This window comes from Salvia splendens, chromosome 12 (assembly GCF_004379255.2).
Source record: "Salvia splendens isolate huo1 chromosome 12, SspV2, whole genome shotgun sequence".
Taxonomy (NCBI): Eukaryota; Viridiplantae; Streptophyta; class Magnoliopsida; order Lamiales; family Lamiaceae; genus Salvia; species Salvia splendens.
The window spans coordinates 31,802,956-31,874,113 of NC_056043.1; the positions used below are offsets into that span (position 1 = coordinate 31,802,956).

The following is a 71,158-nucleotide window of genomic DNA, read 5'->3' on the forward strand; positions in this document are numbered from 1 at the left end:
TTTTTTGGTGGCCCCTCTGTTGACTCTTTCCTTTTTCCATTTTCAGAGGAATAGCATGCTCAGCAAGCTCGTCGCAGTCGAACTCTCCAAAGCGTCCAGCGACTATGCTGAGATGCAGAGGAAGTTGGCGGCTGCTCGTCACCAGGCCGAACAGGCTAAGGCAGACTTTGAGAAGGCCAGAGCTGCTAGGATCTCGGCCCAGGATGAAGCCCAGTTTGCCAAAAACCAGCTCGTCATCCAGCGAGAGCAGACGAAACGGAGGGATGCTGCCGCCGTGGTTGCCCAAGGGGAGGTTCTCCGTGCTTTCGCGGAGAAACTCTTTCTGAGCAATCAATTTTCGGCCTTTGTCGGTGATCTGCTGAAACTGATGACCGATAATGCCGAGCAGGGGCCCGAAGTCGTCCTGCCGCTGTACGGCCGAGAGATAGCAGCTCGTCTCCAGAGTCTGCCGCTCCTTGAGGAGCTTGCTTCGTCCTCGGTCCTGCTTTCTGCTGACCGAGTTCGTAGTTGCCGAGCTGACCGGGACGAGAATATGGAGGCTATCTTTGCCTCCTTAGGGCCAGTTTCACCCGCTCCAATTTTCCACGGAGAGGGTGAGACCGAGCAGCTTGATCAGCAGACCGGAGACAGGCAGGCCGAGCAAGAGGTGCTGCTGATCGGTGATGGGGGCACCGAGCAGGCTGGGGGGAGCAAGGAGGCCGAGGCTGAAGCTGAGGCAGACAAGGAGAAGGAAGCTGAACCTCACCGAGGAGCCGGAGACGAAGCTGGCGGAGTATGATTTCGTCTCCCTTCTCTTAGTTTAGTTTCTTCCTTCTTGTAAAATGGCCTTGAAGCCCTCCTTGTGTAAAAAATTTTTTCTTATGAATGAAAAAATTCTTCTTTCTACACTTGTGTCTTCGTATAGCTTTTCGTACTCTCTTTTACTCCTGTTGTGGTTTACTACCTGCTCAGTAAACTGAAATGCCGAACTGACATAGCTGCTTTGTATTCTTAACTCTTAAGGAGCTGGAGGTACTTCACTGGAAGCGGCTGTACTCTTCCGCTTTAGACGAAGCTGAGAAAAAAGCCATAGCTGACCAGATGAAGAATGACGAACTCTTGGCTTGTTTAGTGAAGCTGGAGTCCGACAATAAGGACTTAGAGTCCATAAGGAAGGATCTGGGGGCCGAGCTGAATACTGCCGTCGCTGAGAGGACTGCGTATGAGGATTTCATCTGCAGGCGCGGGGGAATGACCATCTCTGAAGTTCAGGAACGAGTTGACGAACTGTGGGAGGAATATCATGTACTCCGGAGGAACAATGCGCTGGAGAGCTCGGCTTGCCAACAAGTCGTGAAATCATTGCGGCGCTGGGCTTCTCGGTACGACATCATTCTTTCCCGGCGTCCCTCAATCGAGAGATTCCTTAGGCATTTCCCGCCAACAGATGGTCGCACTCCAGCTCAAACCTCTGATTCACTTGCTCAAAACCCTACTCCAAGTCAGCAACAAACTCAGGAACAACCGGAGACGTCAAGACGAGGACGGACTGAAGTTCGCAGAGGAGCGGTGACTATGAGTGAGCAAGATCGGCAAATGATTCGTGAAGAGACTCTTCGCCGCCGAGGTGCTAGAGCTTCCCGGGCTCAGGGAAGAAGCGGTAGGTCGATTAGAGCATCTCGTCGACCTGCTTATTCTTCAGCTGCCCGGAATGGCCGAACTCGGCTTCACGAGGATTTTGTGAATAGATGGCTCAACTTTAGCAACCATGGACAGTAGAATAGTCCTTTGTAATGGCGTAACGCCTTCTCGTAGGGCAGCAGAATTATATGCCGAACAAGATTTAATAAATGAAATTTTCATTTCGCTTCTATCACTGCGTATTTACAGCTCAGCGGAAAAATTTCATCGTGCTCGTCCTCGGTCTTATGAAGTAAACTTCTTTGACCGGACTCGTCCTCGGTCTTATGAAGTAAGCTTCTTTGACCGGACTCGTCTTTGGTCTTATGAAGTAAACTTCTTTGACCGGACTTGGTCCTCGGTCTTATGAAATAAACTTCTTTGACCGGACTCGTCTTTGGTCTTATGAAGTAAACTTCTTTGACCGGACTCGTCTTTGGTCTTATGAAGTAAATTTCTTTGACCGGACTAAGCTTGTGTCCTAATTTGGCGAGTTTTATCGCTCGGATCGGACTTTCCCTTGTCCTAATTTGGGGATCGGACTTTCCCTTGTCCTAATTCGGCGAGTTTTATCGCGTGGATCGGACTTTCCCTTTGTTGCAGTTCGTTTCAGACGAACTGCTTGTTTCTTAAGCTGAATTGTGGTCTTGTATCCTCCTTAGAAGCTTGGACTCACAATCGTTGGCTTATATATGTTCTAAAAAGGGGATCAGCCTTCGAAGAACAAGATACCTCAGTAACATTTGTAAGAGACGACACGCACATAGACAGACAAAACGCACATAGACAAATAAAAAGGACGAACAAGATTTTAAACTTTTATAAAACAAGCACAAAGAACAAGCAAAAAACAAAGAAAGCATATACCTCTAGGACCGAACTAGACACAAGACTGACTGACCGGACTGTCTCTTACAAATGGAACTTCTTGAGGTTGGAAATGTGCCATGTTCGGGGTACTTGTTCTCCTGACACGTGAGTCAATTTGTAAGACCCTTTGCCGAGGACTTCTGACACCCGATATGGACCTTCCCATGTGGGTTCGAGTTTGCCCAGCTTTTCTGCTCGGCTTACTTCGTTGTTTCTCAAGACGAGATCTCCCACTTGAAATTGCAGCTTTTTCACCCTTTGGTTATAATACCGGGCTACTTGCTCCTTGTACTTGGCTGCTTTTATGCAGGCCAATTCTCTTCTTTCTTCGGCCAGATCTAGTTCGGCTCTTAGTCCGTCATCATTCATTTCTGAGGAGAAATTTAGAGTTCGGGGACTGGGTACGCCGATCTCAACCGGAATCACGGCTTCAGTGCCGTACACCAGACTGTACGGAGTTTCACCGTTGGAGGTTTTGGGTGTAGTTCGGTAGGACCATAGGACTTGAGGGAGATTTTCTACCCATTGTCCTTTGGCTTGTTCTAACCGAGCTTTTAACCCTTTTACCAAGATACGGTTTGTTACCTCCGTTTGTCCGTTTGCTTGTGGGTGGGAGACCGAAGTGAACCGCTGTTGAATATTCAGCTCTTGGCACCAATTCTTGAATGTCTTGTCAGTAAACTGAGTCCCATTATCCGAAATGAGGATGTGGGGTATGCCAAATCGGCACACTATGTTCTTCCAGACGAAATCCAATGCCTTCGAGCTCGTTATCGTAGCTAATGGTTCAGCCTCCACCCACTTCGTGAAGTAATCCACGGCAACGATAAGGAATTTCATTTGCCGAGGAGCTTGTGGTAGTGGTCCTACTATGTCTGTGCCCCATTGCATAAAAGGCCAAGGGCTTTGCATAGCACATAGATCGGTCTGCGGCATCCTTGGGATATTTGCATGGATTTGGCACTTCGTACATGTCTTGACGAGCTGCACTGCTTCTTGTACCAAAGTTGGCCAATAATACCCCCATCTCAGAACTTTTTTAGCTAAAGCTCTAGCTCCGATGTGGCTACCGCAAGATCCTTCATGAACTTCTCTAAGGATGTAGTCCGTCTCTTCTGGCCCTACACATCGCAATAACGGCTGAAGGTAGGACTTTCTGTATAGGACTCCTCCATGAAGTTCGTACCGAAGTGCTCGGCATGTGATTTTCCGAGCTTCTCTCTTATCCTCGGGCAGTTGTCCTTGATCTAGATACTGTAAGATCGGCGTCATCCAGTTCGGCGAGCTGGCTACTGAATGTACCTCAGCTTCATCAATGCTTCGGTGCATCAATTCCTCCACCTTTGAGCTTGGATATGAGGCTAACTTACTTAAAGTATCTGCTCGGCTGTTTTCCGCTCTGGGAATGCGGATTATCCGAAAATAAGAGAAACTTCGGCTAATGCTTTGCGCTTTGTCCAAGTATTTCCTCATCCTCTCATCACGGGCTTCACTTGTACCCAAGAGGTGATTCACTATGACTTGTGAATCACAATGGATTTTGAGAGACTTGATAAATAGACTTTGCGCTAGCTGGAGTCCGGCAAGGAGAGCTTCGTATTCGGCTTCGTTATTAGTGGTTGGGAACAAGAACCGAAGTGAATAAGTTACCTCGTGTCCGTCGGGAGCGATAAGTAGAATACCAGCTCCACTTCCCGTTTTATTTGAAGCTCCATCTACGAATCCGCTCCAGTAATTCGGCGGCTCTACTTCGGATTCCAGGGGCTGTGCTAGTTCGGTGTTGGCAGAATTTTTCTGTTCGGCAATGACAGGGATTACTTGATCGAACTTTGCCTCTGTAAGAAAATCTGCCAAGGCTTGTCCCTTGATGGCTTTCCGAGGTAGGTATTCGATTGAGTGTTCTCCTAACTCTATGGCCCATTTGGCGATTCTGCCTGATGCTTCTGGCTTGGTCAAAACTTGCCGAAGTGGCAGATCGGTTAAGACGCATACCTTGTGAGCATAGAAGTATGGCCGCAGTCTCCTTGCTGCATTTACTAACGCCAGAGCAATTTTTTCCAGAGGTTGATACCTTGTTTCTGGACCTCTTAATGCTCGGCTTGTAAAGTAGATGGGAAGCTGCTTTAGGCCTTCTTCTCGTACAAGCACCGCGCTAATGGTTTGATCTGATGCCGCTAAGTATAAGAATATCACTTCGGCATCTGTTGGAGCAGAGAGAATTGGAAGCTTGGCTAAATAACTTTTGAGCTCGTCAAAAGCCTTTTTCTGCTCGGCTCCCCACTCAAACTTTGGTGCCTTTTTCAACACTTTGAAGAACGGCAGTTGCTTTTCGGCTGCTTGGGAAAGGAATCTATTCAGTGCGGCTAGACATCCAGTTAGCCTTTGCACATCATGTATGGACTTCGGCATCGCCATGTTCTGAACAACTTGAATTTTTGAGGGATTTGCCTTGAGTCCGTCCTTTGAAACCCAACAACCCAGAAACTTTCCCGAATCTACCAAAAAGGTACATTTTTGGGGATTGAGTTTGAGGTTGGCTTTTTTGAGCACATCGAGAGTGGATTTGAGGTTGTCTTCGTACTCTGAAGTGCTTCTGCTTTTGACGACTATGTCGTCAACATACACTTCAACCTCTTTTCCGATCAAATGCCGAAAAAGCTTATCTACCATCCTTTGATATGTGGCTCCGGCATTCTTTAAACCGAATGGCATCTTTTTATAAGCAAAGATGCCGAAGTCAGTAATGAAAGCCGTTTTTGAAGCATCATTCTCATCCATTAAAACTTGGTGGTAGCCTTTGTATAAATCAAGAAAACAGAAAATTTCGAAGCCGATCAAAGCTTCTACTTTTTTATCTATGTTCGGAAGGGGATAGCAATCTTTAGGACAGTGCTTGTTTAGATCGGTAAAATCTATGCACATCCGCCATCCTCCTTCTTTTTTCTTGATCATCACAGGATTGGCCACCCAAGAAGGATATTTCACCTCGAATAATACATCCGCTTTCAGTAATTGGCGGACTTCGTCATGGATGACTTGATTTCTTTCTGCCGCAAAGAGTCTTTGCTTCTGTTTTATAGGCCGGACTGAAGGATCAATATTTAACCGATGAGTGATTACCTCAGGGGGCACTCCGGTCATGTCCAACGGAGACCATGCAAAGACATCTTTGTACTCCTTGAGGAGCTGGATGGTCTTTTCCCGGAGTAGAGGCGTTCCCGCGAAACCGATCTTGACCGTTCTGGATGGATCATCTTCGTATAACTGAACGGTCATTGAGTTCGACTCTGGTGTGACTTCGGTCATTTCGCTTGCCTTTGACTCCGGCTGCTGTGATTGCTATGCTTGATGATGCCGATCTGATTGCTCGGCACTTTTAAGCGCAATCTGCAGACACTCTTTTGCTCTCTTTTGATCACCTCGGATGACCGCTATCCCACCTTTAGTTGGAATCTTGATGGTGAGGTGATAAGTAGAGCAAACGGCCCGAACTGCGTTGAGCCAGTCTCTTCCCAAGATGATGTTGTACGGGGACCGAGCTTTTACCACAAAGAACTCGATCATCGTACTGGAGCTTGTAGGCGCTTTTCCCACCGTGATCGGAAGGCTGATAATACCTTCAGGGCGGGTGTCCTCCTGGGCGAAACTTTTCAGAGGAAGTGGAGCCGGACTGAGCCGAGCTGGATCTACTTCTAGTTTATCGAAACATTCTTTAAAAAGAATGCTGACTGACGCTCCGGTATCCACAAACACTCTGTGGATCAGTTTGTTTGCCACTCCGGCTTGGATGACAATAGCGTCTTGATGAGGAGAGATGGCCGGGACGGGATCTGCATCTGAAAATGTAATCACTTCGTCCTGCTTCAGCCTTTTATGCGTTGGCTCCTCTCGATTGAAGCCTCTGCGCTCTGACTTCAGGGACGATTTAGTCTTCCCGGCAGGGAGAGCATCAATAGTCAGGATTACTCCATCATATTGCAGCTCGTCATCATCTTCGGGGTCCTGTTGCTTTTTCGGATCCTGAGGAGCGCAGTTCGCACCTCTCTGCTTTTTGTTCTTTTTCGGCTGCTTGCTTTGGTATTTTTTTAACGTCCCTGCTTTCACAAGAGCATCAATACCTGCAGCCAAATGTCGGCACTCCTCGGTATCGTGACCGTGGTCTTGATGGAAGGAGCAATATTGATCCTGAGGTCGACGCGCGGCCGATTTCGCCATCCGCTTTGGTTTTTCGAACATATCGGAATGCAGTTCGAAAATTTCCGCTCTCGACTTGTTCAATGGTACGAACTGAGCGGGCGGCTTCTCAGGATTGAGACGTGCCCCCAATCGGTCTTGCACCGGAGTCCTTTGAATCCTTTCAAAAGGAGTTCGGCGAGGATGTCCCTGATCGCCAAAAGGAGTTCGGCGAGGATGTCCCTGATCGCTATGATCGGGCTTCCTCCTGTCTCCTCGGGATGAGCTGTCTAAAGACCGTTTGCGACGGTCTGCCTCATCGGCACGGGAGAACTGGTCCGCAATGTCCCACATCTCTTGAGCTGTTTGCGGACTGCATTCCACGAGCTTTCTGTAGAGAGCTCCGGGCAGGATTCCATTTTGGAATGCCGAAATGACAAGTAGATCATTGAGATCATCTACTTGTAGGCATTCCTTGTGGAATCTCGTCATAAAGTCGCTGATCTTTTCGTCGCGACCTTGACGTATAGAAAGCAGCTGAGCCGAAGTGATTCGGGCTTCCGCTTTCTGAAAGAACCTCCTGTGGAAAGCATCCATTAGATCTCGGTAAGATCTAATGCTGCCTTGGGGGAGGCTATCGAACCACCTTCTTGCGTTCCCGATAAGCAGCTCGGGAAACAGCTTGCACATATGGACCTCATTGAGACCCTGGTTCGCCATGTTATACTGATAGCGTCCCAGGAAGTCATGAGGATTCACTAACCCGTCATAAGTCATCGACGGAGTTCGGTAGTTCTGTGGCAAGGGAGTTCGGGTGATATCGTCCGAGAACGGAGTCTTCAATGCTCCGTACATGGCGAACCCGACATCTCTTCGGTATGGAGGAGATGGAGTTCTCCTGTGATTCCGGTACCGAGGAGGAACAGGAACATGTCGGGGTTGAGGATTCTTCTTCCTGGAAGACACGGCACTACTGCGGTAGTGACTTTCATGTCTGGATGAGGAGGGAGAATCCACCGTTTTCGTCTCCGGCTTTTGGCCCTTTTGCAGGAAAATTAAGAATTCTTCCTGCTTCTCGGCCAAAAACAACTTGACAGCCTCGTTCAAATCGGGCTGCTGGGAAGACTCGGTGCGATGAGTCTTTGAGCGGCTTGTTCCTTCTCCGTGAGAACTGGAAGTAGATTTCTCCCGAGGCTGTTTTCCAGACCTGCGGGCTGGACTAGCTTCCTCATGGTTATCACGAACGGTATTATGGGTGTTATGTGATCTGGTATGCATTTTTTTGGTGGAAGAGGATCAAAAACTCGCTTTTATCACAGATTTGGTTCTCTGTTTCCCACAGACGGCGCCAGTGATGGTTGGGCGAATTTTTGATGGTGACAAATGCGGGTAAAAGAAAATATAGATCACGACACAAGGAATTACGTGGTTCGATTTACTGAGGTAAATCTACGTCCACGGGAAGAAAGGAGGGCAAGATTGTATTGCTTGATCTGGTTTACAGCTTACAAATACAGACTTGCTATATGATCTTTGATGTCTAGAGAGCTTTTTCTCCCCCAGTCTATCTGATCTAAGTTCTATTTATACATTGAACTAAGATCGTGGCTTGCATCACCACTAACTAGGTCGTGGCTTACATCATCACTAATTAGGTCGTGGCTTACATCATCACTAATTAGGTCGTGGATGTCGTGGAGGTCATGAGATCCTGCATGGGTCCACTATCTCTTTGTTTGGTCCGCTATTCTGCATGAGATCCTGCATGAGTTGACACCACTAAATAGATCGTGTAGTGGAGGTCGTGGAGGTTCTGCATGAGTCTACTATCTCCCAGTTCGGTTGAATACTGAGACCGAACTGCTGAACTATTGCCGAGCAGCTTTTGCCGATCTGAGAGTAGAGCTTGATTGGTCGGCTTTTACCGAACTGTAGGCTGGGGCCGAACTCTTTGGTAATGCCGAACTGATACTCTTCCTTGGGCTGATGGGCCGTCACTGCTATTGGGCTTATTTAGTACGTACCCCATCAATTACTACTCCACAAATCGAAATCGAAATGTTATACAAACCGAAATACTAATATTTTGATGACTAATATAACCTGGTGCCCCGAAATCGAAATATTCCATAAATCTATTTTCTAGATTTTGCATTAAATTAATGAAAATATAATATATTCATCCTCGTACACAAATTAGTACGCAGTTGATAAATAGATATGGGGAGTCTGGAAAAATGCCAAACCGCAAGCTCCTGTCAGATGTCATTGCTCGTGATCTTCTCCTTATATTCAAGTTTCCTAGCTCTGCACCATTCAACTCAGGCCAAGATATCCTTAGAAACTCAGTCAATCTGAGCCTCTTTCTTTTGCACGCCAACTGTTCGTAGAATTGCCTAAAATTTTGAGAGCACTCTAATCCCCTCCTATCGCCAGCGATCACCCACTCAAAGAAGCTTTGCCTCTTTCTTTCAAAAACTTTCAGCACATTCATCGAATCCCATGATACGTCCTGTTAAATATGTAGAAGGGAGTTAACGAATTTGATGCCCTTGTGGCCCCTCATCGTTTATGCCTTGTCGGAAAATTCTCATACGGGAGGCCGAAGATGGAAGAAATCCAAAAGGAATTCAGGAAAATAGGATTCAATGGCTCTTTTACTCTTGGACTTTTGAATACAAGACACATTCTAATCCGTTTTGATATGGAAGAAGACTATCAGCGATGTTGGATGAGAACTTTTTGGGATATCTCTGGTTTCTCCATGAGAATATTGAAGTGGACTCCTGAGTTTAAGTTCGAAGAAGATCCGCCTATCGTTCCTATTTGGGTCTCTTTTTTCGACTTGCCGATTCAATATGGTTTACTCTTCTCAATGTCTACGGCCATTGGGAAACCTCTGAAAATTGATACTTCCACTTTGAAACTCACTTGACGGAACACACATTCTGGCAGGACTGCGCAGTTCAATTGAAAAATTCATTAAAACTTCGTCCGTCATCAAAAGAAGCTGAAATTTTGACACAAAACAGAAGACATCTCAAACTTTATCCAGTTAAAATTTCGTGCCAAAAAGAGATCGTTTGGTTGGTCAAAAACTCGTCGGAACCTACTATCCGAACACCACAGAATTCATGCTCAACATTCACAAACCCTAGTTCGTCTATCATACATTCACACGTACATATCCATGCTTCCAACACATATTCATGCTTCAAAAACAAGATTACAATCATGCCTTCATAATCACACATCACATTCACCAACGATTCAACCACACACTTACACGCACACACATAAACATTCTTGTTCAACCAACCAATTAACTCTTAGATTCATGATTCTCCACTCAACTATATGCATGAGGGGGCAAAAATTATGGATTCAAAGGGAAGAATGAGAAGGATTAATCAAAGTATAACCTTTCTCTTGAAAAACAATCGGTAGGAATGACGAATGATGCGATTCTTCGATGAATCTTGAATTTCCAATTCCAAAACGAAGCAAGAAAAAAGAATTGGCGAAGGATTTGTTGAGAGGGAGAAGAGAGGGAGGGAGGTGTGTGGGAGAGGAGAGGGAGAGAGGGGGCGTGTGAAAAATGGGGCTAGGGTTAGGGTTTTTGAAATTTATAGTCTAGGTTTAATTCCACACTTAAATAAAACAATTAAAATTGTGGAAGAATAAAATAGATGTCAATGAATAAATCCCACAATTAAAAGAAAATAGGCGTGTAGTGTGTGTGGGAGGGTTTTCGAAGTTTTTCTATTTAATTAGCAAAGTAATTGATTTGGTATTTACATAGAGAGAAATATACTCACAAATTAGGTAAAAAGATATTGAGTATCTCATAAATAAGGTAACAAGACAAATCAAAATCTCCAAGTAGGGGAAAGGAGGGGGGCGTGTACTATGGAGTAATTAAGGGGAAAAAATACTTAAATCCTCAATTAAAAGGGAATATGATTTAATTTGGAAAATTCATGTAGGAAAGGACTCCCACAAAATAGGTAACAAATAAATTAATCCCACAAGAAAATTGAAAGGCATATGGGGCGAAAATTATGAAGTCTCCAAGAAGGAAAGAGTCAGATCCTAATTAAAATAGGATATTGAGAGATTTAATTGGATTTTAAAATTAAGGAAGGAAATAAACAAAGTACCAAGTAAATCTACAAAATAATTTCTTCCTCCTAAATATTAGGAATTTTTGAAAATTCCAAGGAATGGGGCAAGGGTCGTAAATCATGTAGAATAAATTAGGGGTATTTTGGTTTGGATTTAACTTGGATAAATATCCCAAAACAATTAATTAAATCCAAGAAAGAAAATATTATATCTAATAAGTAAGAGGGCCAAAAATTCCAACAAAATGGCTAGAACAAATATGCATGATCCCCTGTAATTTAATCCACACATTTGAAAAATAATGTACCCTTATTCCACATATCTCACAACAACTTAATTCACATAATTAACTCAATCACATAGAAACAAATAAATTTCATAAAAGAATTTCCCATTCAACATCCACATTAATGAAAACAAAAGTCGAATTTTTTTGGGGTGCTACATCTGTTCAGTCTTCCCTTGTTTCGGCTTCCCCTGTTTCGGTTGTTTTCCCCGATGGAGTCGGGCTTGTCCCTACATCACTCTTCATCATCGGACCCTCATATTTCCGTCCAGATCTGGGAGTGATCTGACTGATGTTTGCTCTATCTGGTGGTTTAACTAAAGCAGGAATCCGCCCTTCATTTCCACGCATTTCATTCAAGGAAGTTGCGATCTGAGATAGCTGCTTTGCTAGCATGTCCATGGCTGCCTTTTGTTCAACCTGAGCGTCTTGCAGCTTATGCACCACATCATTATTGGATTGCATGTTATTCTGCATGTGCTGCTGCGAACTAACCAAATCGTTCACCAGGTCGTCCAGATTTTTCGGCTGCCTGGAGTTCTGCTGGCTAGTATTCGGTCCCCGAGGATGGTTCGGGCCATGTCCCTGATTTGGATGAAAATTTACTTGACCTCCCGGATTTTGGTTGTACTGTTGATTCTGCCCTTGGTATCCTTGGTAGTTTGGCTAAGAATTCTGGTGGTTGCCTTGGTAATTCCTCTTATGTGGCGGTACGTAGGAATTTGCTGGGTTGTTCTGATTCTGGTTTCCCCAATTGTTCTGCACCTCTTGGTTCCTGTTCACCCAGCCTGATTGTCGCTCCTGAGGATTTGAGTAGTTGGTATTATGCTGTTGAAGTGCCAAATTTGGGTCATTGTTGGACCATTTAAAATTAGGATGATCCCTCCAAGGGGCATCCCTCTGCTTGCTTGGGTTCCAACTCCCGTTTGGGTTCCAGCTCCCCATCGCATTCGCCTGAGCTTGGATTTTTCCATCAGCTTGCTGGCCATAGCACTGGTACCCTTCCTTAGGAAAGTACGAGGGGAATCATACGCCTTCTTAGCATCAATAAGCTTCCTAAAATCTCTCTGGCCTCGCTTACTCGTTTCTTCGTGAAATTCCCCCGCTCTAAGAGTTTAGCAAATCCTTGGATTATGGATTCGCCCCTTCATAAAAGATGTAGTAGACCAATGCTTCGCACATCCTATTGTTGGAACATGAATAGAGCAATCCCATGAACCTCGACCAGTACTGCCTCAAGGACTCATCATAGTCATGTCTGCACGCTAGAATCTCCTTCTTAATGGCATTGGTCTTGTTCGATGGAAAGAAGTAATCCAAGAAAAGCAGCCTGAAGTCTGACCATGTGCTGATGGAATTAGCCGGTAACCTCAGTAGCCATGTGTTGGTCTCCCCTTTCAGCGCAAATGGGAGAGCTTGCAACCTATAATCCTCTTCTGTCGAGTTTGGGGGTCTCTTCTGGATACTGCAGAGTTTGCAGAACTCGTGTAGAAACTCATAAGGGCATTCTATCTTTCGTCCATAGAAATGTGGCGTCACGGCCAACACATTGGTTTTGATATCGATCACTCTGGGCTGGGGTAATCACTATGGCTTGGGCTGGCTCGCCATTCAGATGGGCATTCAGCGAGCCTATCTCGGGATCATTGTCTGGTTCCGCTGCCATTGCAACTCCTCTTTCTCTTTCTGAGTCTGAAGATGACTCTACTTCTTCTTTGATTGGTGGGGCTAGATCTTCGTCACTTTCCGAACTCAACTGGTCTAGATCTCCTGTTGTCAACCCAGACCGAGTGGTAACAGGGGAGACCACTTTCTTGATCTGCCAACTAGCTTGGGAGTTATTCCAGTGTCCAGACCTTATGCCTCTGTTCATAAACTGAAAAAAGGAAAAAAGAAAAACAAATAAATCAAACTATATACACCATAACCTCTTAACACAAACATAGATAACGTCATCCATCCCCGGCAACGGCTTCATTTGAAGTGGCCTGTAAATTCGGAACGTGTAATTTCCTTAGAAAGTGTGGAGTGCTTGATGGTTATGATTTACAAAACCCCTAGGTCCAGAGGATTCACTAGATCACAAGGTCTAGGAGATCGTGAAACCTTTGGATATGCAGTCGTTGGACTCACACTTCCAACTTTAAAAACCTCAACCCACTACACTATTGGCTAGCATAGGGAAGTAAAGGATCGATCCACGAAGATGGAGGAGTTTAGCATGCATTAGAGGATTTTGGGAGGGTTCGGCTGCTGCCACGCAACAAGTGGGTTGAAACTTACTCTAGTAGACTTGGGAAATTAAACTTAATCTACTTTATCTACTGGGTCCAAAGGACTAAAGGTGCCTTAAACATAAATGCATTCATGATTCGAAACTGGAAATTAACTTTGGAACATATATCAAACTGCTGGGTCAAGTAAACTAAAATTTTCTAAAACAGATAGATTGAAAAGCACGATAGAAAAGTAACGAGACAAATTACCCTAATTAGCTAAAGACAGAAAAAACTGCAACTAACAAACAAGCGACGGATCTGCTTCTAACTACCGATTAACATCATCTTCTTCTTCCAACTATTATGAACCGCAACAAAACAGAGCATAGAAACAGAGCATACTTCAAATCAAACGTTAAACAAGATCATTAAGCTAAAAACTACTAGATCTAACCTACTAAGTCAAGCAAACCAACAGTGACAGAAAATTCCATGCAAATCCATAAAGTACGTGCTCAGATTCAAACATTAAAATGGAAATCTACTCCAGATCCAACCGATTCAACTCCAACGAAACCAGATCTACCACTTCCGACTCCGATTCAACTCCGATTCAACAAATAACCAACGAATCAACTCAAATCTCGCCGATCTCAACACCAAACAGCCAACAATTGCGAAAAGCATCCAGATCAGTAAAATCAACATAAAACATCGCAAATCAGAGTGAAAACAGAAAACAGAACTAGATTAAACCATAATATGTCGAAAACAGTTCACAAAACAGTCGCCGAACTTCCGGCAAGGAAGTCGGCGAGAGAAAATACTTGCAGAAAAGTAAAGGATTGTTTTTTCGCCCTTAACAGGACGGTGTTACACTACCAACCAAACTAAAAACCACACCACACTACCCCGAATCTCCCATGAAAACCAAATGCGTGTCGAGCTAAGAGTGAGAAACGAAAGAGCGAGCTGAGAGCTCCTAAGATTTTCTAACTAAAGGCCTCTCTTCTTCAATATTTTTCCTCGTATTTATAGGCATGGCTCCAATCCCTAGGGCAACGGTCTTTGCGATTTGACGTTTGTGCCCCTGAGGATTCCAAACTTTTTCTTCACTTTTTTGCTCCTTTTTTCTCTGCCCTGGTAATTGATACTCGTTCCTGGGTCTGGCAGACAATTAACGCATCTGGACTTACAATTGTACGTTAGCACCATTGGAAACACATAATTTTGATCCAAAACAAATGCATGAAACGAGCCTTATCATTTGGACTACCTTAAAATTTATGTAATTGTAGGGAATACATACGATAATACCTGCATTAGCTTGGTGGGGGGGGCATGGCCCCCCAGACCCTATAGTGGCTTCGTCGTTGGTTTAGACTACCTTAAAATTTATGTAATTGTAGGGAATACATACGATAATACCTACATGAGCTTTGGTGGGAGGGGGGGCATAGCCCATAGTGACTTCGTCATTGCAAGTAGCACATTAAAATAGTTAGCACACTAACACAACCCAATGTTTATATAATTAAATATTTAACGTGTGTGTGCATGTGAAATGATTGTGTGCATGATATGCATGGATAGAAGTTTATATTTATGTTAGGATACGCTCAACTATTTAATGAGAATTGGTTTTTTGCAATTTGTACGACACTTTGAAAGATATACTCCCTCTCTGTCCTATAGAAATAAGTCATTTGGGATTGACATGAGTTTTAATGCATAATTGTAAAGTAAAAAGAGAATGAGAAAAAACAATTGAAATTGTGTAGTGGATTGTGAGATCCATAAATAATAAAGTAAAAGAGAAGGTTGTCCCATAGAAATAAGTCATTTGGAATTGACATGAGTTTTAATGCATAATTGGTAAAGTAAAAGAGAATGAGAAAAAGTAATTGAAATTGTTTAGTGGATTGTGAGACCCATAAATAATAAAGTAAAAGAGAATGAGTAAATGGTTGTCATTAATGGATATAGATTATTTGTATAGGATGGACAAAAAAGGAAATATGACCTATTTCTACGGGACGGAAAGAGTAATATTGTACCATTTCTGATCAACTAGACAATATAAATCTTTTGAGAAGTGGTATAAACGTGGCATTCTATGAAGTCATATGTGATCACACCTCATAAATAAAATTAGGCTATAGAAATTAGCCGACTTGAACTTTTAGATAATATATATAAATACTTTTTGATTGAAACGTTTTCCTTTTTGAATGGTTCCATCAAAAATAAAACATTTTAGAAATGAAATATTTTTTTAAAATAGAAGCAATTCTCTTTTTATTTTTTCATCTCTCTTACTTTTTTTCTTCCTTAACTTACAAAATAATACTACATAAAATCTCATGTCAATTATTAAGTATTTCATATTTAATGGGACGGGGGAAATACATCTTAGAAGAATAAGCGGAGGCAAAAGCTCGGTTGTCACACTCTACCTCTTAAAAAACTTTCATCCCAAACTTTAGTGTGTTGTCCCGATACAAACAACTTGGTGCTAATGCTTTGTGATAGACTAGTGGTCCTATTTAGTACTACTCCTTCCGTCTCACAATAGTGTAGCCATATTTTGCCATTTTTATGCGTTCTATAGTAGTAGAGTCGTTTCTCTTTTTAATAAAAGTAAAAACATCTCTTCTCATCAGTGTATTAAAAATCGGACCGGACCAGCCGGTTCGGCCGATTCAACCGCGAACCGGCAGGTAGTCCGGTCCGGTTCACCCATAAAAACCACGAGCACATTGAACCGCCGCGAACTGGTGGAACCGGCTGATCGGACCGGTCCAACCGTGAACCGAAAATCGGTTTTTCACTTTTTCAAAACAATTTTTTAAAATTTATTGTTGCTAGGGCTTGAACATATAACCTCATCTCTAAATACCAACTCTTTTACCACTGCACCACATGGTCATTTTGAAATATTATGAAAATTAATTATTTTTATACATTAAATCTGAAATTCTTTTTCACCGAAACTAATAATTCGTTTTAATTTTAGTTAATTATAATATATATTTCTTATATTTTAATTATACTTTTACAATCACTAATATTTTATAATATAGGAGTTTATAATTATATCTAGAGTTTAATAGTTTTTAATATTATGTATTATAATTTATTGTTACCCGATATTAATATTTTTATTTTATATATTTAATTTATATACAAATTACTATTGATATTAATATATAGTTTTACTTAAAATAACTAAAAATTCATGTTTTATTATTTCTTCCAATACGTTTTTTAGTTAAAATGAACTTTATCTATTTATATATATAGTATTAAATTTTTTTATCTACAATAACTAATCATTTATATATTTAATTTTATTTTTCTATAAATTTTTTTTAAAAAATTTATCATTTATTAAATTTTAATATTTTTATTTACAACTAATTATATATAAGGTTAATGTTTTTGATATATAATTAATTATATGTAAATTTATTATATTTTTTATATTGTACATTTAATTATATGTATTTGCAACAGTATAACGGCTCGACCAGTGATTAAACTGGTTGAACCATGAACCAGTAGCTTCTCCGGTCCAGTTTTTAAAACATTGCTTCTTACTTACTTTTCCTGTTTTTTTTACTTTATTCTCTCATCATCGTTCTACCATTTTTCATTTCATACTTTATTCATCATTTACTTAACTCACTTAACATAATTTTTCTTAATCTTTATGTCAAAAAAAAATATCTCTATTATTATAGAAACATTGGGACTGTGCAATTACTATGGCCTAAGGCTAAGTGATAGGTGGTAAGGCTAAGTGATAGAAGTGACAGACTATTAGTAATAAAAAATTGCCTATTTGAGTAATACACAAAATAAACAACTTGGTGGTAGGGCTAAGTGAAAGGTGGTAAGGCTAAGTGATAGAAGTGACAGACTATTAGTACTACAAAATTACTATTGTTGTAGAAGCTGGCCAGCTACTGTATGCGGGTAATACTAATACCCAACCTTGCGTGATGCTAAGTTGCTAACCCAAACACAAGTGCGGGAAATCGATAAAGACTTTCGGAATAACAGATGCATAAGGCCACCCGCAACTCGTCACGCCAGGACAAGACGACGGCGAGACGGATGGCGAGCCGTCTCGCCACGCGCCCGCGTGATGTGGCGCGCTCCGGCGCCATCCGTGACGCCCACTCACCGGCCCGCTAGTAGACATCGTCACGCTGACGCAATAAATCATTTTTTTTAAATTCGAATTTTAAAAAAATAAATAAAAAATCAAAAAACGGTAATATTACCGTTTTTCAACCGTTTTTCTTTTTTTTATCACTCTATAAATACTCCTAATTCATCCACATTTCACACACAAATACACATCTATTCTTCCCAAATCATCTCCATTTCCTCTCCAATTTTCATCTAACTTCTCATCACAAAATGTCCGGCGACGGAAACTCTGGCGGTGACGGCTCAGGCGGGTTTGACATCAACGCGTTCGGCGACTGGGGGGCATGTACAATGTCATGGGTGGTGGTTCCGGTTCGTCGACGCCGGGCACCCAGGGTTCGTTGACGCCGGAGGGGTACCAACCACCCCATTTTGATGTGGATGCATACGTCCGTCCCTCCGCCCCGAGGTATTCGCAGGGATTATCCCAGATTCGGGAGGATTATTCGGTTGAACCCACTCCGGAAGGAGGCCGAGGCGGTGGAGGAGGCCGAGGCAGTGGAGAGGCCGAGGCGGTGGAAGCTCCAAGGCGGAGGCGGTGGCGGACGAGGAGGAGGAGGATCTAGGCCGGCATCCGTACAGCCCCAAGGAAACGATGGCTGTGTACAATGCCTGGATCAGTGTCTCGTACGATCCCATCGTCGGGAATCAACAATCCCGGAAGTGCTTCTGGGAAAAGGACACCGATGCCTACCACGAGATTAAGCCGAAGGGGTCCCGCCGCCGCACATTTAAGATGCTCAGGCCACAGAGAGGTCAAAAAATTATGCGTCATCTACAAGAGCGAAGCGGCTCATTACCAAAGCGGAGCCACAGGAGCCGACATTCTGAGGTCGGCTTTGCGAGTGTACTTCGAAGACACCGGCAAACAATTCAAACATGTCGATGTTTGGGAGGTCGTCAAAGACGAGGAAAGGTGGGCCGGCGGTGTCCGGTCCAGCTCGGGCTCGACCTCGAAGCGCACGAAGCACACGATGGGTGGCCAATACTCGGCTAGTTCGGGCGATTCGGGCAGCACCGCACAAGAGGTTGCCTCGCAGGATGTTGCCGCATGACGCCTCCCCAATACCAAGCCTATCTTGCCGGAATTGAGTTTATGGCAAGACAACTTGGTATTCCGCCTCTAGGTCCTCTACCGCCTTCGGGGGATGATTCGCCAGCGGAGTAGTTTTTTATTTTCTATAAAATTGTATTTTAAATTATGTAATTTTTATTTTTTAGGATTTTAATTATGTGTTTTTTTTATTTTTTTTGAATTTTAAGTTGTATTTTTATTTTATGTTGTAATTTAATTTTATTTAATGAAGTGTGTTTTTATTAATTGAATTTGTTGGAAATAAAAATAAAAAATGAAATTGAATGAATAGTAATTTAAGAGATGGTTAAGAGACGGATAAGAGATGGAGGGTTGCCGGTTATGTCCCTTAGTTAAGAGATGGAGTAAAAAGTACAGAGGGACCTATGAATAGTAATTTAAGAGACGGTTAAGGGACGGATAAGAGACAGCGTTGCAGATGACATAATGCGTAAAATATAATAAAAGTCAAAATAAAAAAAATATGTTGAGTACTGGGCTTGAACCCACAACCCTATAATTTTTCAAGATACATTTACCATTAGGCTAAACATAGATAGTGTATTAAACTCAAACAAATTTTTACATAAAGCAACAAAAAACTCTCTTTTAAGTGACTTGGAGTTGAAAACCTATCGATAAAACTACCATTTATCCCACATCGAAGTCACAATGAAAGTTGGAGTTGAAAACTTATCTATAAAATATTTACTCAGCAATGCAAAACTTGCTCATTTAGTGTGAAGGATTATATTCTACAAAATATATTCTTTCACTAATTCACAGATCCATCTTTTAGTATGGATCATTGTGAAATTATAGTTTTTTTTATTATAGTTTTTTCATTTCAAGTTAAAAATCGATTTTTTAGAATTAAAAATCGGTTTTTATAATTAAAAATTGATTTTTATAAAAATAATTCCAAGATCGGGCTTGGGCGCCTGATCCATCGGGCGCCGCAATGGATGACCGAGTCCGATTTCGCGCGATCGGGCTCCAGATTGGGCATCCATTGGGGATGCTCTAAGTACATTTTAGCTTAGCTTTTAGTTCTATTAGCCCGCTGGACTGCATTTTGGCTAGAGATAAAAAAATTTTAACTTCATAAAATTTTAACCCTGTCAACTTGATCCCAACTAACATTAGATTCAAGTTGGACTTAACCCAAAATTTGATGGAATGATTCGATTGACATCCCCGTAATATTAGGTTAAAGTTGCCGAATTTATAGCAATTATTTACTCCCTCCTTCAATAAAAATAGTCTAATTTGTGAACGACACGAGCTTTAATGAGAAATTGGTAAAATAAGAAGAGAAAGAGAAAAGGGAGATAAAATATGAGGGGAGAAAAAAGTGGATAAAGTGTGAGAAAAAATTCTCATTTTAAAATGAGACCATCTTTCATATACACCCTAAAATAGCAAAATTGAGACAATTTTTTCGTTGAGAAAAGGAATATAATTTTGTTAGTGTTTGGAAAATGGTGTCGCATTAGTTTATCCTGTCGTTGTTGAATGTATAGCAATTGATCGTAAATTTTCAGTATTTGGAAAATGATTTCGCATGAATATTTACAAGTGGACTTTCAAAACATGCTATTAATGATCTACTACTCTGTATAATAATGAGTCCCCTATCTAATTGGGGCAAAAATAGTACTATTGCGAACATGCACCTTAGAGTTGAGCCCGATATATATACAAACATGCATGCTAACACAAAATCAACAAAGTGAAGAGGCATCAATTGAGCAAAAGATGTCAAGTATTATAATGCAATTTAAGATTCCTAGAGACACCAATGAGATCCAAAATGGAAGAAGAAGTGGAGGCTACAAGCCTACTCATTGGGATTTCAACTCCATTCAATCGTTCGAATTTGAGCATATGGTAACTAAATATACCATTTATTCTATCGATTTTTGATTTTATAGTATAGCATCTTACGCTACATTACAAATGCATGTAGCAAGAGAAGCACGTCGAAAAGGTGGAGACTCTGATTGAGAAGGTGAAGAAGTTGTTGCTGCAGGAGCAACGTTTAGAGCTGATCGATGACCTACGTAGGCTGGGTATATCTTGTCATTTCCGACACGAAATCGATCAAATATTAAACTCCAAATATTTGGACAAGAATGAGACAGATGAAAGGGATTTGTACTCCACAGCTCTTAGATTCATACTCCTCAGACAATACGGCTTCAACGTCTCTCAAGGTCTCTATATGTACCTTCCTTACTTATTAGAGGCAGTTTTATAAGAAAAATAAATAAGCAAATTAAACATGATAATTACACACCTCTTTTAGGTCATCTGAGCCTGAGTTATCTATCCTATATTTAATATTTCATTAACGATGAATGCAGAAGTGTTTGATTGTTTCAAGAATGACAAGGCTACTGATTTCGATACCAAAGGATTGTTACAACTCTACGAAGCTTCGTTCCTAGCAACACATGGCGAAGAAACCCTAGAAATGGCTAAACAATTTGCTACTAAATCTCTGAAGAAAAGAGTAGTTAATCATGAAATTGAAGATATCCATCTCTTATCATCAGTTGAAGCTGCATTGGAGTTCCCTTCTCATTGGATGGTTCAAATGCCAAATGCGAAAGCATTCGTCGATGCTTACAAAAAGAGACCAGACATGAATCCAATTGTGCTAGAGCTAGCCATATTGGACTTAAGAATTGTTCAAGCACAATTTCTAGGAGAACTCAAAGAGAGCTCTAGGTGAAATTAAATACTTAGTATATTATTAATTTATTTTATTGATTGATGAAATTCTTATTCTTGATGATAGGTGGTGGGAGAGTACAGGGCTTGCTCAAGAGCTTCCCTTTATTAGAGATAGAATAGTTGAATGCTACTATTGGGGGACGGGAACCGTGGAACGCCGGGAACATGGATCTGAGAGGATTCTGTTAACCAAAGTACTTGGTCTTATTACAGCTATAGACGATATCTATGATATTTATGGGACACTTGAGGAGCTCCAACTATTCACAGATGCTATTCGAAGGTTAGAATCTTATCTTTAATTCGAACAATACTGAATTATAATATTAAAGGTGTATTTATTTTGGCCAGATGGGATATTGAATCAATTGACAAACTTCCTCCTTACATGAAAGTGTGTTATCTTGCACTATACAACTTTGTGAATGAGATGGCTTACTATACTCTCAAGGATAAAGGCTTCAATTCCATCCCATTTCTACGCAAAGCGGTAACACTTTTAAAACTTGTGTATACTTACTACATATGTTATATGTACTATTATTAATTAGGAAAATATTAATGAAAATTTTGGCAGTGGGGTGATTTGGTTGAGGCATATATGATAGAGGCTAATTGGTACCACAAGGGGTATAAACCTAGCTTTGAAGAATACATCAACAATGCTTGGATAACACTAGGAGGTCTCCCCATCATATCCCACCTTTTCTTCCGGCTAACGGATTCGATCGAGGAGGAGGCTGTTGAGAGCGTGCATAAATACCACGATATTGTTCGTCTACTATGTATTATTGGAAGGCTCGCTGACGACATGGGAACATCTCTGGTATGTGACATCACACGATCGAGATATAAGTATTTCAACTAAATAATTTGAGGTGTTTTTTTTCCTTAGGATGAGGGGAAGAGAGGGGACGTGCCAAAAGCAGTCCAGTGTTACATGTATGAGAACCATGCTTCGGAACAAGATGCGCGAAAGCATGTTCGATCACTGATAGAGCAGACATGGAAGATGATGAATAAGGAAATGATGGATTCTCCATTTTCAACATGCTATGTAGAAGTTTGTGCTAATCTTGCTAGAATGGCACAACTTATATACCAGAAGGAATCTGATGGATTCGGAATGCAACACTCGGTGGTTAACAAACAGCTCAGAAGCTTGCTGTTCGAACCCTATGAATAAAAGATCAAATACTGTACTGCAGATGCCTTCAAAGGCACTGTCTTGAGATCTAATCTGATATATGATATATTTTAATTATAATAACAATAATCTTGTTGTGTTGTGAGTTCATAAATGTGTTCTGTTTGTACTACACCATGGTCAATGGATATAAAAGTTATATACACTATTGTTAAATATGGCAAAGTAGGTACGCTATACTTGAACTTGTTTATAAGTTGGTTAAGATTGCAAAGAAGGTTTAATAGTGTGGAATTGTACATTCTCCTTGGAAATACCATTGTCGTGCATGCGAATTTGGTGATATCGGGAGCGCAAATCCAGTTTTGTGCAAAAGATCGGGCTGATCCCAATCCAACCCAACCCAACAGAACAAAGAAGTTGATATAAACCTGTTAGCTAGGTTTGGAGATTATGTTTCATGATAAGGAAAGATCTTCAAGAGATACTAGCTTTATTTGCAAGATACTATCTATTTAAGTCATAGTTAGGTTTTTTTTTATCTTTATCTTCTCGGATTTTCTTTATTAGTTCTTTCTCGAGTCGTAATAGGAGAATTGAACCGCATATAGTTATAGAATTTTTATAAATAGATTCGTGATGCATAAATATGCCTAATGTTTGGTATATATGGACCAGCCCAACACTCTCCCACCACCTACCATAAAGAATAAGTATTATTTCGATCAAGAAATGTATTAGTTATCAATATATTTTGCCATTCCAAATGGTTTGAAAATGGGATATTAAATCACGTTGTTTCAATTTTTCTCACTTGTCTCGCCCATGCAATTCAAGTAAAATCATTGTGATGTGCAACCGAAATTGCCCCAGCCATGTGGCCATATTTGGCGAACGGCCAAAATTAAAAAACGAGACTAGATTTTATGGACAGACAAAGTAATAGATGAATATTTTCATATATAAAATTAGGTGCATTATACATTGTCCCCATGCTTTTGTCTGTTTGAATCGGAATAAATATGTTTTCAAACTCTCTCTTTAAAATTCGAAGTGTATGTTCCTGCGCAGATAAAATCAGTACATCTTCAGAGCCAATTGGTAAAGGGAAAGAAGCAGCTACAACAATGCTTTCCAGAGTGAACCTATAAATCTCTAACTCCATTCATAGAACTCAACTCAACCTTAAATCTACAACAAGCGAAAAATAAAAATCCAAATATAATCTCTGAAACTTGAGGGGTAAGCAGTTAATAGGGGCGGAATTTCCTCGCAGCTCGCATCTGTTGTATCCGCTTTTTATCCTGCTCAAATTTGCTTTGCAGCATCATGATCTCTGCATTCAGACCGGACACATTTCAGTACGAGAAAGTGAGTAGCGCATCACGTAATTTTCAGAGCCTCGCATTTCAATTATTACTAAACACTATTGCAACGTTGGCCAAAAGATTATTTCTGCTCGGTTTCTTTTAGAATTTTGAGAAATTGGACTACCATAAACATAATACTTCCACCAGCCTTTTTACAGAACAAATGAAATGCAGGGGCTATTTAACATGGAATGCATTAACCTATGAAAAATTGGACGAGAGATTCAGAAGAACCTACCGTTTCTGTGTGCTTCCCTTCTGTTGAACTGGTAGAAATCTAGGCCAACTTCCTTCTTTTTCTTCTTTCCCATCTTGTCTAGGACAGCAGCTTGGGCCACAGAACCAACGGCAATTCCACTCTCAGCTTCAGTGCTCTTCTTACGACCTTTCTGATGCACAACAACAGTCCATCCACCTTCTGCGGCTTGGGCCAGCTTCTCTGCTTTAGCCTGCATGAATCAAACACGTCAACAGAAGTTTGACGCAGAAGAAAGCAGATTGTAAAGGCTGCGATACAAATTAATGAGAAAGAGTAGTATATGCTGAGATTCAAGCCAAAGATTCAGCCGTACAATAACTATTTCTTCTTTAGCCGAAGATTTGAGCACACATCATATCAGCAATATTATCAATGTGCTCCCTTTCATCATATGTTGTAATTGAGAGATAGTATGGTATGTTGCAGAGTAAAACTGTTACCTGCTCCTCTCTTGCCTCGTGAGCCATTATGAAGTCATCAATCCTCTCTTGCAGCACATTCAGCCCAGGTCTACTCTGATGATAGTGTGTGATCCATTCTGAACAAACAGAGAACCTTTAGTCATGTTAAAAAAAAGAAACATTTATGAAAAAAAAATTATCCCACTTAGGCTAGAAGTGGAATACGCATTGTCGTAGGGGCAAACCAGGTGTAAGGGAGGAACAGAGGGGCATAGAGAGTTCTATGTAACATTTTTGTTCAACTAATTGTTCGGTTGGTGTGTTATTTTATCAAAAAATAATTCACCCAAAGACAACTATATTATTTAATCAGGCTAAATCAACCAACATATTTCAAGTTTCAATATGTGAAGGCATTTGATATCACGTGTATATTTACATTGAATAGACCTCATTTTGCTAATCATACAAGCATATGATGGCATAACCATAAAAATGAGATTCTAATGAACCCTAAACCCTAGATAAAATGTATGAAAATGAAAGCATTCGATATCACCTGCACGATGAGGAAAAAGGAAATAGCATCACTATTAGAAGTTATACACGAACAAACTAATGTCTACCTAGAATTATCATGTTTCATGAATCTACAAGCAACAACAAGAATCATACTTTTCATTCCTTTAGAGTAATCTTCATCCCCTGAAGACATCTGATAAACTTCATCTTCTGCATTTTCTTCTCTTGTTTCCAGCAAACTATCCGAGGGTTCATGATTTGACACGAGCTGCCTTTTCTTTTTCTTTCTTTCAGTATTTTTTAACTTACCTATCAACAAAAGGATTCAAATGTCAAACATAATAGAAAGCAAAGATAAACAAAATTCACAGCAAATCACAAACTTTTTTTTACCTTTCTTGCCATTCCTTACGGCATCACCCTTGTTAATTCCTCCAGAAACTGAAAATTGTTCTTCGGGTATAGAATCTGCAATCCAATAGCTGTTAAGAAGTCATATCACCCAGAATCTCAACACTATCTAAATGACTCCACAAATTAATGGATTTTTTACCAATTTTCATTTTCACACATTAGCACACACCAACAAAACAAACATCAGTTTCCATCCATTAACTATATAATGATTTAGGTCCTTTTCAACAAGGCTATGGATCAGAAACATAAGCTATAACATAGCATCACAGACAGAATAAAGCATTGCAATACCTAAGGTTGAGATGCATAGTAAGTTACGCTTAAAACATTGAGAGTTTTATCATTTTTCTCACCGTTGCATTCTTCCGATTCATCATTTTGGCCGTTGGATTCATTAATGTGGCTAATACTCACAACATTCTTCCTCTTCTTTTTTCTCTGTTTCACCAATTTCGCCTCACTCGGTTCTCTATTAGAAACTGCATCTTCAACAATTTCGGTAGCAACGCTAGGAACAATGCTCTCAGCATCTCTTCTAGTTTCCCCGCTCCTGTTTCGTTTTCTATCACTCTTTCTCTTTCCTCCACTTTTTTTAGGTGTTGCATCTGCCAATACCACCATGTCTCAGTAGTCAGTGAATCCTGTCACCTCACAAGAATGATCAACTGAAGCATTAAGATTACCTTTCACCTGGCGAGTTTCAACCGTCTCAGCAACAACTCTGACATCAATTGAAGCTTTCCTTTTCTTCATCTTCTTCTTCTTGTCGTTACTGTTCATTGCCAGCTCCTCAAACACTTTCCTCTAAATGATGAAACGCAGGTTTAGTGCAGCTATGGAATGGGAAACATCAAATTCTTCAAAGTCGTGCCCTAGTAGAAATCCCAATTGAAGAATTTCACACTCTCTCACAAATTAGGTTGAGAGGCTACCAGAGGAAATCGGCCAGCCAAGAGGTGAGCTTAGGTTGTGGGCCTATATTGAGTTGGGCCGAACAATCAAACCGAATCGAATTAAATTTGGACTTTCAATTTTCAACGTACTAATGTTAATTAATAAAAGTGATATTGACATCTAATATCATGAAACTTTTAAAAAGTTGGATTTTTCCCACGAGCTTTAAAATTGACAAATAATATCATGAACTTTACCCCGAGTTTGTTTTTTCCCATTTATGTTATTTTAATAGGTTGAAGAACAATTTTGGAGGGTGTGCTTCAAGAAAAACTATCTTCAAAGATTGAAAGAAACTCTTAGGACCCGTTTGATATGGTAGAAATGCCAAGATATGGATTTGTATATGTGTATTTCCATTTGTTTGGTAGAAAAGATACTCCTATCTCATAGCCCGCATTAAAGCACGAAGCCCATCTAGGCCCGACAAAATCCCCCTATTTCATACATTTATGTATCTCACCAAATTGGTGAGATACGGAACTATTCAACCTTGTTTTCAACTATGCCCTTTTATTAATTCTCTCCCCACTCAATCTCCCCTCCCCATTGCCGCTCATTGTCACCGATGGCAGTGCTCTAGTTGAAGGTGGTGGGTCTTCCGGCGGTGTGTCGTCGGCTTGCTATCTATCCCTGAAACTTTGCCTCTCTCCTCGATGTGTGCAGTAGTGTGTCCGACTGGAATTTGTTACCTCCGGCGGTAGTGAGAGGATGTCTCTCAACGATTGCCGCTGTAACCTTACCAATGTCGCACCATTCTTTTCCGTCGTCAATTTCTCGTGGCAGTGACGAGTACAGTTCTAGATCTTAGGCCATCCGCAATGGGCGGACGATGGCACGCCTGATGGCGCGCATCGTCCGCGCCATCGATCGTCCGCGCCCATTGCGGATACGGACGATAGGTCGCGGACGATCGTCGCGGCCGATACTAAGGGCGCGGAGGATGGCGCGCCCGATGCCTATCGTCCGCGCCATCGTCCTCCCCATTGTGGCGTACACGGACGATGGCCGCGGACGATAGGCATCGTCCGCGCCATCGTCCTCCCCATTGTGGCGTACACGGACGATAGGTCGCGGACGATGGCGTACACGGACGATAGGTCGCGGAAGGATGTCGAGCGGACATTCGGCGTGCTCCAATCACGGTGGGCAATTGTGAAAGGGCCGGCTCGTTTCTGGTTCAAGGATGTCATCGCCGATGTCATATATGCGTGCATAATCATGCACAACATGATAGTCGAGAATGAAGGCGGAAGCATCACCGATTGGAATGAAGATGATCGTGCATCTAGTTTGGCCGGCGCGTCGACCGAGCCACCCGATAGAGGGTTACCGTTAGGCTTCAACGAGGTTCTATCTAGACAGGCCTCAATGCGCAACCAACAGGATCATGCGCAGCTCATGAACGACATGATCGAAGAAGTGTGGGCTCGCAACCGCCGTTGTTGAGTTCGCGTTTTTTTAATTCGCATTGTAATGTATTAATTTTTATTCAATGAAATGAAGTTTTTGAAATTCGTATTTTAATGTATTAATTTTGTTAAATTCGTATGAGTTTTGTAATAAATATTAAAAAAATGATGATGTGGCGCGCCATAGGGCGCGCCTTAGGGCGCGTCTTAGGGCGCCCCACTGCAGGTGAGGAGGTAGGAGGATAAAACTGCTGACGTGGCGCGCCATAGGGCGCGCCTTAGGGCGCGCCTTAGGGCGCCCCATTGCTAATGCCCTTAGCCTTTTCGTCTATGTGATATGTCCTTTGTGAGGCAAAGAACGATTTAACAAGTGCTATGGCTCCCCATTTGTGCCTAAATCTGATCTGGTTCATCTGGATTTTAAGTTACTATACATGATTTTTGGATTACTCAATACATTAGTATCTTGTTGAATTATTGATGAAGAATTTGAATAAACTTCCCACTGATTAAGACACATAGACACCAATGAAGAATTTTAGCAAATTACTCCTTATTACCTTATGCTACAAAGATATCTGATTTTTTAGATCAAGGACAAGTACGTATTTTCAATTGTATCTATGATATAATCTTGATTACTATTTTATTTAGCAAACAACAATTTAAATTATTTATATGTTCCTAATCTTGGTTTTAGCCCGCATTTCTTATCACGAGTTGCATATCTTATTATATCCTACTATGCTATCAAACAAGCCCTTAAAATTATTATCAAGAAATTATGAAAAAAAATCCGATTCATAATATTATTTGTGGGAATTTTTTCATTCGTGGGAAAAAACAAACCTAGAGTAAAGTTCGAGATATTATTTGTCAATTTTAAAGTTCGTGGAAAAAACTCAACTTTTTGAAAGTTTCATGATATTAGATGTCAATATCCCTTAATAAAAAAGATACGGTATGATTTTATTGCAACCTACTATAGTTAATTAATTAAGCTCATGTAAGTACGGCATTGCCAATATTTGATGGAATATTAATTGGGTAAATTTCCAGAAAAAAACATAAAGTTTTGTCAAATTCTGTTACACAATTTTTAAAAATTGCCAAGAAACACTATTAGGTTCATTTTTTTCATAACTATCTCATAGCAAAGAATTTTGTTGAAATTGTAAATATGGAGATTGTCGAAATGGCATTATTTGGTTAAAAGCATCAGCAATAGTATTAAGTATAGACTACCAATAAAATTTCTACATAACTTTTCTAGCTTATTTTTAAAATTACACGACAAACTAAATTTGACCAAAGTTCAATTCTACTTAGAACCGAAACATACTGTATTAACCTATTTTTTACAACATTATTATTCCAATGACCATAGTACAAAACGAATATATATATCAACTCACAATGCAACAACATTATTCCCATTAATAAAAATAGTAGCATATATTTTCTTTCTTCGTGATCTTCTTCTTATTCAACTCAGACTGCAACACTATCTCATCTTCATTCATAGGGTTCGAATAGCAAGCTTCTGAGCTGTTTGTTAACCACCGAGTGTTGCATTCCGAATCCATCGGAATCCTTCTGGTATATAAGCTGAGCCATTCTAGCAAGATTAGCACAAACTTCTACAAAACATGTTGAAAATGGAGAATCCATCATTTCCTTATTCATCGTCTTCCATTTCTCCTCTATGAGTGATTGAACATGCGTTCGCGCCTCTTCTTCCGAAGCATTTTTCTCGTTCATGTAACACTGAACTGATTTTGGCACGTCGCCTCTCTTCACCTCAGCCTAGGTTTAACAAAACCAAGGATTATTAGTATAGGATTATTTTTATATTATAGCGAAAGTTTTCACAATTATTGTGTGACGTCGCGTACCATTGATGTTCCCATATCGTCAGCAAGCCTTGTAATCGTGCATGATGCACGAACAATTTCATGGTATTTATGCACGCTCTCGGCGGCCTCCTTGTCTAACGAATCCGTTACCCGGAAGAAAAGGTGGGATAGAACGGGGACGCCTCCCACGGTTATCCAAGCATTGTTGATGTATTCTTCTAAGCTAGGTTTATACCCCTTGTGGTACCAATTTGCCTCTATCAAATATGCCTCAATCAAATCAACCCACTGTCAAAAATTTTATTAATCTGTTCCTAATTAGTACATGTACTACTTGTTTAGAAAGTACTTTATAAATAAGTTAATTAAAAGTGTTACCGCTTTGCGTAGAAATGGGATGGAGTTGAAGCCTTTATCCTTGAGAGTGTAGTAACCCATCTCATTCACAAAGTTGTATAGTGCAAGATAACATACTTTCATGTAAATGGGAAGTTTGTCAATTGATTCAATATCCCATCTGACCAAAATATACACAAAATTAACATATACTACTATAATTAATAAAATTGTATAATTATTATAGTACTAACCTTCGAATAGCATCTGTGAATAGTTGGAGCTCTTCAAGAGTGCCATAAACATCATAGATATCGTCTATAGCTGTAATAAGAGCATTTATTTTGGCGAGCATTATCCTCTCGAATCCATGTTCACGACGTTCGACCACTCCATTCGTCCAATAGTAGCATTCCACTATTCTATCTCTTATAAAGGGAAGCTCTTGAGCAAGCCCAGTACTCTCCCACCACCTATTATGAACAATAAGTATTGGTGTTTCAATCAAGAAAATGAATTAATTATCAATATATTCTTTCACCTAGAGGTCTCTTTGAGTTCTTCCAAAAATTTTGCTTGAACAATGTTTATGTCCAATTTGGCTAGCTCTAGCACAACTGAATCCATGTCCGGTCTCCTTTTATAAGCATCGATGAATGCTTTCGCATTTGGCATTTGAACCATCCAATGAGAAGGGAACTCAAATACATCTTCAACTGATGATAAGAGATGAATGTCATCAATTTCATGATCAACTACTCTTTTATGCAGTGATTTAGCAGCAAATTGTTTAGCAATTTCTAGGGTTTCTTCGCCATGTGTTGCTAGGAACGAAGCTTCGTAGAGTTGTAACAATCCTTTGGTATCGAAATCAGTAGCCTTGTCATTCTTGAAGCAATCAAACACATCTGCATTCATATTTCATTTGATTAGTTTCACCATTAATGAAAAACATTGTTAATAAACTAAGTAGAAAGAAAGGTGGAGACCTTGAGAGATGGTGAAGCCATATTGTCTGAGGAGTCTGAATCTGAGAGATGTTGAGTACAAATCCCTTTGATTTGTCTCATGATAGTTGTTTATGTATTTTGAGTCTAATATTTGAGCGATTTCGTGTCGGAAATGACAAGATATGCCCAGTCTTCGCAGGTCATCGATCAGTTCGAAACGTTGTTGGTGTAGCAGCAGCATCTTCACTTGAGCAATCATACCTGCGGCCCGGAACTGGTGCATATCCCCCTACACCACAATACTATTAGCATGGACTATATGCTCAAAAATAGTTGTTTTTTAATAATGTATGGATTAAAAATATCTAAAAATATTAAAGTATAAAAAATAGTCATTTTTTTGCTCAGAAGTACTATTTTGCCCTTTATTTGCGAGTATGCATAAGGTTTCACCCGCCAATATAGGAAAGCTAGAGCGAATTCCGCTTAAGAAACATTTTAGTCATGACCACGTCAGTTCATGAAACAGTCGTGAATGCTGGTGACCACAACTGTTTACAATTGTGAATTACACATTAATGAGAGTCCAAACTCTATATTGAATGTGTATGATATAACAAAAACCAATTGTTTTATAAGTATATACATATAAATTATTAAAAATCAATTTCTCTATAACAATTCAAATACATAATTAATAAAACAACAAATGAAGCTTTGAATTTTATATAATTTTAGTTTTTATAATATTTCAGATATTATAATTAATATACAAAGAGATAAAGCAAATAAATACTAAAACTAAATACGGACTAAAACGAACGTGAATAATGCTCACATAAAGTACTTAGTACTATAACTTATTAATTCACCTTATACTCAGAGTTTAGAGCTTGAATGTAGTGGAAATCCCAAATGGAAGGAGGGTAGCCACCGGATCGCCGTCCTAATTGGATGCCACGATGATCACTGAGTCGATAAGAGCAACTCCACGGTGGCAGCCGCCGACAAGTGGTGGAAGACACACGTGGCAGTTTTGAAGACAAAACATTGGTGTGTGAGTAATTACGAAGATGGTTTATTGGCTTTTGAATTGCCATCTTCATCATCAATTTTTAACTCCACTCTAACTTGTTGCTTCTTTTGTCTTCATTGTGACATATATTATGGTCGTGGGTGATGGTTTTGGAGTCATGTTGAAGATTGGAGAATCGAAGCGTAAGGAAAAAAATCACGTTATTTATCAAACATGTGAAAAATACTCTTGCGTGCAATCACAATTACTGAATCACGTTATTTATGAATACTACCAATATAATAGAGCATTAAATTAGTTCAACAACCAGATCCAATAATACGTGTTAGCTTCCAAATCCATAGGTTGCAATATTTGAACTTTCCTTACTTAGCGTAACACACATTTCTTAACACAGTAACCATTAAAATTTTATATTATCCAAAAACAACCTTTTGGAGTCACGAAAAGTTTAAAGATCTTTCTTTTCTTCTTTACAGTAACAAAATCCTTTTTGCAACAATCAAGCCATAAGTAGTGAAGTGGGGCAAGAGAATTTTACTATAGTGGAATCCTCTCACAATTCATTGTATTAATTAAATTAAATAATGATAATGACAAGCTTGTTAAATAATGTAGTTAATGTTGTCGAATCTTGTGGAGTTTATGCAACTTATATCAGCAAAATATCTCTTAACCAAGTTGTTTGATCACCTCCATTACAATTTACAACGACCAAATACAATAATTTAATAATGATGCAGCAACGAATAGATTAATAGTACAAAAAAACATTATTTTTTATTTCTTACTATCAAAGTACCAAACCCATAAAAAGAAAAGGAATCAAAGTTAAACAATAGAATAAGTATACGCTTTAACTAATTAAGGTCGTATTACTAATTAATTAATTAATTCCCCAAATCTCACTAATTAGGTTGAAGCTTGAAACATTTAGGTCAGCGGAGCCTTGTTAGTTGTGGGCCAATGAAGTGGTCCGGCCCATAAGTGGACCATGTTAGTTTTGGGTCTCCAAGAAATTAGCCCAAATAAGACTTATGAGAAATCAATTCATTTATTTTGATCATAAATAATGGTCTAAAAATAGAGGTGATCCAAATATTTGTAATCTGAATAATTTAATTGAATCAAAATTACAGTTCAGTTTGGTTCATATTTTTTCTTCAAAATCTCAATTTTTCATTCTGTTCTGATTTTTTTTATGAAAAAAAATCCTAAATATATTTAATTTTTCTAACATAATACTTATAGTACTATTATTAAAATATATATTTTGGATTTTTTTATTTTTGGGATTGTTTTGAATTCGGCATAATCTTACATTTTTTTTTATCTTGTAAATGTAATGCCAACCAATTGTTACTATGTTTACTTTGGGATTTGTACAATACAACCTTATTTTCATTTTTATTATACATTAACATTTCAGTTTTCACATAATCTGGATATTTTTATAAAATCTGTTGACTTATATCTGCTTTCAAAAAGAATGGGCAAAGCCTAAGATTCAAAGCCCTTGTAGAGCACAAGAAATTGAAGTCTTTTTAGGCTAGATCCAAATCTTTGACATACTGTGTGCTCTTTGTGGATTGTTACAATTAATGGTTTGAGGTTTAGGGGGTTTTGGAACATAAAAAATTCGTTTTATCCTGAACTTTTAATGGCGTTTAATTATTTGTAATTATGTTTTTTTAACAAAGAAGAGGGCAACACTATTGGGTGCAAGTCACTATGACTATGAGTAAAAGGAACTACTTTAGTTCATCTTAATTAATAAAAATTATACTAATATTTTGATTTATTCTCAATTACTCCATATTTATATGTAGCCATCTAAATAATATATTGTTGATGTTTATCAACCCACCAACACTATTTTCATTATAAATAAACTACTATGTACATTGTTTAACTCATCGACATAAATGTCCACCTATGATTCTCTGACTGTCATATTAAATATAAATATATTAAAAGAATTCATTATTGGATAATTATGAATAAATTTAAATTCCAATTATTTTCAGTTGGATTTGAAAGTTGTAGATTTGACCATAATTTAACCGAACAATAAAAAACACACATAGTGATAATGTTGGAAATACGAAGCAATAAGACAACATATTGATAGCAACTAAGGCTCAAGCTTTGCATAATGCAACATTGCTCGATTACCAATTACAAATATCTCTCAAAGTCAATAAATATCTCTCAAAGTCAATCTAATGCGACTCAAATATAAATACTAAAATTCTAAAATTATGCCACGAGATTATCCACCGCAACGCCACTTAGAAGGTTATTTATGATTTGGATTTTGGCATACTTTGAGTTATGCGCTAGGCTAAATAATAAATTTATAGTTGAGCCGATATCATCGAGTAGTTGAGATAAATTGTTAAAAATAGTGTTGATATTAATATTAATAATACATGCATATTGCTTATTATACTTCTAATTTCGGATCTTTATCATTTAGATGGTTAGTAATACGCTACTTATAAAAAATTAAATCCTGTAAGATAAATGTAAAGAAAAGCACTTATACTAGGGAGTGTTTAAAGAAAAACACATAATTGAATTAATTATTTAAAGTAATTAAATCAATTGAATATGTGACATCCCTAACCCGAAATATGCATTATTTTGCATATTATCATATTATATTGTCATTGCATATTAAATTTTCATTTTTACTACATAGATATTAAGTGTGTCATTGAGAATAAATTTATTGTTATGTCGAGATTTACGGGAATTGTTAAAAGGGATGTGTATATAGTATATAATTAAATTAGTGGACATATGCCATAATTATTTAAATATGTGTATGCATGTGAAGGCGTGTAGTTCAATTAATTAAACTACACTTTTATATTTATTTAGAATTTTGTTTAATACTAGCATATATTATAATGTTTTAGTTTTAGTTGATACGTGTAGGAATTTTAGAGTTAGCATAGGCTAAATAAAATGAATAGGTGTAAATCCTATTCTTGTAACCGACTAGAAAATTCTATATATAGGCCTTTAGTGTATTTTGTCAAAAAAATAATAATAAGAAACGAGAACCTGGAGTCGAGAGGAAGAAAAAAAGTTCGAAGGTGGAAAGGATCAAGGTTGAACACGAAGAGGAGTTAGTGGTTCTGTTGGAACACTTATAATAATCAGATGTGTATAAATCACACTTTTAATTTTACATGTTTTATTTGCTTCTTTGCTAGGTGTTAAACAAAATGAATGATTTGATTATATGATGTGATCCAATATGATTATAAGTTATTTGATTTTGATGGTCGAATATGATATGAATATTTGATTGCTGAAATGGACACGTTTGTTTAGATATATTGGATAATTTAATGGAATATGATATGGATATGTTATTGGTGCAAAGGATATGTTTATGATACCGATTATGTGAATCATTGGATTAAAGAGAATCTGTGACGGTTTTGCCCTGGATCTGAAATCACAGTGGATATATTGGGACCTTCGGGTCAGACATATTGGGACCTTCGGGTCAAACATATTGGGACCTTCGGGTCAATTACAGAGGGACCTTCGGGTCATAGAGGAATCCCGGGCAGATACCAGGCTTGACTGTTACAGAATAATAAATTGAATAGAGTGGCATATGCATATGAATATGAAATGGATTGTTTTTAAATTATGTTATATATTGTTTCTGATTATATGTATTGATAAAAGAGTATGCTTGATGTTTGTATCATGTGAGATTAAAGGTAGAAATTTATACACACTGAGTTGTGGCTCATATAAACCACTAAAATTTTCAGGAATAAGATAACAGTAAAGTTTTAACTGACGTGGGTCATAGGAACTCCACGTGTTATCAGGTTCGGCGGCTGACGCATATTGGTAACCTTATCTTCCTCATCATTTCGCATGTAGATAAATGTATAGTATATAGAGTGGTGAGAGGGTTCCACTACTTTACAGGATATTTTGAAATATGTATCGGATAAGTGTTGGTTTGAACTTATATTATATGGGTGTTCTATGAATTAGACACGTGTATTGATTGCTTTTATGATAAGTGGTTTATTTATTATAAGAGTATACGTCAGAGGGGTTGAGGTGTGACAGAATATTTTTTATTAAATTATTTTATACTCATTTTAGGGTTGAAACACCTAACTAAAAATATTCAACTCTTTATATCATTATGCATACAATTCACAATTTAAAATTTTTATTAAGACTATATTGATTAGTTATTAATTTAATATATAATAATAATAATAGTTATTATTATTATATTATTTTTTATTATATGATTTACAATTTAAATAATTATACTATAATTATTTATTAATTAATAGTACTAGTTTTTAGTATTATAAAAATAATATTATTATAATAATTAAATATAATTATAACTATAATTATATTTAAGTATATTTGAATGATATTAATAAATAAATTAATTATTAATTTATAATATTAAAATAATCATATTAATATTGATTAATAATAATAGTATAAAGAGTAAGGAGAATGAGAGAAATATTATAATATCACTTTTAATACTAGTTTTGTTTATGCCCAAAATATCCTTTTATGATACAAATGGAAAAATGTATTTGTTTAGAGGGCATTTTGGGGTGATAATTGTATCAGGTACCAAAAATGTGATTAATAGGTACCAAAAACGATATAAAATAAAGATCATGTACTATTTATGTGCAAAAATGAAAGATCGGGTACCATTTATGTAGTTCACTCTTAAAAATATTAGTAAAAAGTGTGTGGCAAAGATTAGTATTTAAATAAATTAACAAAAATTGCATATGGTTTATAAAAATAATAAAAATGAAATAGGTCGCATATTCTATTAACTTATTTCACTCTTTATATATTTGCATATTAACCTTAATGATTTCATCTCTAAATTAAGTAAGGAGTTGCTTTTGACATAGTGTAAGAAATAAGAATTTGTTAATGATTTTATCTCTAAATTAAGTAAGGAGTTGCTTTTGACATAGTGTAAGAAATAAGAATTTGCTAAGCAATTGAAGAAATTATGAGAGGATAAAAAGAGAGAATCATTTATATATAAAAATGATTAAATAATTAAAAAAAGGAAAAGCAGACATCTCTACAACAATTCAAAGCAAGTACTCTTTTTGTTCAACGATAGTGGAGTCATTTTGTCATTTTGGTAAGTCATAGTTGTAGGGTCATTTCTTTTTTAATAAACGTCAACATTTTATTATCACCTAGTACTTTACTCTCTCTTCACCTCTCTATCTTTTTTTTCATTTCATACTTTATCATTCATTTATATAACTTATTTAACATAATTTTTCTTAAATCACGTACAAAAAAGAAACGCTTCCACTACAATTTAACCGAGGGAGTAAATAATTTTATTACATAAAATCATAGTATTACAAATTTAAAAAAATGAAATCATAGTAGTACACAAAATGAGACGTCTTTTTACACTCCGGCATTATAATATTAATATCACGCACAAAAAATCCATTAATTTGACGCATTAAACTCGCATTTAAAATAACCAACTCCAGCCGAATCTTTTAACTGCATATACATTTTTCAATTAATTAATTTGGCCGTCAAATATTATTATTATTATTATTATTATTATTATTATTATTATTATCTCAAATACTAATATCCCAAACTACGATTCCCTCTCATTCATTATCCTCTGAAATAGCCAAAAACATAAATATATATCGTATGAATAAAAACCAAAACTAAAAACAATAACCGCCTATATAAAAATTTTTAAAAAAAAATCAGAAGCCATTGAACAGATTCATCATTTTTATTTTCTGGTTGCGACCTACCAAATCTTCGCCATCTGCCGCCATGATCGTCGCTTCTCAGTTGCAACAATAATTCTCTCTCTCTAGAAGAGCACGCGAGTAAGTATCGGACAAAACCTGCTACTTTTTCTGCGCAAGTCTCTCTGCATTTGCAGAAATTGTTGCTCACATGCAGATTTTGGTTCATCTTCTGATTGTGAGCTCTGTTCTCGGATTTCACAAGAGTTTTCACAAGCTTATTCTCGGAGGTGTTGTTGCGATGGAATGTGTCTCGTTTTTTAGGCATTTTGCCCTGCATTATGAACTAGGCTGTGAGGGTTTCCTCTTTGGGATCTTCATTGAGGTTCACAGAATTCTAGGGCTTTGGCTGTTTGTAATGTTCGGATTTTGCCTCCGATTTTTGTTGTCTCGTGATTTCTGCAGCGGTTTAGTTCGATTTCTGTGCGGTTTGAGTGGGGAATTAGGTGCTTTGAAGGTTGGGTTTTACTCGAAAACTGTTGGTGGTGGAAAATCGGGGCTGTCGAATTTAATCGATGAAATTGAAGTGGATGAGATTGATAATTTGAAATATTGCAGTGATGTTGGTGGGGAAATTGCAGTGAGAAATGAAGTTTATGGAGAAATTGTATCTGATTCTGAATCTGATGATGGATTTGTTGCTAAGAATAATGGTGATGGTGAAGATGTTGAAGTTGATGCTAAGAATAATGAGGAGGATGATGATGATGATGAAGGTGTTGAATCTGATATCAGAGCATTGGGGGAATTGCTGAAGATTGAGCATCAAAAAGTTAATGATCTTCAAGCAGAGCTTGTGAAGGAGAGGGCTGCCTCGGCCACTGCAGCCGAGGAGGCAATGGCGATGATTCTGCGGCTGCAGAGTGAGAAGAGCTTGCTCGAAAGGGAGTATAGCCAGCACAGGAGGCTGGCTGAGGAGAAGCAAATCCACGATCAGCACGTGATCAGGTCGCTGCAGTTGCTCGTGTGGCAGCACGAGTTCAAGGGGAGGAGGCTATTCGAAGACAACGATGACGAAGAGGAGGAGGAAGAGGAAGACGAGGCTCGGAGTTGCTTGAACGGTAATATCTTGGATGCTCTTGAAAATGTGCTATATAGCTCCCGTGATTCGGATTGATTAGGGGAATCTTGTTCTTGTATAGTGCTACTACTAACTTTTTGCTTTAGATTCTTGCATTTTGTGTTATGGAGGAATCAGAAAATGATTATCCTAAAAGTAAAAAAGCAATTTGTTGAAGGAGGACCTTGTGATGAAACAGAGGAAGAACATAATCATAAATATGAATATATCTAAATGGTCCCCCCATAGTCTCTTCTTGATGATTGGAAAAAGACAATCTTTTTTTGTGCTACGGTGTAGTTTTAGGGTGTTTGTGGTCCTAATTTTCACCACTTTTTGAAGGATATTTTGGAATATCTTGGGATTATTGAATATGCAAATTGCTTATGATAATTTCTTTGCTAATTGTTTTAGTTGTAACTAGTGAAAACACAGTTCTCTTATGATGATTTTAAGCTATATGTGAAGTGTGAAGAAGATGATGAGAAAATAGCTATATTTAAGTTAATTTTTCTTGAAACTATGACTGCAACTTGCTCTATTAGAAATAAAATTATTGGTTTACATTACATTGATTTGATATTTATCATGATTGGATTAGTTTGCTGCAGTTTTAGAATTGTTTCTGGTTTTTATCAGCTCATATCTTGTTTGAAACCTAAGTCATGAGAAATATTAGACAGTTGAATCATGAGTTCCGTGTGAAATGATGCAAGAGAGTATTTTCTTTTCTTTTTTTTGTAATTTTGAGAACTATTGTTTATATGTAGCTCTACTACACGAAAAATAGTCTCATTCATTAGTCGGCGCAAATTTAAATACACCATTGGTAATACTCCATCTGTCCCCAAAGAGTATGAACTATTTCCTTTTTCGTACGTCCCTAGAGAGTATGAACTTTCTAATTTTGAAAAATTCAAACAACATACTATCCCTACACATCATTTTATTTACAAATTATATCATTATCATTGACACTTGTACCATTATAATAATGTGGACTTCACCCTCAACTAACATTATTTCTATTATCCTTCTCTTTGTCTTACTTTTTCTCTTATTTATTAAACTCGTGTTGAACTCAAAGTTCATATTTTTTGGGGACGGATGGAGTATATGAGGGAGAGAAGAAAATGAAAAAGTGGTGAAAAGTATAAATAGAAATGTGGTTAATTTTGGTTGACGGGTCAATATAATAATAATAATAAAATGTGAAGGGTATAGTACTGAAATGACTTCATCAAGTTTAAACAATACACAATAAATAAGCTAAGGTTCAAAAAAGGTCGTGTGCACACAAAATTGGTTAATTAAAATTTGTAGCTTCTAAACCTTTTTCGTCTTTCATCTTATAATCTTAATTTTGTTTTATTATGTTCTGATTTGTGAAAAAGAATTTCGTTTATAATTCAGTTAAAAAATTATTATTCCATTTCTGACACCATAAGTGTGAACGATATAAAAGTAAATAAATTGAATTTATTTTATAATTTCTGGCCTCAACATATTGCCAGTCATATCCAAGCTCATCAAAAAATTAATTTAAATTAAATGCCGCAATAGATTGTTATTTATGTCCCACATCATCCAAAAAATAAGTAAATGAATTAAAAGCCACGATTTGAAATAAACGATTGGTTTTGATTGAATACAAAAATTATAACAAAGCTCACATGTTTGCAAAACTTCAAATAGCAAAATAAATGGCACATCATCCAAAAAATTAGTAAATGAATCAAATGCCACGATTTGAAATAGACGATTGGTTTTGATTGAATACCAAAACTATAACAATATGGTCACATGTTTGCAAAACTTCAAATAGCAAAATAAATGGATTTGATGGATGTTTTTCCAATAACATTATTTATGCCCATGCTTTTACGAATTCAAAAATTAGATTATCTAGACGTTAAACTTTCGACTAAATACTATTTTTCACTCATTTACATACTTTTCTACTAAAATTTATTAAAGTATTTTCTTAAATAGACAATATTTTAAAGGGTTAGAAGAAGTCCTCTTGTTTCCCTCCATTCATAATGCAATGTCCCGTTTTGATTTGATGCAAGTTTTAAAAATATAACAGATCATTAAACGAAAGATGTTAATGAAAATTTAAATAATTTATTAATTTTTAGTATGAAATATGAGTGTCACGTTAAGTAATGTGAGTAGAAATTTATTCAAAATAAAAAATAAATGAAACTCTTAATTACATATAATCTATACATATATAAAAGGGGTGGGGAGTTTTGGAGATATTATAAAAAATGGCATTATGAATAATTTAATAATATTATAAATTGAACAATTCCTTTTATCGATTTTATGATAATTGAAGGGAGTATGGAAGAGGAAAAGTTTTAGAAAACTAAAGCTAATTACTAATACAAATCTTTATATATTTGTGAAGAATGATGTAATAACTATTAATGTAATATAAATGTAGACGTCCAAAGCTATTTAAATAAAAATGTGGTTGATATATGCAATATCAATATGTGAGTGATTATCATCATCATACTTTAAAGGCTATGCTGGCGTTACTCTCACGAGGAGTATAATTCTTGAATTCTAAAAGCACTCAAAACGTTAGGCTACTAAATTGTTTAAAAGATTATTAATGACATCTAATTATCTCACAAAACCTTTCATACACATTCGCATCGTGGATCGTAACTATATCAAAATTACTTTATTTGAATTTCAAAATTCCAGACAATGGAAAACTCATGAGGTGAAAACTAAATATATTTTTTTTAAATTCAAGATAATTTTAAAAATAAAAGTAAAAAAGTTTTGGAAATGAAAAGGTTGTGTATGCCAAATTAATTACTCATCTCAACAAAACTCTATAAATAGCAATTGACGTGAACTCACTCACTCACCCACTAAATCGAAAATAATGTACAAATTCTCTTTTACTAAAAAATAGTGATTTTTTTTTTCAAATTTTTGGCTTATGTGCTTCGACATACATAGACAAGGCCAATGTTTCGCTCATGCATTCATCAGTCTCTTCACATATATATATTTATTTTAGAGGTATGTTATCCTCTATTATTTTCAGATGGTGTTTCTTCTAACAAGTTAGAACTTCTTTTTTGGAGAAAACTAGGGGTGTGCATTCGGGTTTCGGTTCGGTTTTTTGCCAAAACCGAACCAAAACCGAATTTAGTTCAAAATCCAAACCGAACCCGAAAAACCGAAACCGAAAAACCGAAAACCGAACTTAAAAACCGAAAAACCCGAACAAAACCGAAAAACTCAAAAAAAACCAAAAAAACTGAAAAAAATAAATATAATATAAATATATATTTATATATGTGTATTTTATTTTATTTTATATATACTAATAGAATATTTATATATAATATAAAATTAATAATACATATAATATATATTATATAGTAGAATATATTAAAAGAATATATATATTATATAGTAGAATGTATTAAAAGAATATATATATTATATATAATATAATATATTAAATTAATAGAATATATATATATAATTCGGTTTTTCGGTTTTTTTCTTCGCCCGAACCGAACCGAAAAACCGAATTTTTTTTATTTTTAAAACCGAACCGAGCCGAAAAACTGAAAAAACCGAACCGAATTTCAAAATTTCGGTTTGGTTCGGTTCAGATATTCGGTTTCCGGTTTTTTTGCTCACCCCTAGAGAAAACAGTGGCAGTACATTATTGGGATCCGTGAGATGTGTTCAGGGCATGACCATGCCTACGAAGAAAGTGAGATGAGGGAGAGCCACCGACGATGGATGGACTGGTAACTGGTTGACGGTGGAGAGAGCCCTTGGAAACAAGGTGAGAGTAATATGAGGTAGAAATAATATGTAAGTAAGAGCAGGTGATGTAGGGTTTGTATCTGTATATGTATATCGTTATTAAGATTCTAGGCCTCGGCATGTGTAATACTTGTAAGGATTGCCTGTGCATATGTATGCGGAATTAGCTACAATCGTATTATTTTAAAATTCAATATATGGAGTATACTATTATATTTGTGTACGCACAATATTTTCCCTATTATAGCTCATTGTGGATGATTCATCTTTGGAAAATATCTTAGTCCGTGCATAGTTTTTGGGGTATTTATGGAAATGTCATTTTAAATCAAATATTATTATTTACATAAAACTGTTTTTTGTTGGCTAAATTGTCGTAAATAGTAATCGGTTGTTTGTCTGGCCTCTGAATCGGTGGGATCTATGGACTCTTCCTATAACGTTAACTGCCTTCCACTACATTTCATCATATCCCATTTCACATTGAATGTTATAAATGCTGCAAAACAGGAAGACTCACAGTAGAGATTAACTGTGAATTATTACAATTAATCACGTTATATCACATTAAATTACGGTTAAGCAATGCAATGAATGATTTATTAGAGAAAGTCAAAGGTCATAAGCGAGGAAATGAAGAGGTTCTAATGATGGTCATAACATTTTGGTTGAACTATAAATATATGACATATGGGTACCAATACCATACTCCAAGTAGAGGTACACCCGAACCAAGTAATAGTCTTGCTTGAAGTTCAGAAGCTTTTCGTGAAGCTGGTCTGAATGAATTTGCAAAACAGATCTTTGTCCACTTTTATAAGGTTTCAACTAAAAAGTTTGTCATCCATTTAATTGCACGGCCAATCATCCGACAGTTCGCAAAGACTCCTAATTGATGTGCTTTGACGAGATAAATCCACGAGATGGCTTTCGAGAAGTACTAGGCCAGTCATCCGTTCGTCGCCTTATTGCTATCAAATTTCGTCTTTAGAGAAAAGGGAAAGATAAGAAATATTTACCTTTGAACAAACGCGAAGAACTCTTTGTGCATGGAAGAAAGAAGAGAAAGAATAAAGCGGCGCATTATTTTAGGGCATAATGAATATGTATATTTTCTTTTACAATCTACCCATATATTTTATGATTCATAGGCCATCGTATGTTTTCTTTTACTAAACTATTTTTTCTATGATAAATAAGTCATCGTACATTAGTTTGAATTTCTTAGTTCATTTCATTTTAATTGATTATTTTAATTATTTATTTGTTTAAAGTTATTGGATTTATCGAATAGTTAACTCATTTAATGATTTATTAACTTAATGTATTTGATTCATTTAAGTTTTTAGGTTCTTCACAATTTTATTAAATTATTTTTACCCCAAAATAAAATAAGTGATCAATAAAATAAAATTGAACTAAGACAGAGGGAGAATTTTATTGATGTTTGACTCATTTGTTGGTCTTGATGAGTATATTTTAAAGTTAAGGGTTTAGGATTTAGGTTTCAAGGTTTGGGTTTTTAGTGTATAGGGTCACTATATTGCAATGAAATGAAGCTCGACTAAGAAGTGTCTCACTAGTGCAATCTTAAATTATAGTAGATTTTGATAAACAATATCTTAAATCTCATTAGGAGAAGTGGTAATCATACATTCTTTAGGTTTTTTTGTTTTGTGTGATATAAATTTGCTTTATTTTTTAGTCTCACGGCCAGAGTCATTTTTCCATTTTGCAAAATTAATGTACAGTATTATTTTCCACGTATCTATATTTTAGTTGAATCCTAACTTCCTTCGTTTGTTTTTACTAAGCGGGGCCATATTAAAACTTAAACTAAAAACAACAGTTTTTCTTGAAAAATGGAGTAATATATATAGAGAATTTAAATGATTCATTTTTCAATTTTAAATGCAAAACGGTTAATTCATATTTTCACATAATTAAATGTATCAGTTTCAAATTCGTTATTGTGTATCAGTTTCAAATTGGTTATTCTTAATTATGAGTTAAATGCACATAAAAGGTTTTTATACATATATAAAAGGCGAGTTTTGGACACTTTTGAATAATTATTTTATGCCAGGGATGTAAATATAATTATATTTATAACTCTTAGAATTGTATTAATAATATTTAATGCATTATACTAATTATCATATAATAAGCATTATATATCCAATAACTAATTTAGAGGAAATAGTACTATGCGTTAGTCGACATAGCATAATTAGCCCTATTTAATTCTAATTAACCTTATGCATTAATTCTTAAGTTATGTTGAAATAAATATTGCATTAGAGATGGAAATAATTAGGTTGTGGAAAATGAAAAGATTTAGGAAGAAGAACGTGAAAAGATTATGAATAATCTTAATATTTTTTTACCTATAAATACTACTTTCGAATTGGAATTATACATCTCAAGTTGATCATCCAATTTTCTAGAATAAACACCGTCAAGGCAATATTCTAGTTGTCTAAAAAAATATTTTATAATTCAGTTGTTTAACATTTGATTTGTCTTCTCACTATTCTTATTGTAGATCAATGACGGACCAAGATGGAGTCGAAAAGCTTCATAATCTGCTGTCAACGGACGATATCTCTGTCTCCGGTCCTATTTTCTAGAATAAACACTATCAAGGCAATATTCCACTTGCCTGGAAGAATATTTTATATTTTAGTTGTTTAACCTTTGATATTTTTCTTCGCTCTATTCTTATTGCAGATCAATGACGAACCAAGGTTGTGTAATATTAGGTTTTAATTGTGTAATATCATGTTCGTGTCGTTATTGTGTCATGTCAAACCAAATTGAGTCATGAGGTACTTATGGTAAATGAAGGGTTGAAATTTTTTGACATGACACGAACACCCGCAAAGCTAATGTGTTAGCTTTCGGGTTGGGTTATGGTTTGAGTTTAGGTTTTTTTTCCTATGGTTTAGAGTTATGGTTTAGGGTTTAGGGAGATATAATATTATTTTATTTTATTTTTTAATTTAAATCGTGATAAAGCTTTAATATAATCTTTTTCTATATTTATGCATATTTATCAATAATATCATTATATGAGTATATTATTCTTATAATATCAATTTTTTACCCAACTTATATTAAACTCATATATTTGTACTATATAACAACTTTGTTTTAATAAAATTAAAATTAAAACATTTTTATCAAATGTGATATATATTGTTTATGTTTATTATTAAATACATTTACAATTTTAGACTTATATAATATAATTTTTATTTCAAATAAGTATTTCATAATTTGATACAAATAAATTTGGTTGTTCATAATTTGATATAAATAAATTTGGCCCTGCATAGCACGGCTGTGATATTAGTTGAAATAATAAAATGAGACATTATTTATATAGACGAAAAGGGAATATATATGATCACTTTCTAGATACTTCATCCGTATTAAAAAAATAAAAAAATTTGAAACGACATGAGTTTTAATGCACAATTGATAAAGTAAGTGAGAAGAATTGGTAAAGTAAGAAAGATGAAAAGAAAAATGAGTAAAGTAAGAGAGAGCAAGAGAAAACATAGTGAAAGTAGAGTTAGTGGATTGTGGGATCCATGTCCAAAAATAGAAAGATTTTAAAGTTTCTATTTTTAAGGAATGACCCAAAATGAAAATAATTGTTATTTTTAAAAAATGGAGGGATCAATATTTTTAAAGAGTAATAAATTCATTTGGATTAAACAAAATTGGTTATGACAAAAATGCCCTTGCTGCAGAAATATCTGAATCAATTCAGAACTAGGGTTATAGCTATCTCCAGTTCCCCATCCATGCTTCCACTCTCTTCTCAAAAAAAATTCACAAAATTTAAACGTAAAAGAAAAAGACAAAATAATTAAAGTAAACAGAAAACTGCCGACTCACTTCCGACTCCGAAAAATCAGCACTGCCCACCGCCGGTTTCATCTTCGTCAAACTCCGTCGCCGGTAAAGTAGAGTCCTCAGTATTTTCTCACTTCTAATTCCGATATTGAATAAATCGCATCAGATCAGTAACCTGTTGATTCTGATTTTTAGCATTATTTGAACTAGTTGCGAGAAATGCTTGAATTCATTAATTATGTTAACGAATTTGAGTTCTTCTTGCGTTTCTCAGCTGCTGCGTGATTTGCATTATCTCGCTCTATGATTTTAGGATCAATGTGGGTGCATTGCTGTTACTTTACCGTGTTATATATGTGTATGCGATGTGTAGTGTTAGTTTTTGTTCTGTTTCCTTGCATTTGTGAAATGTAGGTATCGTGAAGTTGACATTGTGAATTACTGAATCTATATTGAAACCGTTTCGTTTCTTATGGTTTGAAGAGCTTTCCTGCCTGATCAGCTGGTGCTGTGATCCTATGGATCAATATTTTTGACGCGAAAGATTTCTGAATAGGTCCACTCACCTGTTACAGATGCTCGAAATGCAGGTGGTTAAACTGAGAAAGGAAAAAGAATTGAAAACAATAGTTTATGTACAGTGGGATATCAAAATAATCGTTGATTTGTATAACTATAGAAACTATGTAATTTGAGGGAGCCTCTAGATATCAATGTCAGCCACATCTTCCATTCTTGTATTCTTACTTAACATATATGTGATGTACCAATTTTAATCTATACCCGTTAATAGTGTAGCTATTATTATAGTCATTTTGCGCAGATGTTAAATTGGCTCCGGGTTTATATGAATTGATATACTTTTTTAGTCACCATGGTTTTGAGAGCTTATTCTGACTTCAGCAGATATAGTTTGTCCTCTCCAGGATCTGCCCTGACCAGTTACATGGAGTTTGATGAAACTCCACAGATGCTCCCACCTCCACCCGGGAGTTTCATTGATAGAGAAGAACTTATTGAACATGTTGGGGAGTTCGCCGTCTCTCAGGGATATGTTGTCACCATTAAGCAGTCTAAGAAGGAGAGAGTTGTAGTCCTTGGTTGTGACAGAGGAGGTGTTTATCGAGATAGGCGCAAAACTATTGATGAGGCCACTGGTGAACCTCTGCGCAAAAGGAAATCTGGTTCGCGACTGACAAACTGCCCATTCGAGCTAGTGGGTAAGAAGGAGGATGGCTTGTGGGTACTCACAGTTAAGAATGGTTCACATAATCATGAACCAATGAAGGACATATCAGAACATCCATCTGCGCGGCGCTTCAACGAGAAAGAAGTCATGCTAATCAAGGAAATGACAGATGCAGGTCTAAAACCTCGCCAGATACTTAAAAGACTTAGACAAACAAATCCCGAGCTTTTATCTACACCAAAGCATGTTTATAATGTCAAAGCAAAGCTTCGGCAAGGGAATCTTACAGGTCTATGTTTCCATTAAATCATCTCCTAAACTATAAATACATTTTAAGGTCATTATTTTTGGTAACTGTGGCCATAGTCATCCTTCACTATTAATTCCGATAATCCATGATAATGTGATATCGTAAATATGATTACCGTCTCACGCCAACCCATCATATTTTACTCGCTTGCAACTAATAATCTAGTGATATATCTTTTTCTGCTATTTCTTTTGATTAGAGAATCACATTTGAGAATAAGAACATAAAAGGGAAGAAGGCAATCAGGCATTGTTTATTTGTTACTGAAGCATATTAGATGGAGATTAACAACCAAAGGATGTATATCATCCTGGCCTGCGAGGAGGACATTATGAAAGATATCCTACTCAGCATCAAATTATGGTCCAGTCAGATGTTTTAGAAGATTATGTTGAATAAAATAAATTTTCCCAGTGATAGCTGCCAGGGACAAAGAGACAATTTTACCATTTCTTAATATCTAAAAATTGCATTGCAGTAATCAAGTAAAACCTGGGAGGGTATTGCAGACACGGTGCAAAATGAAGAGCCTGTCTTTATTGAGTTCTTGATATAACAAATGTGGGGAAAGCTTTAGCTTTTATTTCAAAACATGGACATCTGAAAGGACTTGTATGTTTCCGACTCTTGTAGAAAGTATGCTGATTTTGTTCCCTTCCAAACGGCCTTGTTCCTCCTAGCATACACTTGAGATGTAACATAAATTGCCTTATTTATATCTTTTGCAACAGTGAGGAGATTGAAGACGCTGAAATCTCCTACAGCAGTTGAGGGAAACTCTGAACCTTCAACGTCTTCGGAGCCATCATGGAAGAAACGGTATCCCCCGGTAATGCATGGCCACACAGATGAAACTTTTATTTCTAAGACTATTATATGACTGGGTGTTATTGGTCACTCTATTTGTGAGAGCTAAGTGGTCTCATATCTGGGTTTATATCTAATCTATACTTTTGGAATGTTTCTTTTTTGTGGTCTCACAGAGGGTCCCAAATCTTATTGGTGGTAGATTTATTGATTCACAGTCATCATCATCTATCGATGTGTTAAATCCTGTGAGTGCTAGAATGTATGTGTGTCATCACTGTTTTCTAAAGTTTCTAATGCTAATAGTGTATACACAATTATAGGCCACACAACAAGTGGTTGCACAAGTTCCTTTGTCCACGGGTGAGGAACTTAAGGCTGCAGTATTTGCAGCAAAAAGAGCATTTACATCCTGGCGAAATACCCCGGTTACTACTCGTCAACGAATTATGTTTAAGCTTCAAGAGCTTATTCGACGTGATATTGTAAATTTTTGGTACTCTTACCTTTTTACTCTTTTGGTATTCGACGAGTCAAGTTATTGAAGACCTTACAATTGTTTCCAGGATAAGCTTGCCAGTTGCATAACATCAGAGCAGGGTAAGACATTAAAGGATGCTTTTAATGATGTCTCCCGAGGGATTGGTGAGTCCGTCTTTTATTGCAATTATTTACTTATTAAACCATGTATTCCTTTGATGGCGGCCTCAAAAAAGGAAAAAAAACATGTGGTACTTCTTGGAATTTAAATATTAGGCTCCTTGGAACTTCATACATTGATAGAGCAAATAAAAAACTTCTTTATATGATACTTTACCTCTTTGCTGGATAGAACATAACGGGACAGAATAATCTTCAACTAAAGTTAGAGTTGCGTCTGATCTTTGCAACTTTTAGGAACACTTTGAGAGTAGATCTGCTTTTCTATGATTCTATTTTATCCACTCGTACTTTTTTTCTCAATGATTTTTAATTGAAAGTTATCATCAACACCAAAGAAGAATTACTTGTCAAAGTTGAAGATTTCTTTCATTGTGGAGATTCAGCAAGCTGCATGGTTTAGTCTGATAGAATGTTTTACGCAGAGCTTGTTGAACATGCTTGTGGAATGGCAAATTTGCATATGGGGGACTTCTTCCCAAATATATCAAATGGCATTGATACTTATAGCATTCGTGAGCCCCTTGGTATTTGTGCTGGGATATGCTCTTTCAATTTTCCTGCCATGATTCCGTTATTGGTTGGTTTCTAATTCTCTCTGCTTGTTTCTTTCTGAAGCTACAGTTTGCTTCTTATGCATATGAACCGTTGAAAATCTCCTTGCTTTTCATGTCAAATACGGTTGACTTCTAGCCTGTGAGATGTACCTTGTTAGGATGTGCATTCCTTCAATGAAGTGTCAAAACCAGTTTCCCATGTAGAGTAGAGGATAGATTGTTTACCTGATAATTACAGACACTGTTGCGAATCATTAGAAGGTATCCGTGTTAAAAATCTTAAAGGGTTAGAAACGTTACTTAACCAGCTTAGCATGTAAAGGATCAATTTTTTTTTCAGGCTAGTGTTATTAAATGGTTTTCAAAAGAAGACTTCTTTTAAAATTGAAGCTTAAATAGCATCTTTAATCAACATCACTTAATTAGAATCGCAACAGACAGATATGCACAGATGGCAATAATAAAATTGGGAAAAATAAAAAATACTAAATATACTAAACTATGAGAATTTTTGACTTGAGGTTCAAAATGATTTTTCCATCCTTCGAAAACTACCATGTTTCTGGAGATGACCAGGTGAGTTGCCTTGTGTAGATTGGGCAGATTCTCCAATTCAACTTTCAAATTCTACTTCTTTAGTTATCATTTATCAATCCTTACTGTTTTGAATCTAGTAGTTTCCACAGTTTCGTTATTCTCACTGCTTGAAAAATTCTCTGCAGATGTTTCCGATTGCTATTACATGTGGCAATACATTCATATTAAAACCTTCTGAGAAAGCACCAGGTATATTTATAGAATGTCACATTTAACTTAAAGAATATCTAGTTTTAGTGATATATGATCAGTAGTCATTCATATTTTTTAATATCTTTCATTAGCATTTATATATAGAAAGTTCCCACACTTATCTGATGATATACCATTTGCTAATGTTTACTTGTTTTCCTCTACTTTTAGATCCTCGTTATGGATTGCATGTTCTTTTTCTGCTTTGTACACACCATTATAAAGTTAATGCCCATTTTTTCTGACCCTTCCTTACTCTCAGGAGCTTGTGTGCATCTCTCCGAGTTAGCGATGGAGGCTGGTTTGCCTAATGGAGTCCTAAATGTTATACATGGCACCAATGTGAGCTCTCTGTTTGTATTTGGAATCTTTCTCTTTGATGATATATCGTTTTGTCATATTAATAAATTTTAGGATGATTTGATTTTATGGGTTCTTCCTTAGCCATTGCATACTGCTTATCCATGTTGATTGTGGCTCTCCATTAGAAAAAAATGGTTTAGACAATGTGTTCAGAAAATCGTGAATTATTTTATAGACTATTATTGGGTTATCTGATGAATATTTGCTTCTAATATTTTTTTGAGATTTTGTAGGACATCATTGATGCCATATGCGATGATGATGAAATCAAGGCTGTGTCATACGTTGGCTCAGATGCAGTGAGTTCAGTTTTGCCATAATTTTTTCATTTCTAACTGGAAGTGTGCATGTGGAACGTGTATTATGTTCACAGTGATTTTATTTAGTGGCTTGTGTTTAACACATCTAAACCCTTTCCTATGTATATATATTCTTTACTTTAGGTAGGCATGTGATCATTTTTATATGGTTATATAGACTTATTCCAGATTCGGTCCCTATCATTTACCTTTCAATATTTAACACCTGCATCTTATTCTCTCCCTATCTTATAGTAGTACCCCTGGTTTGTCATTGTTGGGATTTTACGCACACAAGGCTTTCACAACATCAGAGAACTTTGTTGGTGGCCTTGTTTCTCTTCTAACTCTGTCCCTTGCAAGCTGATAGTCCCTGATAGAGTCTGATATAGACTCACCAGCCTGGTTGCCCTGAGTTGGAGCCTCTTCTTTATCTGAATCAGACTCACTCCCTGAGTCAATGACTCCACCTGCTCCTAGGCCAACCCCCACAGGCTCCACCTTGAAGAAATCACCCTCATCTTCATTGGAGTCCGGCTTATCTTTCAGGAATGGCATCTGATCCTCCAAGAACACCACATCCCTACTCACCAAGACCTTCTGCTTACCGGGCTCAATACACCAGAGCCTATACCCCTTAACACCCCTCTGATACCCCAGCAAGATACATTTCAGAGCCCTAGCTTCAAGCTTACTTTGCCTAGCATGAGCATAGGCTGCACACCCAAACACCTTGTATTTTGAGTAGTCACTGTGAGCTCCATACCACATGTAATCAGGAGTTTCAGATTTCAGGGCAGTAGATGGGCATTTATTGATGAGATAGGCTGCTGTATACACAGCCTCACCCCAGAATCTGCTGCTCAAACCAGACCCAAGAAGTAGGCACCTCACCCTCTCTAGGATTGTCCTATTCATCCTCTCCACAACACCATTTTGCTGAGGATTACCAGGAACAGTCCGGTGCCTCTTCATACCCTTCTCTTTACAGAACAGATCAAACTCAGCAGACAAGAACTCTAGGCCGTTGTCTGTCCTTAAGCATTTAACACTTCTACCCTTCTCTAGCTCAACCTCCTTACACCATATCTTGAATTTTGTGAGTGTTTCAGATTTTTCTTTAAGAATATATACCCACAACTTTCTTGTATAGTCATCAATGATAGCTAGATAATACTTTCCTCCACCAATTGAACACACCGGTGAAGGCCCCCAAAGATCACTATGTATGTAGTCTAAAGGGGCTGTAGAAGAGTGAATACCTGTCGGATAGGGTGCCTTCTTAGCCTTTCCAAGTATACATTGCTCACAGGGGTCCATCTTGTTGAAATCTCCAGAGATCAGACCCTTCTTGATGAGTTCTTTCAAGCTTCCTTCGGCTGGGTGGCCCAATCTCTTGTGCCACAGCATTATGGAATCATCTGACACTGCATTGCTTTCTCCATCAACAGCCTTAGCCTTCAGATAATAGAGAATATGCTCTCTGTCAGCCTCCATCATCACTGCCTCTCCAGATTTCACAAACAATTTTCCTTGACTCATCAATATGGTGAACCCTTTCTGTTCCAGCATTCCCAATGAGATGAGGTTCCTCTTTACTTCTGGAATATACCTCACCCCAGTTATGATCTTTATAGAGCCATCTTGTAGGCTTAGCTTTACCTTCCCTATTCCTTTGATCTGACAAATGTGGTTATTACCAAGAACAACCGTACCCGATGCTTCTTGAAGATCATGAAACCAGCTTCTATTGGGGCACATATGGAAGCTGCACCCCGAGTCCATTATCCACCTATGACTGACCCCACTGTCACTGATATTCATGAGTTGAGCAGGGGGACCAGCACTCTCCACACAATCAGATTGATTGTGTCCCTCTGAGGCCATCTTTCTCTTCCATGCATGACAATCTTTCTTCAAATGTCCAGGTTTCTTGCACCAATAGCAAGCTCTGGTTTCCTTCTGAGCATCTGAACTTGAGGGTTTAGGGCCCTCAAACTTCTTCTTGAAGTTCTGCTTCTTGAACTTCTTCACATTCAAGGCCTCTGCAGCTTGAACATTGGAGCTTGCAGAGCCTCTGTTGGCTGTCTTCTGGAGTTCTTTGGCCATCAAGGCTGAATAGACTTCTGCATAGGTGATAGGCTTATCTCTTCCATAGATAATTGCATCACTTAGCTGGTCATACGAGCTAGGTAAGGCATTCAATGTGAGAATGGCCTTATCCTCATCTGAGATCTTGACATCAACAGATCCCAGGTCATCAATGATCTTGTTGAACTCCTCTAGCTGCTCAATGATGGACCTATCTCCAGAAAAACTATAGGCATACAGCCTCTTCTTGAGATACAGCCGGTTAGCCAAGGATTTGGCCAAGTAAACTTCATCTAACTTGTCCAAGATCTCCACCGCAGTCTTGGCTTCTTGAACTTCCCTCAAGACCTTATCTCCAAGGCACAGAATCACTGCAGAATGTGCCTTGAGCTGCATCTCCTCCATCTTTGCCTGAGCCTTTTCATCAAGCACTGGAGCCTTTCCTTTCTCATCTGGTTTTGCAAGAACTGCCGCCAAGCCTTGTTGAATTAAAACCGCCTTCATCTTCATCTTCCACAGGCCATAATCATTCTTGCCTGTGAACTTCTCTGCATCAAGCCTTGCTGCCATCTCTGAAACCGTTTGATCCTCTGCAAATCAGCTTCAATATCCCTTTCCCACAGACGGCGCCACTTGTTGGGATTTTACGCACACAAGGCTTTCACACACTCAATAAGATCACACACACACTCACTGTTGTATGAGATCACACAATGCAGGAAACACACACACTCACACTTTGAGTATTGAAGATGATAATCTTGGAGAGAAAACTGGAAAACTCTTTATTGATAAAACTCTATTCTAAACTACATACATGGTGAGCTATTTAAAGCTCTATAATCACGTAGCAACTGCTACTAACTAACTACAAGAAGAATCAAGAAAGCAAGAAGAATAACCGCTACATCTCAGCTAACTAACTGCTGCTCCAACGGCTAGTTCGGCTAGGTTGCTTCTACCTTCTCGGTTCAAGACCGAGCTCCTTCCTCGGCTCAATACCGAACTCATTCTCGGCTTACAACCGAACTCTTCCTTCTCGGCTTACAACCGAACTCTTCCTTCTCGGCTCATTCCAGCTCAACGCCGAGCTTCCATACCGAGCTTCCATACCGAGCTTCCTTACCGCTGAGCTTACCGACTTCTGCCTTCTTCTTCTTCTTCTCGGCTAGTTCCAGGCTAGTTCCAGCTCGGTAAGCCGAGCTTACCGAACTCCTTTCTAGCCGAGCTTCTTCCAACTGAAATGAGCACTCCATTATTACAGTCATGCTTTTGGTTTATTTTATACTACATAATAACATAAAGTTGATGGTTAATACTCTAACTTAATATTCTAGAGTGCTGTTTTCTGCATTTTCTGACAGTAATGGTTTCTATTTTGTGCCTTGCTGATATTCTAGAGTGATATTTCATCAGCAACTAAAGATTTTTCTTATTGGTGGTTCAGTAGAGACAAAAAAGCGCACAGTTATTTTGATAGTTACTACCTAGCTTCTGCAGTTATTTGGTAGTCGAAGGTAATTACGGCATGTTGTTATAGTCTCACATGACTTTTTATTTCCAGCCTGGAATGTATGTTCATGCAAGGGCATCTGCCAACAGTAAACGTGTTCAGGTGAAAGTTCACTTCTTTTTTAGCGTCAATTTGCTCTTGATAGTTTTGACTGCATTTGCAGCTGATTTTCGTTGTTATTTCAGAGTAATGTAGGTGCAAAAAGTCATGTGGTAGTCATGCCAGATGTACATATGGATACTGTTATAAATGCTTTGGTTTGTGCTGGCTTTGGCTCTGCTGTACAGAGGTGTACAGCAATCAGCACTGTTATCTTTGTTGGAGACTCTAAGTCTTGGTATGCTATCTTTATTCATGATTATTAAAATGAATCCTGTTGGTGGGGAATGGGGGAGAGGCCAGGAGGGCCCACAAGTTTTTTGGAAACTTATTGTACTAATGATTTAGTAAGAATCTTGTATATTCATCCATATATAGTGGTTATGTATTTCCTGTTGTTTTTGGCATGAGATAAACAGTTACTAGGGGAAACTTTTAGTTAGTTAGTGCTGGCTCAATTTCCTCAGGGAAGGTAAGCTGGTGGAGCGTGCCATGGCACTCAAAGTAGATGCAGGGATCGAACCAGGAGTGGAACTAGGTCCAGTGATCAGCAAGCAGGTGCACCGATGGATATATATATATTTTTCCTTTTTTACTACAGATTGTACAGTTAATGTGTGCATCTGAATAATCAAGCAGGTTGTAAGAATTGCTGCTAATAATGAGGCTCTATTGATTTTAAAAGTGTTATCTCTGATCTTCAGGTCAAGGAAAGAATATCCAGGGTGGTCCAAACATTTGTAGATAATGGTGCTAGATTGGTTCTTGACGGGAGAAAAGTTGTGGTGCGTCTTCAGATCTTCTAATCTTTTAGTTAGTCCCCCCTTGTTTTATGAATGCCTGTATTATAGTTGTAGGCACCTTATATTCATTCAACAGTGTCAAAAATGCTTGGATAGTCACCAAATTTTTACTAAACCTTTGTTATTGAGCTGTTAACTACTATACCTTTTATTGAATCCCCAACAAACTGTTTTTTGAACTACGAGGTAGTTTTATGGGTTGATCATATTTACTCATAGTTTTATGATGAAAAAATAGGTTCCTAAATATGAGCTTGGAAACTTTGTTGGTCCTACAATTCTAACTGATATCACTGAAGACATGGAATGCTATAAGGTAAACTATCTTCAGAAGACTCCTAGCTCATTGCTTTATGGAAATAAGTCAAATAACGTTTAATCTAAATACGCAGGAAGAAATTTTGGGTCCAATTCTTCTTTGCATGCAGGTTGTATATATTCCCGTCTTGTAAATAGTCTTCATCGCTGCAAATATTTAGTATGTTGACTAATTTTTTCTCTTCCGGACCTTCTTTGTGTTCAGGCTGGGAGTTTAGACGAGGCAATAGGCATTGTTAACAGAAACAAGTCAGTGAGCTTGGCTTTTCTGAAGAGTTCAGTTTTTTATATTGCTTGACATAACCTAATTATTTACGTGGTGCAGACATGGAAACGGAGCGTCCATTTTTACATCTTCATCTGCCACCGCAAGGAAATTTCAGACTGAGATAGAGTGTGGGCAGGTAAGGATTTTCCTGCAATGCTTTCGGAACACTTGCTGAGTACTTCTGTTTAAATTATAATAGTAGCTCACTCTTTTCCAAAATCAATTTCAACTTCGTCTATTCAGCTGATTTAGCTCATCTACTTACCAGACGGACGATGTTCTGTGGTTTTAGACTTGCTACTGATTTTTCATGAAGAAATCTCTGCTTAGTGTTTGGTTGTGATACTGATTTATTTGAATCCAGGTTGGTGTAAATGTGGCAGTTGCATCCCCATTGCCTCTTTTCTCTTTTACAGGTTCAAACGCTTCGTTTACCAGCGACATCAACCATTATGGTAAGACACTAAAAACATCAAGCTTCTGATATCCATTGCCAAACAATGGTTCATAACTATTGTTCTTACCCGCTGCAGGTAAAGCCGGTCTTCAGTTTTACACGCAGATCAAAACCGTGACTCAGCAGTGGAAGGATTTCCCCAGCAGCGGAGCATCTTCTTCGTTACTTGCATATGATGCACAGAGCAACAGTGGAGACGTCCACGCATTTCCATCCATGGACTTCACAAGCAACGACGTGTCACTGGGGCTGCATTTGAGGGATTTCTCGAATGGAGAAGGGGTGCCTCTACCACTCCATGATGATCTCCCGAGTCATGATGGGATGCCTATTCCATTAGTAGCTTCAAAGGATTTCCCAAGCAGTGATGGTGAATCTTTAGAACAATCTCGAGATCTTCCGAATAGCGACGGAATGTCTTCGATCCCGCAGTTGGATGGCTCTCACTGGACTTTACACTTTTAGGTGAGTCACTTTTCTGACTGCAGTATCAGCTTGAGCTCGTCGGTGGCTCGATTTTTTGGCTTGGTGTTGTAGTCGTGTTGATGATTTGAATTTTATTTTGTTTGTATTTGTGTTCAAGAGTAAGAATTGGTAGAAGTTTGTGTAGTAGATTAGTCTTGTAGAGTATATCTATGTGTATCGATCAGTATATGTGGTTGTTGAGTGTTGAATTAACTAGTACCCCCTTCGCCACTTATTAATAGTCTCGTTTATTTTTTCATATCGTCATAAGTTTGAGAATAAAAAAATAAATAATTTTGAATAAATTAATAGTTATATAATAAATAATTAAAAATAAAATATTAAATTAAAGTATTGATTTCTTTAATGATAGAAAATGACTCAAGAGATGTGATTCACCTTTGCTCTCACTGAATTTCGTGTATTTTAATTAATTCATTATTTTGTAGGAGTATTCAAATTTCAAATTTTTTTATACTCCCTCTCCTTCTGTCCCATTAAAAATGAAATTTTTTCATTTTTTGGTTATCCCAATAATAATGAAACGTTTCCTAAAATGGAAACAACACTATCTCTACTTTTTCTTCTTTCTTACTTTATTTTTTCTTTATTAACTCACAAAATAACACTGCATAAAATCTCGTGTTGAAAACCAAATGTTGCATATTTATTGGGACGGATGGAGTATTATATTACTATTTGCCATGTTATAAAATTAACTCTGATAAATTCATCATTTTTTTTTTCCAAATTTTCATTTATAAACCTCGAGTAGTCCTATATTTCTTACGTTTGGAATTGATTAAGCTATCTCCAACCATTTACACCAAACTCAAACTCATTTTTCAGTATATGTCATATCAATTCGTAATTTTAGGCCAACCATTTACACTAAACCCAAAAGAATATTCGATATTCTCCTACTTTTTTTACATTTTCAATCTTACCTACATATTTATCTAAATTACACATTAACCCCACAACACTTAACAATAATTTATTTGATTTATTTACTTATAGTATTAAATCATGTTATATATAATCACATATTATTAAAAAAAATAATTCATACTAATAATTTATCTAAGACTTAGAAATATGTGCCAACTTATAAAATGAATTTCAAATAATTAAAAATATGTGTCAACTTATAAAACTTATGCGCCGACTGCCCACATTATTAGTTAATTAGTAGTATAAAAAAAATTAAATTATGTCAATCTCCAATTTCTAATCTGCGCCATCTCCCATCAAATTAATTTTATTTACTAAAATTATCAGCCCAAAACCCATTTGACACCTACATATAAAAACCTAAAAAAAAGGCGTAAGAGCATCCACAACTGTGCTCTTGCCAGCGGCACGGTTGTGGGCCCGGGTGGTACTATTCATGTCTGCTCTCTGGCAAGAGCACAACACCCACAACTGTGCTCTTCCGCAAGGACGAGCACAATTAATTTAAAATTCAATTAAACAATAACATTTCCATAATATTAAAATTCATTTAAAAACCACAATAAATATTACAAATGACAAATAAAATTAAACATTACATAATTAAAATCCTAAAAATTAAAAAAACCACTACTCGTTGCCGAATTTCGTCCACATGTGGTTGATTAGGTCTTCTTGTAGTTGATTGTGGATTCGAGTATCGCGCATTGTGTGTCTTGTCTCGATCCTCTGGCCAACCGTCGTATGCTCGCCTCGGCGTGGGGGAGACCTCGCTGTTGAGCTTCCGGCTTCGTCCTCGTCGTAGAAGCTAGCCGCCCTCGGCCCTTCGTCGGCTATAATCATGTTGTGTAATATAATACACGTGAACATGATGTCGGCGATATTATTCACGTACCACAGCCGAGCCGGGGCCTTCACAATGTTGAATCGAGCTTGAAGGACCCCGAAGGCTCTTTCGACGTCCTTCCGCGCTGACTCTTGACGCTGCACAAAAAGAACCCGTCTCGGGTCGTGCGGGTTGTGGAGCGTCTTCACGAACGTCGACCACCTTGGGTAGATACCATCGGCGAGATAGTAACCCATTCGGTATGTATTTCCGTTGATGGTGAAGTCGATCGCCGGTGCTACACCATTCATCACATCATTGAAGAGTGGTGAAGAATAGAGCACGTTCAAGTCATTGTTGGATCCGACAACGCCAAAATATGCATGCCAAATCCATAGGCGATAGTCGGCGACCGCCTCAAGGATAAGTGTTGGGCCACCGCCTTTGTGACCGCTTAAGTGTTGCCCCCTCCAAGCAGTCGGACAATTCTTCCACCTCCAATGCATGCAGTCAATGCTGCCAAGCATTCCGGAAAAGCCATGGACTGATTCGTGAAGACGAAGCAACCGTTGGCAATCATCGGTTGTGGGTGCCCGAAGGAATTCATCCCCAAAAGCAGAACGAACGCCCTCGCAAAAATTCTTTAAACAAAGGATTCCAGTGGACTCACCGATATGCAAATACTCGTCGAAGATGTCGGCCGTTTGCCCAGTAGCGAGTTGTCGGATGGCACACGTACACTTCTGCAACGCCGTGATACTTTGTCGGCCGGCTGCATCTACACTTGTTTGAAAGTATTCAACACGTGCGGACAATGTGTTGACAATTCGCATGAACAAGCGCTTTGACATGCGAAAACGGCGCCTGAAGTAATCTGCCGGAAACCGCGGATGGTCGGCAAAGTAGTCGGCAACGAGCCTTTCGTGGGCTCCCTCCCGGTCACGATGGATATAGCGGCGATTTGATCTAGTGCGTTGAGGAGGATGAGCGGGGGTATTCGCCGCGACATATGCTTCGTAAGCGGCACGATGTTGTCCGTAGTATTCTTGTTCTTCGCGCTCCGCTTCCGCCATGAGATGAGTGAAATCCATTTGATGTTTTGAGTGAAGGTTGAATGTGTTGATAGTTTGTATAAGAATTATGAATGAGAGATGAATGAGAGATGAATTGATGTGATAAATGACTGATGAATGTGTGTATTTATAGATGATTTTGGGAAAAAAAATAAAAAAAAAATAAAAAAAATTCAGAAAAAACGGGAAAAAAACGGCCATATTTTTGGGATTTGGAAAATAATTTTTTTTTTATTTTTTAGCATTATTTATAATTAAATACCGATTTTTTTAAAAAAAATTTTTTGAATGCAACGGCTACGCCGTTGCCCAATCCCGTGCCGCCACGTGTGCGTCCGCTGGCACGGACGTGCTCGATACATCGAGCAGCGCCGTGCCAGCGGCGCGAGCGCAGCGGCGGCGACCCTTCTCCTTGCCGCTGGCACGGACGGCGGTGGCGACGACCGTCACCGCTGCGGATGCTCTAAATGTTTCTGGTTCATCTCTCTGTTCATCTTTCTTCAACAAATAAGTTCTTCCAGATATTCTCCTTCCTCTATTCGAAAATACAAAGAGGCTTTATTTGCAATTATCAGAAATAATTTAGCAATACAAAGAGGGCTTTATTTGCAATTATCAGAAATAATTTGCGTTTGGTAAATTGCTACTCCATCTTTGGAGTAACAATGTTGGGTGTATGGTTGGAGGTGTTTTCAACTGCAAATTTGGGTCACCAAGTGTTCGATCAAACGACACGGACCACAAAATCCCACAACCGATTCCGATGGAGGGCGAAACGACGGTGCAGCTGCAGCCGCTGAAAAGCATCGTCCCAGCCAGCCGCCGAAAACAACATCAACGCGAAATTCATAGTCGTCGAGAAAGGCCACGTGACTGTGAAGAACCAGCGCAAAACCTGCCTCGCTCTGGTCGCCGCCGTGAACTTCCAGCTGTGGGGCGACGAGTGCGAGGCGGTGGAGGCCGGCGACATACTGTTGCTGAAGAACGGCATATCTTAGAGATGGTAATCGAGAGAGGAGATGATTTGCATATTGGCAAAAGGAATTAAGAGTGGAAGATTGTCTGTATTGCTTGATTAATCAACGATTTACAGCCCCTCAGTTCATAGGGAAGTTATTTCCCTATCTATGGTAATTACAATAAATTGTAATCAATCTATTCTAGGAATTAATACAATGTAATCAATCCTAGTCTATCACTGATTTTGTGCAATCTTCTCTCTTTGTGGGATATTCCCTTTTGATATGGTTTGACACTCCCCCTCAAGTTGAGAAACGGTATCTCCGATACTCAACTTGCCTAAAATCTCCTTGAAAGCTTTCGGATGAACTGCCTTGGTCAAGATGTCTGCCAACTGTTCTTCTGATCGTACAAATGGGAACTCAATGGTACCTGCCTCGAGATTTTCTTTAATGAAGTGACGGTCAACTTCCACATGTTTAGTTCTGTCATGTTGCACCGGATTTTCTGAGATGCTGATTGCTGCTTTGTTGTCGCAAAATAATTGACTTTTCCTCGTAGGTGGGTAGCCAATTTCCGTTAACAACCTCCTTAACCACATTATTTCCATAAGTCCACTTTTGATTCCTCTGAACTCAGCTTCTGCACTAGACAAGGCCACCACCTTTTGTTTCTTGCTTCTCCAAGTGACAAGGTTGCCTCCAACGAAGGTGAAGTAGCCTCATGTAGACTTTCTATCGACGGGGTTACTTGCCCAATCTGCATCGGTGTATCCGTCGATTTCTAGAGTTTCTTTCTTAGCTAAGAACACTCCATATCCTACCGTCCCTTTCAGATATCGAACAATCCTCAAGGCGGCATCCATGTGGTCAGCTTGTGGTTGGTGCATGAACTGACTAACTATGCCAACTGCATAAGTAATATCTGGCCGAGTGTGGGATAAATAGATAAGCTTCCCTACCAATCGTTGATACCGTTAACGATCTGTAAGTACGGCTCCTTCTTCTATCTTCAAGCCGTGGTTTGGGATCATGGGAGTTTCTGCCGGTTTGCACTCCAATAGGCCCGTCTCTGCCAATAGATCAAGGACGTACTTCTTTTGCCTTAGAATTATTCCGTGCCTCGATCTTAACACTTCAATTCCAAGAAAGTATTTCAATGCTCCAAGATCTTTCATTTCAAATTCCTTGAATAGATTCTCTCGCAGGCTTTGAATTTCCTCACTATCATCCCCTGTGATGATCATATCGTCTACGTAGATAATTAGGCATGTAATCTTGTCTCCCCTTTTTTTCGTGAAGAGTGTGTGGTCTGACTGACTCTGTTTGAACCCTTGTTTGGCCATAGTCTGACAAAATCTTCCAAACCAGACTCTTGGGGACTGCTTTAGTCCATACAATGTTTTTCTCAAACGACACACTTGTCCTGTTCTGAAATCTGCCGCACAACCCGGTGGCACTTCCATATATACTTCTTTATTTTCTTCTAATTCTCCATGAAGAAAGGCATTGGTGACGTCGAACTGATGTAGGGGCCAATCTTTGCATGCTGCTACAGACAGTAAAGCTCGAACCGTGTTAAGCTTGGCAACTGGGGAGAAGGTTTCTTCATAGTCTATTCCATATACTTGTGTGTATCCTTTCGCCACAAGCCTCGCCTTGTATCTCTCGATTGAACTATCTGCTCTTCTTTTGATGGTAAAAATCCATCTACATCCAACAGGCTTCTTCCCATTAGGTAATGTGCACTTCTCCCACGTTTCATTTTTGATGAGTGCATCTATTTCTTTCTTCGTAGCTTCTCTCCAGTGCTTGTGTCTTGATGCCTCCTCAAATGATAGAGGAATTTTCTCTTCTTCGTACAGGGCGGCTTCGAATGCTCGGGCCATTTCTGATAATTGTCCTTGTGCGGTATTCGCCATAGAATATCTGCCCCTTCTTCCTTTCCAATCTGGTGAGTACCTCCGAGGTGGGACTCCTCTTGTACTTCTTGGAGGTAGCTCATATGACTGTTCCGTATCTCCATCACCTCTACTCGTTCCACATTCGGCCTCATTGTTCCTATCCATATTAGTACTTTCAGGAGAAATGCTATCAATATTGGAATTATGTACCTCAGGATTCAAAGCCGGGGTTGATCTCTGGTCAATGTCACTTTGCACTTCGTTCTGTACTACTGGGTTTGACGGCCCGGTGGTGCTGTTAACCTCGTCTGTTGGACCAACCTCTGTGACAGGATCTGGCGATGACTCTCCCCCAGAGTGGTTTTCCCTTGGAACAGTGTTGGGTATGGGTGTAGGTAGCCAATTTAGTAAGTCACTATTCGGATGTTCATCTGAAGTTGGTGTCTCCCCCTGACTACTAGATTGGCTGTAAAAGAATTCTCCTTCCACAAAATCACAATTCAAGGTGGTATGTATCTGGCGAGTGGTTGGGTCATAGCACCTATACCCTTTCTGATTTTTTCCATAGCTAAGAAACATACATTTTAGGGCACATGGGGAAAATTTGGTACGTTCGTGTTTAGGGATATGAACAAAGACAGTACACCCGAACACCCTGGGTTCTAAAGACAAGGATGATGGAAGTTCAAAGTGTTGGGAAAAAATGTCGAGGGGAGTTTTGAAGTTTAGGATCCCAGTGGGTAAGCGGTTCATAAGGTACACTGATGTAGCTACAGCTTCGGGCCAAAAGGACTTGGGTACTTTGGAGTCAAGGAGAAGGGCTCGGGTGATTTCTAAGATATATCGATTTTTTCTTTCTGCAACCCCATTGTGTTCGGGAGTATAGGCACATGATGTTTGGTGAACTAATCCCTTTTCCCTGAAAAAGTTTTGCATTTTTCCGTTGACAAACTCCCCCCCGTTATCTGACCTAAGGATTTGAATTGTTTGGTGATATTGAGTTTGGATTAGGGTAAAGAATTCAGTGAATTTGTCAAACACTTCGGACTTATGTTTCAAGAAATAAATCCAAGTCATGCGAGAATAGTCATCAATAAAGAGCACGAAATATCGAAAACCTTGTCCCCCAGTAATAGGAGCGGGGCCCCAAACATCAGAATGTATTAAAGCAAAAAGAGTTTTCATTCTTGTATTATTCAACTTAAAAGTATGTCTGTGACTTTTGGCTAGCAAACAAGTTTCACAATGGAAGGAATTCATAGAGGTCGCTAACTTAGGAAAAAAGCATGCGTAAATACCCTATGGATGGATGTCCTAACCGACGATGCCAAAGCCAAGCCTGCCTGTCCGTTGGTCCGTGAGTCAGCATTGCAACACTCTGTTGGGCTATCTCATCCACATAGTACAGTCCGTTGCGCTCAGTGCCACGCCCAATTATCGTCCCCGTCTTGATATCCTGTAGCATGCAAAATTGAGGTTGCATCAGTAACTTGCAATTCAGTTCTTTAGTCACATGACTAATAGAGAGGAGCTTATGTGATAATGATGGCACAAAAAGGCAATTAGATAGGCATAAAGTGGGCGAAATATTAATTGTGCCTGCCCCTTGGACCCGGGCTAGGTCCCCACTGGCCGTCTGGACATAGGACTTGGTGGATTTTGAGATAGTTTGAAAATCAGATGCATCAAACGACATCGTGTCAGTTGCGCCACAATCAAAAATCCAATGGGTATCTTTAGGGCCTGTTTGGGACATAGAGGAACAAGCTAAGGCATCAAAGGAATTTTTACAAGATATAGATGGTAGGTTTCCAAGGTTTTCACAAATTTGGGGTGCAATCTGTAATGTTTTTGCTGTGTGGGGGTCAGATTGGATGTTTCGGGTTTTGTGGGGGTCCAGAGTGAAATTTTCAGGTTTTCTGGGGTGGTTTCGTGTTTTATGGGATTTTTGGGGTAGAATCAGAGAAGTATTTTCGGCTCGGGGGTCAGAGGCGGATTTTTGAGAGATTGGGGGTGGATTTCGGGAGGTATTTTCGGCTTGGGGTTCGAATTGGGATTTTCGGGAAGGTTTGGGGCCGATTTGTGAGGGTTGAAACTTGGAGGATTTATTGGAAAGGATCTCGTTTCTTCCATGAAACCCAGCTGCCTCCCCCTTCAGTGAAACCCCAGCCGTTCTCTCCGCCGAGTCCTCTTCAGTGGGGAACCTTGCTGCCTTGTCTCTATCGCCGGAATTGGATACCACTTCGGCATATGATGGAGGTTGGTTTGGCAGTGGCGGTGGCGGTTGGAGGGGCATATACTGGCTGCCAATATTTGGCAGAGGTTGTTGAGTGGGCAATGAAGGCATAGGGTGCTGGTGAAGGGAAAGTGGCTGGGAAGCTGTATGCGGCGGCAATTGAGCGGCAATTGAAGTGTTAAGCTGCTGTTTTCTTATTTGGTTCTGACCAATCTGACCAGAAACTGATACTGAAGCCTGGATAGCAGGCTGCTGATTTGAGATAGCTGATGGAGGTTGGCGACGCGTGACGAAGGTGGTAAGTTCCTTCCCGGCGTAGGCAGCCGTTGGCTCTCTCCTCACAGCGGCGGCCGCTGCTTGTGCTGCAGATCTTCTTTCGGTGGCTGGAGGGACTGATTTTGTCCCGGTTGCAACATTGATGGAGGATGTTGATCCTCTCCCAGCAGCGGCGGCATGTTGTTCGTTGCACCGCTGGTAGGTTGTTTCTTTGTATTGAGCAATCAACTTTGATATGCATTCAAGGAGTTATTCAGAATCGAGAATATGGGGTATTTGGATTGTACTCACGATTTTTGTATTTGTGAAGTTTTCTGCGGAAGGTGTCACGTTAGTGACCGATCCACATGATCGATACTGCTCTGATACCATCTTAGAGATGGTAATCGAGAGAGGAGATGATTTGCATATTGGCAAAAGGAATTAAGAGTGGAAGATTGTCTGTATTGCTTGATTAATCAACTATTTACAGCCCCTCAGTTTATAGGGAAGTTATTTCCCTATCTATGGTAATTACAATAAATTGTAATCAATCTATTCTAGGAATTAATACAATGTAATCAATCCTAGTCTATCACTGATTTTGTGCAATCTTCTCTCTTTGTGGGATATTCCCTTTTGATATGGTTTGACACTGATGGCCGGGAAGAGAGGCACCGTGGAAAAAGTTGGGGAATTCACGATGCGCTTCGTGGAGAAGCCCAATTTGAGCAAGATTGATTGATGATTGTGAACTCCTTTTTTTTCTTTTAACATCCAACTATGTTGATGTTGTTCATTAAATTCAAAGAAAAATACTCATAGTGATTTGGGAGATTTTTAGTTGGGAATTGTAGTCATGAATTGAAGTCGCAAACTCAAAAGAGTGAAACCCTATAATTCATGCCTAAATAAAACTTTACTCCCCTTTGTCTTCGTCGTCCCTACGTAGCTGAGTCATATTCGTTTTTAGGTTGTGCCACGAGTCATTTTCTTTTTTAACAAAAAGTATTTTACTCTTTCTTACTTTACTCTATCTTTATCCCTCTATTTTTTTTCTTTCTATTTTATTCTCTTTTTACTTCACTTATTTAAAACAATTTTTTTTAAATTTTGTGCTGAAAAGAAATGCTCTACTGCATAGAGTTTAGGGAGTATAAATGCCATGTTTGTGTTAACTACGATTGTGATACGAGAAAGTATTCTTAGAGTCGGAGGGAGTATAATTCATACGTCTGAAAGTGATTAATTACATTGACAACTTAAAAGAAATGATATAATGCCATGTTTGTGTTAACTACGATTGTGATACGACAAAGTATTCTTATTTTCAATTATTAAAATTTTATTTTGTTTTGTTTTAATTATAGATAAAGAAAGTAACTTGATTCTAATTAATAAATTTCTATATTCGATTTAGTTATTATAAATAAGAAAAGTAGTCAGATTTGCAAGAACAAGAAAGATTTTGATAGGAATATCCCCCGTCTAGATTTTTTTTCTCATTTATAATTTAAAAATATCTGTATTTCTCGTATTCACTTCGAAATTGCTTAATCTCATCAAACTATGACATTACTAACCCAAACAATTGCAGAGAATAAAATGGATAAATTATGAAATTCAAGTTTGTTATTGAGATAATAAACTCATAAAAGAATAAAGATCATGATACATTCAATCATTATTCTCATAAACAAATTTATGATAATAAAAACAAAATATACAAAAGAGAAAGTAAATCATGCACATAATAAATAAAACTACCTAATAAAGAAATGCAATTAGTTCGTAAAATGATCCCTTTCTCTCACCAAATGGATAAAGATTACCAATATAAAACACTAGTGCAAAAGAAATCCAACTCAGCATCGAATAAATTAATCCAAAATAACCTATAAAAATGATTGATCCGTATAAAAAATAAGCAGAGAGAGAGTGGCACGCTGCATTTTCACTTCTTCGGCAAAAATCTTCAACCAAAACTAGAAATGTTGAAGTTTTCGATCCAGCGAGGTAACTAGTTCAATCTTCACACTACCAGATTGTAATTTTGATGAGCTCACGAATACTGCTGGTTAGATGGATATAGGTTTTTGCTTGTTTTCAGTATTGATTGTTTGTTTAGGTTGAGTCTGGATGACTAGATTGAGTTGCATCTTCAAATTATGGATCGTGTGATTTGAATTTCTATTTTAGCTGTTTGGTGTGCATGTGTGGTGCTTTATTTAAAAAAGTGTGCTGCTGAAATTGGTTTAATGTAGCGAGAAATATGAGGAGGTTGAGTCCCGGGATATTTGGGGCTGTAAATTCTCGTTTCTCGACTGTTGCTCAGCAGTCTTCGAGGCCTGGCAGCTCGCTGGTGAGTTCTTGGATTGTATTTTACTTTTTTATTTGTTGAAATTTGGGAGGAACTGGTAATTGTTAGTACTTTTTTGCTTCTTTTCTAGTTGTTAGAAGTTAGAACTGAGAGTAGAGTGAGCAAATTTTGAAGGTTGGTGTGCAGGTTTTTGAATCATACGACTGTGTGCTTTGCATGTATGTATGTGAATTGTGATGCCATGGTGAGAAATCTGTATCTGTTACCTGTAGCTGCACTCTAAGTAAGTCTCTTGGGATGGTTCACAAATCACATTTGGAGAGACAAATTGTTGTAGTTTAGCCTTGCATGACCAATGGGGCATGGGAAACGCTCGTGGATTGGAGTTTGGACTAGTGATTTTCGACTACTAGCTCTCCCATAAATCAATAGTTGTAGGTTTAAGAAAATACTTGCATTCAGTAATGTCAGTAAAGTTCTAAATGTATTTTTCGTTGCTTATGCGCCTGAGAATTCATGTCTGTGCAGAGGGTTCCAAATCTAATTGGAGGTAGGTTTGTAGACTCACATTCCTCCGACGCCATTGATGTCATAAATCCTGTAAGTGAGCATTTGCATGTTTGAGTTAGTAACTGTTCTTTTGACATTTTGTGTCGACTCCCTCTTACTTGATTTTTTTAATGTAGGCAACCCAAGAGGTTGTTTCACAAGTGCCTCTGACAACAAAACAGGAGTTCAAATCTGCAGTATCTGCTGCAAAAGAGGCATTTCCATCCTGGCGGAACACACCTATTACAACACGGCAGCGCGTCATGTTGAAGCTCCAAGAACTCATTCGTAAAAACATGGTTAATTCTATCAACTAACTTCTTTTTTTATGTGGTTGATATTGACGATAAGAAGGATGGATTCTTAATGTAGGATAAGCTTGCCTTGAGCATTACAACAGAACAAGGAAAAACATTAAAGGACGCTCAAGGAGATGTGTTCCGAGGGCTAGGTTAGTGTTCTGTTTGTTCTCTTTCTTTCTCAGATAGACAATGTATTGCTTGTTGTTGAGTCTTTGCTATGATGATCTTCCTTGAAGAGGTGGTGGAACATGCATGTGGCATGGCAACTCTACAGATGGGAGAGTATGTATCGAACGTCTCAAATGGAATCGATACCTATAGCATTAGAGAACCTCTAGGTGTTTGTGCTGGGATCTGCCCGTTCAACTTCCCTGCAATGATTCCCTTATGGGTATGTTTTCCTCTCTTTGATATTATTCTCAAGATATTTCCATAAACTAAAGCCTTTTTTTTGTTGCCCTTTAATTCAGAAATACATATGACCGTCTTCTGAATTTCATTTCAATTTTTTGAGATAGAAGTGCTGACATGAAAAATTGTTCATAAGAAGTCATTTCTTTTTAATGTTACGTGGCAGATGATTCCTGTTGCAGTCACATGTGGAAACACATTTGTTCTAAAGCCATCTGAAAAAGATCCAGGTGCTATATTCTTTTAAAGTATTCTATTGATATATTTTAATATAGTATTCTTGTGCATGAAAACCCAGAAGAAGTTTAGTTGGAAGCAGTAGTTCTTAGACTATATTACAGATAACTAGGTCATACATGCTTATAGATTTAAACTTATGAAAATCAATCTTATCTCGTATGTGCTGATCAGACCCAGACTTTCAGATATAAGTTGTTGCTAGCATGCTAGTGGAGTCGTGTTTATATTTGGATGTATGAAAACTCATTGTCCACTGAAGTTACTAAGTAGGAAATGATTATTACTGTTATATCATGCATGTGAATTATGTAGACAATATCAGTTTTTTGTTCTTGTATGAATCAAATCGAGAGTATTGACCAAGTCAGTAGATCCTTACCCAACTTTTTTTTGAGCAAAATAACTCTGCAAAATAATTGTTTAGGCATAAAGGACACCGTTACACTAACAACTTAAGAAGAGATTGACTGGCTTCCCAGGCACTTATCCACTCCAATTTGTTAAGACTTAAGATGTAAATTCGTGCTCACATCTGCATATCTTTGTGTTTGATAGTTTGGTTTTAACTCCTCCTTTTAGAAAATAGTACTAATAAAGAATATAAGTATACCTCATTTTTTTATTTGCTTCTAATAGTATGAGATCACTAAACACAGTGGTGATTTCCCTTCATCTCAGAAATATGCATTGTCTTGACGCCTGTGCTATTATTCCACTTGCTATATATCTATTTTTCTGTGTTTCTCATCTTTCTTTCTTGCTTTTTTTAGGGGCTTCAATGATTCTTGCAGAATTAGCAATGGAGGCTGGTTTGCCTGACGGTGTTCTGAACATTGTCCATGGCACCAATGTATGCCCACATATTTCAATCCTCTTAAGTATTTCCTCGTGTATGCCATCAAATATGTTTGTAATTAAGAAAACAGTGTGTCACAAGTCAAAGAAACACCACTCCGTTGTTCTAACAGAATTTTGTTGCTCTTTCTTTCTTTCAGGACACTGTTAATGCAATTTGTGATGATGAAGATATTAGAGCTGTGTCATTTGTTGGTTCAAATACAGTTAGTCCTCCCCTCCTCTATATTGACTATTCGTTCTGTTTCATATTTGGTGTCTGGTAGACCTTTCCAGTTTCTTCGAGAAGGGAAAAAGAAAATGATTGATCTCGAGTGGAATATGAAGTATATAAAGCAGATGTGTATGGGTAAAATTATCAAACACATTTAGGTCATATTCTTGAGGTCCAAGGTTCCTGAACTCTTGTTAGTCTTTTCTGAACAGCACAACAACCTGAAATGAGGCAACATGCATGTCCTCCTATGTACTCATTAACACCTCCTGTAAACTCTGTCTTCACTCATGGATACCCTGATCTTGACCTTTTTCATCATCTTATGAATCTCTTTGACTTTTCCCCCACCCCACCCCCACCCCCACCAATTCTTTTCACAGCTCTCTCTCTCTCTCTCACCACACACACACACACACACACACACACACACGGATGCTTTCATGTGCAAGGTTGTGCACAGATACTTGTAAT

The 71,158-nt window shown here is 37.9% G+C and overlaps 6 protein-coding genes and 1 pseudogene across 7 annotated transcripts in view; 5 read left to right on the forward strand and 2 right to left on the reverse strand.

Moving 5' to 3' along the window:
• Positions 1-20,372: 20,372 nt before the first annotated feature.
• Positions 20,373-22,656, forward strand: LOC121758093 (1,8-cineole synthase, chloroplastic-like). Its single transcript, XM_042153532.1, has 7 exons — positions 20,373-20,515; positions 20,595-20,841; positions 20,992-21,358; positions 21,429-21,647; positions 21,716-21,854; positions 21,942-22,190; positions 22,260-22,656. The coding sequence occupies exons 1-7, from the start codon at positions 20,384-20,386 to the stop codon at positions 22,548-22,550; spliced, it is 1,644 nt and encodes a 547-aa protein (XP_042009466.1). The 5' UTR covers positions 20,373-20,383; the 3' UTR covers positions 22,551-22,656.
• Positions 22,657-23,532: 876 nt separating this feature from the next.
• Positions 23,533-26,432, reverse strand: LOC121756874. The gene is made up of 7 exons (XM_042152292.1): positions 26,164-26,432; positions 25,834-26,085; positions 25,457-25,531; positions 25,217-25,372; positions 24,581-24,678; positions 24,120-24,330; positions 23,533-23,847 (listed from the first exon to the last, which is right to left on the reverse strand). Exons 1-7 carry the CDS (start codon positions 26,258-26,260, stop codon positions 23,762-23,764), a joined length of 975 nt encoding a protein of 324 aa, XP_042008226.1. The 5' UTR covers positions 26,261-26,432; the 3' UTR covers positions 23,533-23,761.
• Positions 26,433-29,088: 2,656 nt separating this feature from the next.
• Positions 29,089-32,216, reverse strand: LOC121757344 (1,8-cineole synthase, chloroplastic-like). The gene is made up of 7 exons (XM_042152892.1): positions 31,861-32,216; positions 31,028-31,277; positions 30,580-30,946; positions 30,293-30,511; positions 30,081-30,219; positions 29,742-29,990; positions 29,089-29,652 (listed from the first exon to the last, which is right to left on the reverse strand). Exons 1-7 carry the CDS (start codon positions 32,095-32,097, stop codon positions 29,362-29,364), a joined length of 1,752 nt encoding a protein of 583 aa, XP_042008826.1. The 5' UTR covers positions 32,098-32,216; the 3' UTR covers positions 29,089-29,361.
• Positions 32,217-37,699: 5,483 nt separating this feature from the next.
• LOC121757178 lies at positions 37,700-39,167 on the forward strand. Its single transcript, XM_042152694.1, has one exon. The coding sequence runs from the start codon at positions 38,013-38,015 to the stop codon at positions 38,976-38,978; it is 966 nt and encodes a 321-aa protein (XP_042008628.1). The 5' UTR covers positions 37,700-38,012; the 3' UTR covers positions 38,979-39,167.
• Positions 39,168-46,523: 7,356 nt separating this feature from the next.
• On the forward strand, positions 46,524-57,821 carry LOC121758775 (methylmalonate-semialdehyde dehydrogenase [acylating], mitochondrial-like). The gene is made up of 20 exons (XM_042154170.1): positions 46,524-46,703; positions 47,511-48,076; positions 48,829-48,926; positions 49,081-49,152; positions 49,228-49,389; positions 49,471-49,549; positions 49,990-50,144; positions 50,844-50,907; positions 51,173-51,252; positions 51,507-51,572; positions 55,228-55,278; positions 55,362-55,513; positions 55,743-55,833; positions 55,980-56,060; positions 56,317-56,394; positions 56,471-56,506; positions 56,602-56,645; positions 56,722-56,800; positions 57,029-57,119; positions 57,198-57,821. The coding sequence occupies exons 2-20, from the start codon at positions 47,545-47,547 to the stop codon at positions 57,584-57,586; spliced, it is 2,400 nt and encodes a 799-aa protein (XP_042010104.1). The 5' UTR covers positions 46,524-46,703; positions 47,511-47,544; the 3' UTR covers positions 57,587-57,821.
• Positions 57,822-61,202: 3,381 nt separating this feature from the next.
• On the forward strand, positions 61,203-66,538 carry LOC121757897 (annotated as a pseudogene).
• Positions 66,539-67,653: 1,115 nt separating this feature from the next.
• Positions 67,654-71,158, forward strand: part of LOC121759450 (methylmalonate-semialdehyde dehydrogenase [acylating], mitochondrial) — a 6,028-nt gene continuing 2,523 nt past the window's right edge. The window contains exons 1-9 of one of the 2 annotated variants that reach the window (XM_042155026.1): positions 67,654-67,809; positions 68,058-68,155; positions 68,642-68,713; positions 68,800-68,961; positions 69,035-69,113; positions 69,201-69,355; positions 69,542-69,605; positions 70,386-70,465; positions 70,611-70,676. In XM_042155026.1, coding sequence (XP_042010960.1) covers positions 67,785-67,809; positions 68,058-68,155; positions 68,642-68,713; positions 68,800-68,961; positions 69,035-69,113; positions 69,201-69,355; positions 69,542-69,605; positions 70,386-70,465; positions 70,611-70,676 — 801 coding nt within the window. In that variant the 5' untranslated portion in view covers positions 67,654-67,784. The remainder of the gene's footprint in view (positions 67,810-68,057; positions 68,156-68,641; positions 68,714-68,799; positions 68,962-69,034; positions 69,114-69,200; positions 69,356-69,541; positions 69,606-70,385; positions 70,466-70,610; positions 70,677-71,158) is intronic. The other variant, XM_042155027.1, reaches the window with a different exon arrangement.

Coding starts and splice junctions, on each gene's coding strand:
- LOC121758093 (XM_042153532.1), top strand. CDS start 20,384: ATGTCAAGTATTATAATGCAATTTAAGATTCCTAGAGACACCAATGAG. Junction 20,516..20,594: donor CGTTCGAATTTGAGCATATG/GTAACTAAATAT, acceptor AAATGCATGTAG/CAAGAGAAGCACGTCGAAAA. Junction 20,842..20,991: donor CGGCTTCAACGTCTCTCAAG/GTCTCTATATGT, acceptor CGATGAATGCAG/AAGTGTTTGATTGTTTCAAG.
- LOC121756874 (XM_042152292.1), bottom strand. CDS start 26,260: ATGAACAGTAACGACAAGAAGAAGAAGATGAAGAAAAGGAAAGCTTCA. Junction 24,679..25,216: donor TTACTCTAAAGGAATGAAAA/GTATGATTCTTG, acceptor CTGTTTGTTCAG/AATGGATCACACACTATCAT. Junction 24,331..24,580: donor ACGAGGCAAGAGAGGAGCAG/GTAACAGTTTTA, acceptor TGATTCATGCAG/GCTAAAGCAGAGAAGCTGGC.
- LOC121757344 (XM_042152892.1), bottom strand. CDS start 32,097: ATGATGAAGATGGCAATTCAAAAGCCAATAAACCATCTTCGTAATTAC. Junction 30,947..31,027: donor TGGCTTCACCATCTCTCAAG/GTCTCCACCTTT, acceptor ATATGAATGCAG/ATGTGTTTGATTGCTTCAAG. Junction 29,653..29,741: donor ACGATATGGGAACATCAATG/GTACGCGACGTC, acceptor TGTTAAACCTAG/GCTGAGGTGAAGAGAGGCGA.
- LOC121757178 (XM_042152694.1), top strand. CDS start 38,013: ATGCAGATTTTGGTTCATCTTCTGATTGTGAGCTCTGTTCTCGGATTT.
- LOC121758775 (XM_042154170.1), top strand. CDS start 47,545: ATGGAGTTTGATGAAACTCCACAGATGCTCCCACCTCCACCCGGGAGT. Junction 48,927..49,080: donor GGAAGAAACGGTATCCCCCG/GTAATGCATGGC, acceptor GTGGTCTCACAG/AGGGTCCCAAATCTTATTGG. Junction 56,395..56,470: donor AAGACATGGAATGCTATAAG/GTAAACTATCTT, acceptor CTAAATACGCAG/GAAGAAATTTTGGGTCCAAT.